Below are 72,089 nucleotides of genomic sequence, written 5' to 3' on the forward strand. Positions count from 1 at the left end.
TTGCAACCAGACTGTTCTAGAATAAACCTGCAAAATATATATATATATATATATTTTGCAGGTTTATATATATATATAAACACCAGTCATTCAGCATCATTTCACTCCAATCCACCCCAAGGGATCTATTAACAAGAACCTCAGCTATCCCACCTCAGGGGTGGGTTATAACACAGCCATCAATTAATACATTTGATTCAAAAAAGTATGGGACATCAAAAGTTAGGAAGACAATTTATTACATATTATTTTCAACATATAACTTCATTCTTCTACATTTTAAGTTGTACAACAAAAATAAGAAAAACATTTTCTTCTACTTTATTCTATAGTAGAAAGTTTAGAACTTTTAATTGCTTTCCATATAATGGATAACTATGATAAATTCTCAGTCTTTTGGTGAAACAAGTTTATCTTGACAGCAGATACACTGATTTGTTGCTCGAGATACATTAGGAAGCACTTCATTGCTACTTATTTGGTAAAATAAAGCAGAGTTAAATTCTCTGTCTTTCTTTTTGGAACGTCGTTTATATTCAATCACATGCTTTCAAAAATTTCTAGGATTGTTCTGCTGTAGCCTGGTCCTTGGCAGTTAGAACCAACTCTGTAAGGGCTGAAAAGCTTCTTATGCTGCTTGTTTCCAGTCCCATCTTTTGTATCTAAAAAGACAGAGAAAAAGTAGTAATTTTCTGTAAAACATAAAAAACCTCACGAATTATTCTACTTCAAACGTTTAGCCAAGTATATATTTTCTCCTGCATCTATGTGAGGCAAAAACCCACAACTGCATATAGTGCAAAGTATAAAAATATTTGTCTTCAACTTTGCTCAGATAAGTCTTTCTAGTTAATGTAGTGTCTTGTAGGGAAATATTTCATCATCTTCTAGGCAACTTGTAACTAAAGCCAGCTGGAAGTTTTCCAGTGAAGTAGTCAAAAACAGAAACTTGGCTGTAGTTGGTTTTAATTCATTGATTTTCAACTGATTTTTTTTTTCAAACTCCAAATGAGGTTTCTGGGCAAAACTTTAAAGATAAACATGAATACATCCAAGAACAGCCAACAGCATGATGGTGAAAGCATTTCAATAGGCTGCAAGAGTCTATGGTTCTAGCCTTGAACCTCCTGGGAGATGAAAACAACTCTACAAATACAGGGGTTGCTGCTAGTAATTTCTTAGCCAGAAAATCTATTGCTCTGACAATTAGAAAAGTATGACCATGAGAAAAATAGGAGTGCACTGAAACAAAAATCTGGATTTAACTAAAACCAAAATGAAACAATTCTCAAAAGGTGTTTGCTGCTGGAACTGTTTGTAATATTCACATGTATCAAGACATCTCCTAAACAACTATGAATAATCTATTCCAGTTCAGTTTAAATTCATAGTGCAGTGATGTTTGTGCACATAACAGGAATAAAAGAACAAAAGCTCAACCCGAGGCAAAAGCTGACAAATACTAGTTCTTGTTATTAAGATTTCCCTACTTCCACCCAAATTGTCCTTGTGGTAAGTCTCATATCTGAGAAAAGCATTTGCTCACAAAAAAGCAGACTTAATCTACCTGTTACAATGCATCAACAGCATGTGCTCATAAACAAGACTGATGACAGCTCCTTGGCAACTAATGATATGGACTTGCACTTGGAAGTTTATTTCTATACATGATTTTCAGAAATAAACGAGTACAAACAGTATTCAATTTGATGTAGCTACTGCACACGCTTCCTGGAATATTTTCTTTTTTTATGTGCTTTGTTATTTAGGGTTTCATATTTGGCACTGAAAAGAACTTACAGTTGTGCAGCACAACAAATCAGTCCAACATCTTCACAGCTCTTGGGAACAGACTTTGACTGTGCAGAAAGTCAAGGTTGGAAACACCCCGGGAGAAGGCAAACAAAAGCAGGGCCATAAAGAAGTTTCTATCGGATCTAAGGGAGGCCCCTACCCTCTGATCTGTCCACACAGTGTTTCTTCTTAAAACTTCCAAGCACTAAGCAGTATTTGAATTTTGAACAGCAAGAAATAAAAGCTTTGCATTTGTATAAGAAAGGACAGAAAAGCATGCATTGCTCATGTGGTATCTACAATCATCAAGGTCTCAAATCACCTCCTTTATAAAAGTGTGAAAAAAAAAAAAAAGCAAAAACCCAAACCACAAACCCACACCAACAAAGCCTTCAAGACCAGAATCTGAGTCTAGCTTCCCTTTCCTCTTCTATCTCACTCCCTTCCAAAACCAGTAGTAGTAATAAAAAAACCTCTTCTTTCTCATAACTTACTTGTTCTCCAAAATACTCAACATCTAGGGCCAGCTGCAGTCGGATTTTGTTATCATCACTCATGCCCCCGTTTGTACCAACAGGGTTTGAAGTCGCAGTTCTTCTGGCTTGCTTCAACCTTTTTAGGCTCTCTTCCATTTTCTTAACAGAACTGAGCACATCAGATACAGTTTCATAATACCTAAATTAAGGAAGATTAAAGAGAAAGAAAAAAAAAGTCCACTCTTACAGAAAAGCCTACTTCATACACAACACTACGTCACTGAGAAAACTGCTGAACAGTGCTGGCAGGAATAGCTTTACTTGCAAGAAAGCTACTCATGTTTTCATCATTATCAATTAATCAGTATTTCCATCATTACTTCTAGGGGTCACTCTCAAGATTACTATTCCATCTTGAAGCCACCTTCTCATCATAACATTTTTGACCTGCTCAAGATGTTTGTACTCAACAGTGACCAAGGAATGCAATTGTTCAATTTTCAACAGCCTAAATCAGCCTCTATTGACACTGACTAAAATTGTTTTTACAAACAGGACAAGAATAACATCCTTACAGTCCTATTTTTAAGAAAGTTACAGAAGTGTATATGAGAGCATGCACGTGCATGCCTATTTCTAAAATGAAAAAACTAATCTAAGCAGGAGTCTCAGGAAGCTGGCAGAAAAAGTCAGAAGAACACTAATCCTAAACCAAAAATGGTATAGATGAAATAAAACACCACTTCCCACATACTTGATTAAAGAAAGCATAGAATCAAAGAAGGTAAACAAATCAACTAAGTAACAAAAGTTCAAAAAGCCTTATGGACTGAAATCCCATGCCTTAGTGGGAAGGACATAATATCATATCAATTAAGAGATGCCTGGGACAGCGAGTTGTTAAAAATAAGTCATAAGAATAGCTAGGAGGAGAAAATAGAGCAACAGTGGGAAATTAAAGGATCCATAAGAGAAGTGACCAGACTGAGTTATGTTCTATAATTTCCTAAAATGTGTAACTTTCTAAGAGCCTAAGAAAACTACTACTACTGTTAGAATTAACAAAGCTGAAAGAATCTTCCCGATGCTTACTTTTAAACAAGGAGGCAACAGAAAGCAGGTAAACCTTTTAGAAGGATAATTAGATAGGGATAGCTAGAGAAAAAGTGCTTGCCAGTGCCATGGAAACTGTTTCAAGATACCATTCCATGAAAAGTAAAAGTATTCCAATAAAAGTCAACTGGGTTCTCTTTTCATATCTTGGTATTTCCTATTCTCACTCACTTGTGAAGACTTCCTACTTCTGCTGTACTCCCAAGTTCTTCTCACCATTTAAGCAAGCTTAGTCCCAGTGAGTTTTAACCAGTTTATGCTCTTCTCTGTTTTTCTCATAGGGATGTAAGAATATATTGTCACAGCAGGAAATTATTTACGTGCATCTCTATTCTCAATAAAGAAATTACAATATTCCTCCATTTAAGAAATTCAGTTTGTTTCATCTCTTATCAGTGAGGATATTTTAAAACAAACTGATAAAAAGAGTAACAACAAATCATGAAAACAGAATTCAAAAGAAAATTCCATGGAATTAAAAAATGAATGTGCCAATTTTACTGGTGCTTAACCACTGACACTGTTTAACCTATAACTTAAGTCAGTTTTTGTAATGATAACATGGAAAGTGTGATTTTAGGGAAAAAAAAGAAAAAAGTTCTGGCTAGGTCCAAGGAACTACAGAACAGTTACTTTGCATGGTATCTCCAGATTTACTGAAGCTTTAAAAGCAAGACCTACCAGACACACAGAGGTAGACAGACAGACAAAAATTCACTCTAAGGTATTTTAGCTCTATAAGCATGTGACTTGAGATTCCAGGAATCTTTGGAGTCCTTCAGCAATGTTAGTTAACAAATGTAACTGCTCTGGGTTAACAGTAAGTTTCTTTTTATGGACTAGTAACTGATTAAGAGACACCAAGCTTGAAAAAAGTTTTTGTGCAAAATGGAAGTGACCAGTGGAGTCCAGACCAATATAAGCTTAGCTTTGTCCAAAATACTCAAGAATAATTTTAAGACAGTTGGTGAATGTGTCAAAACTGTCTTAAAAGTTTAAGTTTATTCTGAATAATGAAAAAAGTGAGTGCAAAGTGCTGCAGGTGCACTGAGCATTAATAAGCACCTGCGAGGTGCCAGAAATAGAAAAGTAGGGAGGGATAAGGAGGCAAAGGGCAAGAAAGAACTCATGTTTTGACTACAATTTAAAACTTCAGTATTATTATGTGGCTAATTCACAGGAAAAAAAAAATCAATCCAATGCTCAGCAGCAGTCAACAGACAGGATAATATGCTAAGAATTATCAGGAACCACGTAAGGACAGACAGAAATCACAGCATCATACTTTAACTTGCACGGACTCTTCTGATCTTACCATCCATGGCCACAAAGGACAAAGTAAACCAACAAAGCACAACTATAAAGATGGGAAAAAGAAAAACCCTTTCAAATAGGCTACAGGGACTCTTTAGTTTGAAGCACAATTAGAGATATAAAAAAATTAGGAAGGAATAAATTGTCCACAATGCAAGAAATAGGGGGTATCCAGTGATTTTTTTTTTTTCCCTTCCCTCTCTGGGAAGTAGGCTTTTTTGCTGAGTCTTTGGAAACTTGGTCACAGAACTTTAAAACAAAAGCAAGTATTGCTGTCTCATGTCACACAGTTTAACGGGCTGAACTCGTGGAATGCAACATCCCACTGTAGTACAAATTTAAAATACAGCTAGAGAAACAGAAACAAAATTATTTAAGGAACTTAATGCAGATGGCTACTCATGTTCAAGAAGTCCTCAGCTCAGGATGCTAACTAAGAAATAGAAGATCTACTAAAGAAAGTATTGCTGTATAAGTGCCTTATTAAATGGTGAACAGTTAGCTCTTCAGCAGTTAATATCCTAGGCCTTTTTTTTTTTACACCACTAAGATGTCAGATAATCATTACATACATTAAAAAAGTCAAAGGACAGCAGAACTCAAGTTCCTTGAAAATTCAACCATTGTTCATTGAAAATAACATGAGATTAAGGTCTTACACCAATTCTGAAACAAAATGCAAATTTTTAGTTTATTGTTGCATTCCTAGAGTTAATCAATTTTTCAAATGCCCACAAGGTCACGGTTTGCACAGATCTGAGCAGAGGCCAGGTCCTGGATTCCCTGCCCAGGTTTTCATCTGCTGAATACAAAACAACGAGTAAGTCTGAAGAAATATACCCCAACATAAGAGTGGTATATTCTTGTTTTGTTTACAGTTGTGTTAATTCATAGTGTTTTAGGTTTTTTTCTGTACCCATTCAATGGACACTGGAGTTTTTAATTAAAGCAAAGAATGTTCTGTATGATTCTCTTACTTTTGTGTGCTTTCAGAGAGAGCACCTTCCAACCACTGATGAATCATGGGTTGCTTCAAGGTATCTTTGTATTCATTCTGCAGTCGGTAGAAGGGCTTAAGAGCACTGTCAACATAAGGTGAAGCTTTAGCTGGCACCTCCTGGTAGATGACATGGAAACAAGTTGGGGAAAAAAGAACCAGTAATTTATTTAAAGTGTCAACACCCAATTCTAGCAGATATATAAAATGCTAAGGCTGTATCTAAGCAACGAGATACATACTCCAATCAGGACAATTCAATGAAGAGATCATTATACACAGGAAAGACAGCATCACAGTTATTCAGTAGTGTTACACAGTGTGATATAATATAGAACAAGGTTCAAAATGACCAAAGCTTTTTGAGAGATGCACATGCCAGCCACTCCTATTATCAGGGTATGATCATGAATGCTCTTTCTGCTCATGCTGATTCCAGAGAAAGGTGAGCACACTCCGTGCCCAAAACAGACTATTTACAGAGTTTGTTAAAATACCTACTGCTTTGTACTATACTTCACTAAATTGAAGACATGTTTCCTTCTGTTCTTACACCATTCTGCTCCCTCATTATATTTTCTAGAAGAATGCTCTGGGGATAATTAATATCCCCTCACTATCTTCTTCTCAGGTAGTTTTGGTTGCAGAATGCTTTCTCTCTCCAGGGATGATCCACGAATAGCTTGGGTGAACCTCATGCATTGCAAACCAACAGAACATATTCAGGGTACACAAAATCTCTGACACATGAAAATATCTCAGTAACATCTTACTTAGAACCTGGCCAAGCAAAAGTCTTTGCACGATTCCTGCAAAAGACTATTCTCATACCAAATTCTGAATTCTGCTAAAAAAAAATTGAAGTATTAGAACATTGAAAAATGAAGTTGCCAGAACGTAACACAACTGTAATAATGTACCTTCTCTACCCAAGTGATCTCTCTCCTGTTTATCAGCTCAGGTTTTGCACCGCATAAAGCCAGTTACACTGATGGCCGAGATAGCAATGCAGTCAGACTCTTGGAGTACAGAGCTCAAGCCAGTACCTCGCCTGACTTGAAAGTGGTCAGGTCCTATGTCTTTGTGTTGGCACAGCATCTGTTTCAACAGCCAGTGGACAACAGAAACAACGGCAGTCCCCTAAATCACTATGCAGAGTACAGCAAGGGGAGAGGGGTGAAATGGGAAGAGCTGTGGCCTGCCATTTCAGCCTGCCTCCTGGGTTCAAATTAGGCAAGGATGTAGTAGTCTCTGGTTCACATTACTTTGATTTTTCTCTATTGACTGAAGGATACCAAGCTAACTACCAAGACAACTGTCTAGAGAGACTGGCAAAGGCATGTCACAGGAGTAACACAAGCCAAGATCGGACAATTGGTTTCAGCACCTTATTTCACTGTTACTTCTTGTTACACTCAACAAATTACTCTTATTAGCCATTCTTATCTGTTTCCTTCTGTGCAAGATACTTCTTGAACCAAATCAAAGCATCTAGCTTAATGGGAAGAAGTTTCTTGACACTGCAGGCAGAAGTGTCAGCCTCCTAAAATAAGTCTGGCACTCAGCAGCACTGCATTTTACAGTATATGCTGTGACATGAGGGAAACATCCCCATTAACCCTTTTTTCTTTTGCACATCTACAGTTCTACTTCTTGGCCTTCCTTCTACTTCAGGTCCAGGCTCTCATCACTGTTACCCTACCTTAAATTTTGAAAATACCCCCTTTTTACCCCTTCACCATGAAGTAAACAATAAATAACTAAATTATCTCAAGATATTTAATAGAGCTCTTGACTGTCAAGCAGATATGGACAGGTATATCTGAAGATAAGAATTCACAACAATCTTAGCAAAGGCCTTTCTAAGATTCACTTTTGCCTCTGCAACCATCACTGACCTTGTTGGTTCTCCTATATAATCTTGGAACTTCCAGTGCACTCTTCAGGTACGCGAAGGAGGACTCACTGAGATCCTGGATAATCCTGTTATTCAAGGTAGGCACACAGGCTGATAGAGAAGCCTTTGAATCTTCCAAGGCTCCTATTCAAGTAAAAATGCTAAAGTTTAAACTGAGCTACCCTGCCCAATCACAACACAAATTATGTGAACCCCATCATGCTTCCAATCTCACTCACTCTCTGGTGTTAAATATACCATTTATAAAACATTACTAGTAACACCAACCATTCCTCAGCCAGAAACACGGATGAAGGGAAGGAAAGAAAATAGCGTTAAAGTAACATTCTCCAGGTTAAAAGTTTTTTCAGTATTACCAATGAAGCAAGGGACTTGAATCAAAAGGCTCCAACCTTCCAAAGAAATTGTGGTTGTGAAATTCTTTCTCTCTAAATTCCTTATGGAATGACTGGACTATGTTCAACTCAAAGTTCTGATTGACAACAGACCATTTACTGAGTAGGAGATGTGCACAAACTCCTACATCTCTTATGGACTTCGACATCTACCAATAATTCTAATTTAGAGATTTAAGTGGAATTCATGACACAGAACTTTTGGCTAGGCTTGAAGACAGGGACTAATTCACTCATGCAGCTACATGCTTAGCTTTAAATACTAAATTAAAATCAAACTCCGTATTTCACATAAAGAATGATCAGATGAAAAAACAAACCAACAACAAAAAACAAAACCAGAAACAAGCCAAAACCAAAAAAAAGTAAACCACGCCAAACAAAAAACCAAACAAAACCAAAAACCCAGAAAAAAAAGTGGCTAAAAGACTGAATTGCTTCTGTCCTCTGAAGTTAAGGTGTTTTAACTATGATACTTTGATAACTCTTGCCCTTATATGATTCATCGGGTCTGAGAGAGAACTATCATCTTAGAAAAATATTTTAGTTCCAACTGGATAACAGAAAGCCTCTCCTTTATTTCTTCCCCAATTCTTTTATACGTAGGAGTTTAAAGATATGAAATGAATCTTCTGGTATAAAGTCCTCACTTTCTGGGGAAGAATCCTAAAAGCACTTTAGACTCACCCAATTTTAATCATTAAACATTTTCCAGACTCACCATGTCTGTTCAAGATTGTTTCTATTTAACAATTTAAACATAAAGCAAGTTTCATTAAGTAATAGACACATTAGTCTTCTCAAATTTTCACTGTAATAATGAAACTGTGTAAAAGTTCATTTCATTTGTTTGGCAGAGGGGATGTGGGAGAAAGGGGGGAAGAACCTCTAAGCTTTACCTGCAATACAAGACATATTCTTGATGCCAATCATTTCAAGCTTTGGTTTAATCATGTCTAATATTTCAGGAATCTGAAGAAAAAAAAAAACAACACTCAAAAATCAAGAGAGATACAGTTACGTTATAGACAGTTAATTACTTCTTCTACATCCTGCAAGTTTAAAAAGCATCAAAAGACACCTTCAAATTCTATAGTTTTACTGCAGTTCTGAGAAACTAGTAGTAGAATATGCACAGGAATTAAGGCCTACACACACTGAATCCTCTACCTTACTATTGTACTCAGAGCAAATAATTTAGAATTAACAAATTCTACCTGCAACTTACAGTTTCACAAACTACAGAAATTTCAGCCTTATTGATCAAAAATACACAGAATTCGTCCCTTCTGGACAAAAATTAATACCATACAACTCTCTTCAAAATTCTGGATCATTAATCAAGTATAATCATGATGATAAAAGCTTTTTCAACCTCAAAGACTAAAACTAGTAGACATTTAAAAGAGAACATAATATTAAAGCTGAATGTTGCACCACACTCCAAGCTCCAACAGAGACTTTACTAGAAAAGGTAGGACTGGTAGAGTAACTCTTTGCACCAAAAAAATGCAGAAACAAATGATTTTAGGGGTAAAGTCCAGCAGCTACCGTTAAAAAGCATTTAAATATCTGAGGTGGTTTCCCTGTAATCTGCCATTCCAAGTAAGAGTAGGCCAAATATTTCAGGTGATATCTTCTGTATCAGATCACCCAAGTTTTAGCATTTAAGCTTTAAAAAGAACTTTATGGTACATTATTTAAACAATTTAATGCCCTTAACAATATGCCAAACATCAAAGACTCTTTTGTAAGTAAAGTCACAAGCACAAACCTGATCTTGGAGTTTGTCCAGATCTGCAGCAACATATACCAGCTGAGTACTAGATATATAAGACACTGGTAGACTTTCTGGAGAAGACCCATTCCCTTGGTCCTCACTAGGGTTGAGGCTTACAGAAGATTCCTTTCTACCAACTGGCATAGATTTTTTGCTTTCCTTTGTATTCTCACTGGAAATGGGCCTTACAGAAACCTGAAACATCAAATTGAAATGTGAACCCGAGCAATAACGAAGGCAGTTAAAGTTGGACAAACTGAAACAGTATATAAAGGATTTGTAAGTTCTCAGCATTAGAATGCCACACTTTCAAGGGATATTACCATTCATAAATTATGCAAAAAAGTGTATTTTAAAAACATTTTGGTGCATTACAAAGTTGGATGATTTGGAGCAAATCTGCTGGTATAAGAGAGGGCAGTCTAGTCCTGCAGCAATTTTCACCCACATGATGTTCAAATGAACTGCTGCACTGGGGGAACGTGCAAGACCAAGAATTTGATCATTACCTGCTTCGCAGAAACACAGTTTATTTACATATGCTGGAATACAAAGTCATAACCATTCACTGCTGTCATACAACTCCTTTCTCCCACCTCCTCAAGCTCTCTGCTGTCAGTCAAGTGCTTCACTACTTTGTTTTAACTGCGGTACTTATCAGTATTTTTCATGAGCTAATTTGGCTGAGAGAACTAAGTCACTGAGTTGCAGAAAACAGTATAAAGGCAGATCTTACTGCTGTCTTCAACCACCTAAGGAGCCTGTACAGAGAAGATGGAATCAGATCTTATCTTGAGGCACAATGACAAGGTAAGAGGCAATGTAGCACGGGAAATTCTGATCAAATAGAAGGAAAAAGCAATCAGTCACTGGACTAGGGTTCCCAGGAAGGAGTGAAACCGCCATCTTTGGATATACTCAATATTCAACTTGAGGCTCTGCACAACCTCATCTAAGCTGGCACTATTTTGAGCATGAATTTGGACCAGATGACCCCCAGAAATCTCCTCAAATTCCAGTTATTCTATCATGCTCTCTTTCTATGACAGCAGAAACAAGGGCAAACTTGTATGGCCAGGAGCAGGGAGTAAAAGAGCAAAGCACAATTTCTCCTGCTCAGAAGCAGAGAATCACTGATGTTGAGTCAGTTGCCCAGGAAACTTCTGGTTTTACATTCTCAATACCAAACAACTAATTCAGATTATCTTACCCCTTTTCACTTGCATGTTTATTTTTCACCTGGCTCTGTTTCACAACCTCATTCACTTTATCAACAAATAAACACTTACAAAAACAGAAGAAAACCAAGACTGTGACTACTTCTTTCAGTGGCAGAGGCAGTATTAAGCAACATGTAAGTACAGCCTTGGCAACCATCAGACAGTAACACTGCAACAGTACTGATATTTATGGTTAATAATGTATTTTGCAGTGATGCTTTTTATAAACCAAATGCATGAACTGGTTGAAAGTGTTCTTGTCAAAGAATGTTAAGTTCAGGAGGGAAAAAAAAAGCTTAAAAAGAGGTCACATACTTTGCTTCAAAAGGTCTCTTACTGATGGACATATCCAATCACCAAAAGCAAAAGCATGCTGGTCTCTTACCTCACTGATGAACACAGAGTAGCGTGCCAAAATTTGCAGACTAAGTTTCCACAAACGGTGTGCTAATAATGGTAAAAACATTTGATCTGACCAGCACTTCAGAAGACTCATCCAGACCATGTGAGTGGCCAAAAGACAGTATGAGCTGCCAGCTAGAAATAATTAGGGAACAAAGGTCAAGTTCCTAAGCACATTTTTAAAAGATGTAACATCAGTGTAAGTACATTATCTAAGACTAAAACAAACAAACAAAAAAAAGTCTTGCAGTGAGACACAATCAAAAAGATAGAAATTTATTAAGCATTGTCTGAAATAAATCCTTAAAATACTAGCTCCTCAATGCTTTATATTTCAAATTCCACTAAGTCTTGCTGTAGCTGTGCAGGCCAAAGCAATAAGTCAGAATTTGCATGCAATAAAGGCAGAAATAGCTTGGCCAAATAATCCACTTCAGGAGATAACATTTCTAGGATAATTTTTGGCAATCTTATGAAGAAGTTATATTAGGTATGCCTGCCAACCACAACATAATACTCCTTTAGCACTAAACTGCTGCTCCTCTCACAGTTATATGAGATATTTGCTATAAATATTTATTTAAAACACAGTCGAAATATCCATATTTAAACAAAATACTTTAAAAGCCATTCACAGTAATTTTATAGAACACAATTAGAAAGTTAAGGAATGAGTCTGCAAGTTCCACACCTTGAAGTGGTAAGATTTATGCATTTTGTCTCCATTAGGATTTTTTTCTCCTTGTTTTCTTCAGAGGGTATGTGCGTGTGCATATACACACACAGATATTTATGTGGCTCTTAGCTGCCTTTTTAGCTGCCTTCTGCACTCTGTTAACTGAAGTTAGTATTTCTGATTAAAACATACTTCTAATGAATATACCAGGTTATCCCCTTCCACTCTAATTCTTCCTGTGCATACCTCCTCATCTGCTCATAAATCAGTGTATGTTTTTGGACCAGATAGCAACACTATAAACCATAGCAAGCCCAGATGCTGCCAACAGACAGCCATTTTTGCCTCTACATAGTGCTACAACAATTAAGAAAAATATGCCCAAATAACACAGCATAGCCTTTTGGTTGTTACTTAGAGGATGTGAAATGCTAATTTAGTTCCTCCTTGCACTGAGCGGATGGTTCCATAAGTATGTCAACGACTGCTGCCAAAAGGGGTGTTTTTAATAAGTGGAGTGATCACTAACAGTACTCCCACATTGCTATCTCTATAAAAATGTATTATATTATTTAATCAGTTAATCAGAAATCAGAAAGCTCATGTGAACCATGGGATGCATGTTACTAAATACTCAACAGCCAGACAGTAACCACTGCTACTTAAACCACTGATTCCTTTACAATAAGAAAAGTATTTTTTGCCATAAAAGTTTACCTGGTGCTTCCTCTAGTGTATCTGAAAGTGCTTCTTCTAAGGCCCCTGCTATTTCTCTGAATCTAAGAGACAGAAAAGTTTTGAATATTACAATTCAACAGTTACTTAAATTGACGCCAAGACATTTTTCAGTGCTTACTTCAGTATTATTTCATTGTGCTATCAATGCACATACACGGATTTTAAACATAGGGTTATTTTTGCCCAATTTAAATTGGGATATAAACCACACCAGCATTCAAACAGTTGAAAGAGAATCTTTGACATTTTACAGGCACATACAAAGCTTATGCTTTGGGAAACTGTTAAAGTCATGGTTGCAAATATTATCAAAACGATAGCTCGCAGAGAGACAAGTCCTCACCTTTTTTGACGAGTGAAGTTTTTTGTTACTGTTTTTAAACTAAAACTGAACAAATTGACTCATACTTGCTTTAGCTGACCTTCACATATGTCATGTGACACTGGAGGCTCCAGCTTTCTACATGTTTGTTAAAGAACAGAAGCATAAGGTTCTGCAAACAATTCTGTACCTAATACAAATCAATAGTTCCTCACAGGATACCCTGACCCTCTTTTTTAAAAAATTCACCCTTTGAAGAAGAAAAAAAAATACAAAAAAATCACACCTTCACAATTTTTAGGTGAATTATAACAGCATAAGTTATTATTAAAACCTCTGATATTTTTCCATATTTAATGCATATTGGATAAACAACACAGCATTTACCTCCTCTAAAAACTGCCAAGTTAGAGCTGCCAAAAATCCTTCTTTAACCAGGTTTTCCCTCCAAGCACTGAAATAACACTATCATTTTAAGCTCCCTTACAGAAAGTTCTATTGTCATTGGTTTCCCTTTTTTTTTGCTTTTATGTCCATCATAGTAACTCTGTAAGCCTTTCTATCAAACTTACTAATTATGAACCTGTAGGGTTTCTCTTATAGCTTCTTAACTGTCATTTCTAGATCAGAACAGGGGCCCACCTGGGTTTTCTTGTTCAAACTCCTAATGGACTAAGATATGTTTAGCAACTAAGCACATTTGTGAAACGGCTTCAAAACCTCATTTCTGCCTATGCACTGCCTCCACCACCAGAGCAGTGTCTTTCAGTCTTATGGTGAAAAGGATTAGAGAACAGAATAAGATTTTGAACAATGACAGAATTTTTCCTGAATGTTTCTGACATACAAAAAAAATTTCCCCAATGTGGGGTTCACTACAGCTCCACAACCAGTTGGACTGACATAACTGAAAGAATGGTACAGGAAAGAGTTACTGGGGCTGTTTGTGCCAGCACTGCTAAAGAAGAAGTGCCTGAACATCCATCTTTTCCTCAAAGGATCATTTGTAAAGGTTTTAGTGGTGGCTGATTTTTCTGGGTAATTTCTGTAATTGAAAAGGGAAGAAAAACCCCAAATCTTAACTATAAATGTCATATTGTGAGATAATAGTTCAATAAAAATCTTGTATGACTTAAAGGATGTTAATATACGTCAAGTAAAAAGTTTCCCTAATATATATATAATGAATATGTCACATTATTTGCAAAATTTTGCACTAAAGGGCAAAATTTTGCACTAAATGGGTACTTCCAAAAGTTATGAGATTATTCCAATAAAAAGCAATAATATGGTGAAAGATGAACCGGTTGCTGTTATCCAACCATTTATCGAAATAGTGCACTATTTAGATTTACAGTAATCTTACAGGAAAATGATTTTTTAAAAGTTCTTTAATCAATCAGAGCTCAGAATGCCTAATGGGAATCATTTTTGAACAGCAAGAATATGCTGAAGCTCCATTTCAATTTTATGAGCAAGAGTATAAAAGTGGGATTAAGTGGTCTCTTATTAGAAAAGTTACACTTTCAAACAAAAGGGGCAGACATATAGACCTGTTAATGACATATTTGTTAAAAGGTTCATAATGGCTACAGTTCCATGGACACTTTTAGTCTGAGCACTCCACACCACTACTGTAGTGAGAACTGCTGCCCTTTCCCTTGGGCCAGCAGGAGTATTTGCACAATTTAATGGTTTGGGGAAATGGACTGGAGTTGAACGTTGGCCTTTTTTTGCCCAGAGTAACAGAGCCTCATCAGTTCACAGCCGTGGGAACAGATGTGCAAGCAAAAAACCAAACCAGGATATCAGGTGCTGTGACTACCATTTTACCAAACACCATGAATCACTAAAACACTAAGGCCCTGCTCCCAGCCCCATGCTCCAGCCCCATTAACTGCACCACTCATAAGATTGCTGGATGGAATTTTTCAGCAGAAATGTAGATTTATCCTCGATTAAAGAACCTGCATAAATGTGACTGTGGTACGGTTACTGCCAATTACAGAACCATGCAATAAACAAGATCACTCAAGTGATTCAGGCTAAAAATAAGCATCAATTTCTCTTCCCTCTTTTTTTTTTTTTTAAGAGACTGTCAGAAGGCTTTGGACCAAGAGAGATCATACATGGCACACTCAAGTCATCAATGGATGTCTTCCTTGCTTGAAGGCTTGGTATCCAGCCCTACAATCAGACATGTAGACTACACTTTCTAAAAATATAGTTTTACATTCTATTTTGTTAATTAAAATTCTAACATTACTAGAATTAAACCAGGGCTTTCTTGTGTCTCTCTGCTCTCTTCTAGTTGCAAGGTCTCTAAAAGGCAGTGCTACAGCTACATCAGACCTGCTGGAAAAATAAGCTAAAAGTTATTATTTAGCTCCTCAGAAACAGGGAATAGTAGGGCAATCTTTGGGAAGGCAATGCTACAAACCCCAGCACTTTAAAGACTACATCCTGTGAGAAAAAAAGGATGTCAGAAATGTGGCTAGATCTGGAAAATCTACAAGTTGTCAAGTCCTTTAATTCTGTACTTCTAAGAAGAAAGACTTCCCTCACAGTAAGTATTCCTCTAGATTTTGCACAAGTAGCGCCTTTCAACATACAGTTTAGTTCCAGGGACACTGGCAAAAAAGAATTTGAAACAAGAGTTCAAGACTTATTTAGATCTGGTCCCCAAAGTCTTATGAGTAGAATATCAAATCTGCTGTAACAACACGATACCTTATCGAAGAACAGTAGGTTGTGATTTCGCCAAATTGCAGAAAGATATATAACAGTTACATGACTTAGTAATTAAATTCTTAGTTTGATTTCTACTATGATTTGTTGACAAGTGAAACTTTGAACAATGAGGAGATCTGACTGTAAGCCAGATCATCTTGCTGTGACTAAACTGTTTTCGAAAGAGTGAACAAAAAAACATGCATACCAACCTTATTTGAAAATATACAGGTAAATTCCATTTGTTGTTAAAGCTGTGGTAAGAGGGATGAGATCTTAACCGTTTCACACTGGCCTGGGAGCCACACTGTCGTTCAAATTTCTGTACAAAATCCATACTAGTAGTGTACTTCTGCAGAAAGAAAGAGCATTCTGATCACACACAGGGGCCCAGCAACCAAGGCAGGATACCACCCATTCAGCAGAACTCTTGTATCACGCTACAGTTAAGGTCGAGGTTAAGAGTGGGCTGACAGCCCATCATCTAATCACACAAGGCTAAAATCCTGGACTGCAACAAAACCAAAACCAGTTAACTAGTAGGTGTTTCTCTCCAGTAAGGAAAGCTAGCATGGGTCACTTCGAAAAAGCATAGAACTGTCCAAGCACATTGAACAAGCAGAATGGATCAGAGAGATGCAGCAGTACTTCTGAGCTCAGTCACTGGGGTGGAACAACAGTGCTCCACAGAACTAGGAACAGAGTCAGGTGCAGGAGATAAACAAACAGAAGTAATCAGGAATGAAACTCATAAGCACACATAGCCAAACACACACGAGAATGGAAGCATGATATTTTTGCCTGTTACACAGGACCTGTATTATAAGAATTTCTAAATCTGTTTCTCTAAAAATGTTTTGCAAATACCAAAGATTTGCAGAAGAGATTCAAACAATTTCAGACAAACTAACTTCATCTAGTGTATACTTCTAATAAGATATTTACAAATAGTATTAAGTTGGTTGCAAGTGAAAAAAAATTATATTAATCCCCAAATACACTGTGGACTTACTCTCAACAGTAACTTATTAATGCACTGAAAATAATGAAATAATAAATCATGAACAAAGCAGAAAGCCAAATATCTGAGTGAAAACTGGAAATAAAATAGTACCAAAAAAGTTCTTTCACATAAAATAGACCTTGCTAAGAGAATACAAACCTTCTGTAAATAAATTTAAAATCAAAATACAGCTACAGTTAAAATTATTTCTGTGGAATGAAAAACAGTTTGGCTTCTGTGCAAGTTTCTTCTAGTTATAAAAATAGGAATTAGCCATAAAACCTATCATACATTCTTATTAAGCCATTGCTGAACTAATGAAATAAGCCTGACCGAATCTCTCAGTGCTTCTGACTTCACTGCAGTAAGAGCAGCAGCAGGGCTGTAGCAGCCAGGCTTTTACCACAATCCAGAGCACAATGGGAGTGATGTGATTTTGCCTCTTATGAAGCAGCAGAACATTGTAAGGAGTAGTATTCTGAAAAATGCACACAAAAGCTTTTAGGTAACTACTTTTCTGCTAACCTGGTTGTATTTATAACACAATGGACCCATAAAAGGTTCGGGAGTTAGATCCAGAATGAATGACAGATTAGTGCTCTTTCAAGCCTCCTTTTTAGATAACAAACCCAGCACTGTAAAAAGGTAAACAATCTGTTAATGCTCTGCTATCTTAAATCAGAGATATAAATCAAACACTCTGTAAAGACCTATCACTTTCAAAATAGAAGACAACTCAAGATACATTTATCTAGTTAATGATACTATTATGTCCAGGAGATCTGCAAGATTGTTTCCCTTTTCTGCTTCTAGGATTGGATTGTTAACTGCACAGTTATTTAAATTAGGAACCAAAATGGAGCAATATTCAAACACAGGAACCTAAACTTAATCTCAAATGAACCTTTAGGGATAAAAGAAGTATTCTTTCCAAATACCTGTAAATCTACAAATCTGACTTAGAAATAAGGGCACATCAACCTGAAACAACTTAAAAAAAACCAAACCCCAACCCTGCACAAATAAATAGTTATTTTAACATACATAATGCTGCCAGTCTGATTTCTAAAGGATTTAAAATAAATGTTTCCATTCCCCTCTCTCCTCTACATCTAAAAACCTGATGCAGGTAATATGGCATATTCAAACTTTTCAGCATTGAACCTAAACACATAAACATATGCAAACAAACCTGGTGAAAGACTTTTCTGCATTTCTATCAATGTAGCAAACAGAGATAGATAACTGTCTAAAATCTCTGTTGCATTACTTGGCTCATGAGCAGTGCAAAAACAATTTTAAAGGGTTTTTTTCTCCCTCTTAACTCAGAACTATTAGTCTTCAGGTAGGTATAATGGCATTTTTACACTTGGCATTTCAACTTCATGTTGATTTTTAGGTAAAATATTTTAATTATTTTAATGCCTCTGAGTCACTTAAGTAGTCAAAAGCAGTCTGGAAAGTACTTTAGACTTACTACATGACTTTCAGGTAAGTCATGGGTGGATGCTGGGTTTTTTATGGGTTTTTTTGGATAGTAGGTTGTTTTTTAAAATAATGCAATGCCATTTTTGGTCAATATCAGTGCAATAAAAGATGACAGACTTACAAGCAAACCCAGCTTTTCTGAAGCTAAAATACTTTCCTGGGTAGACCATGCAGCACAGAACACCAAAAGGCTCATGACTTGCAGCATGCAGGGCATTAGGTGAAAGCTTGAATAGTGACTGAAGCTTTATGGTAAACTGTTGTCATGAGGGAGGGGGAACACACTATAGTGTCATTTGCATGGCAACTTTCTTCAACATTCATTTAATTTGCTTCTTATTCAGAGCCAGCTCTGCAGACATTCACTGTCATGCCTGCCTGCTTTCAATTATTCAATCTGTACAAAAAGAGATCTTAAATTCCAAGAAAAAAATAAGAATTTAGTAAAAGCAATTTAGCATGAACACAGGAAGAATCACATGCCTTATAAACCTGCACCAGCAAGGCTTTTCCCTAAGTCAACTGCCTAAGATGACCTCTGCAGACAATTTATAACTGTTTCCCATCTCCATCTTAAAAATAAAATGTCTCGTGCTAATCACAAGTCAAGTTGCAAGGAAAAAAAAAATTCACTTTTTCAGCAATCATGGTTAAATACAAGCAGACAGGACATGAGGAAAAGCAGAAAGCTCATATTTTCTACTTGTGACGTTCTAATAAAATACTGCCAGAGACAATATTCATACTAGACCAAGAAATCTGTTTCACCATTAGTAAAAGATGATCTTTTAGAGGCAGAGCACTGCTGCCAGTGAAGAAAATAGAAGAGTGACAAGTGCTTTAAATTCATTATTTAATCTAAGCTTGCTTCATAGCTGATTGTGATACCACAGAAAATACTACTTTTATGTTTCAAACCTGATGGCACGATCTCCAGCTATTTTTGTTTCTTTTAGGTGACTTGTATTTCTAACCACAACATAATCTGCAGTACTGTAGGAGAGCAAAAGCTAAAACAAGCAAGTGAAACAAAGAAATTTTTTAACCTTCCCCTAGTGCAGAACAAATTGTAACCCAGGTATCTAATTAACATGACAGCCCTTGCTATACAGGAGTCCTAGACTTGGGCGAACACTGGAGTCGTCCACTCCCACCTCCAATTATGCTGCAGTTCTGCAATTATGAAAGAACATCTATTGCCAAAACAAATATTAATTCACATGACTAAATGGCTTCCAATAACTTCTCTGTGAGTTTTTCTGACAAATTCCAGGGGAGAATTAATTCCTGTAAAAACTGAGTCAAGTGATTTGAGATAACCTCTTCTTTCAGCCATGCGACAACATGAATTTACACAAAAAAAGCAGAGGGGAAAAAACTAGAGAACACGACTCATTTAATTCTTGTGTGTGTCAAAGAAATCAGAAATGGAAAAAAATAAAATTAATTACCTCATGAAACACATCTGGGTTTCCAGGGTTAAACAGTGATGGCAATTTCTCTTCCAAACCACGTACTATTTCTGGCCACACCGAATTCACTAAGAAATCATATCCAGGAACAATATCTGCTTTTGCACTGAAAACAAATTGTAATTATTCCATGGTTATATTTTATCACCAGGCTTCTAATTCGAGGTAGGGATAACTAAAAAAATACATGCACTGAACTAGACAAAACGTAATTTTTTTTTTACATAGTTATGCAGATTCCCTTAAACTATTCTTCCTGTGAGGTTTCTTATCCAATTCCACAGTCTCATCAAATCCAAAGTATTTTTTATAACTCTCAAAGTGTTTTAAAAAATTTATCAGTTATATATCTTGCAAGGGTGTTCTGGAAAATGAGCACATTTCAGCTAAGAACTCCTACAGAGTAAAAGTAATGTGACTAATGTAATGAAAAGAAGCAGAACTTTTTCCTCATTGTTCTAAGCTGTATTTCTACATGATATTGTGTTCAAAGCAAAAGATTAAAAGCCACCCTGATTATGAAAACATATAAATTGAGAGCAGAAGAGATAAAAGCATTCAATACCAGTTCAGTACACCACAGTACAGAGTGGAAACATTCCATTAAGAAGAGAGATTAACACTTGCTGAGGGATTAAGAGAATTGCAATGTTACTAAAAATTAGGAGTCATAAAAAGCTCAGCAATGGATGACTAACTAGAAAAGTAATTCTGCAGTCCCTAGGGGCTACATCCATGGTTCTGCTAATTACAGCAGTCTACTATTTAACCAGCCTGCAAACAGATGAATAAATGGATACAATTCAGTAGACCTGAATTATTTAAACTTCAAAACAGGCAATTAAATTGCATAAGGAATTAAGCACTTTCAGAGAAGACAGTGTAAGCACAAATCAATTAAACTTATAGTTTCAGAACATGTGATAAATCAGTGAAACCTTTGGGGATCATTCCCACTTTTCTGATGTGCACTGACAACTCAATAACTTTTGAACTTATATGCTCTTCTCCTTGGATGAAGTGTAAAATCATATTTAATGGGTTCAAAAAACCAACTTATCTGACACATTATATTATGAACTGGACTCACTTCTACTACTGAAATACAGGATTGTTTTTCCTTCCTCTGAAGGTCTGGGCCATAGCACCAAGAAAGTCTGTTCACTGTTATGTTTTGAAAAACACAGACATGAGAGAGAAATCAAACCTGACTACAAATCTTCAGAAAAGTCCAGATAAGTCATTAGTGCGTGAAAGCTAATAATGCAAAGCATTTCAAAATTAATTGTTGTCATTTCAGTGCAACTGAGAGAAACCCCCAAGATATTCACCTGGAAATAGCTCCCCCTGTTACTTCACGCAAGAGACGGCAATGATGAGGAACAAAATCCAACAGTCTATTGTACATAGCCTGCAGGCCATTAGGATGAGATTGCACATACTGTTCCACAATCACCTGTTGGGAAGAGTTCAGTGTTAAATGTCAGAAAAGTGAATATAAAATGCTGTAATATAAGATTCAGTTACTCACTCAAAACTCCTAACACTATAAACTCAAATATTTGGATAGTCAGTATATTACTTTTTTATATTAGAGTTTACAAGTACAACTTGCCAGCTTGAATTATTACTTCCTTTAGTGCAGCACTCTTACTGCCAAGACTAGCCCCAAGAATGGTAACGTGCTCTTTGCTTTTGAATGTTAGTCACTGTGTCTGGCTCCCAACTCACTGTCACATCACTGTCACCTAAAGCAGACTGTGAAGTTAAACAACTGACTGACAAAAGCTAATCAAACCTCAGAATAAAGTAAAAAATTTCTTCTAAATGTAGAGGTTGTTGGTCCAATTCCAAATACAGGCAAGCCAAAGCCAAGAAACTTCTGTGACAAAGCTAAGCCTTTAATGCAACTGGCAAAGCAGTTTGTCTGGACAGTATCTCATATCCAGGGAAAAGGGATAATCTCTGCCATAAAGAGAAGGCAGACAGTAATTGGACAACAAAGGAAAAGAACAATAGCTTGTTTATTGGTATTCTTCCACCTGTCTAAACGCTTTTGCCTCTTGCTGCATAAACAAGCAGAATGGTGCAAAACTAGTGAAAGAAAAGACACTGAGAAAACCTAGGGGAAAATGACCTGTCCTCCACTGTAGCAGTTGCTACAGCATTAGCAAGCACCCAATGGAATTTTGTCCTTAAGGGGATGGGTTTGTTTTTTTCATTCCTCAGCCCAAGAAAAATGTAGATAAGAAGAAGAATCCCAACTGGATATAACCTGAAATTGGTAACAGGCAGGTAAGAGAATCCTTCCATCTTTTTTTTATTAAATAGCAACAATAAACAAATTGACAATGATATTTTGTTGGCGCTCAGTTCTCCTGCTCTCTCCACAAAGGTATTTTGAAGCTGCTACTGAAACCTGGAGGTTAACATGAAAAATAAGCACATTTGCAAATCAGCTGGGATTTTTTACTTTATCTTACCTCATCTACATAAGGTTTTACAAGCACTTGACCAACTAATGCCTCTGCATCTCGTGTTTTATCAATTGTTGCATAAGTGCGAAGACAGTGGCGTATTATGTCAACATTTGAAGTTTGAAGGCCTTCCAAGAGCAGCCCTTCCAGAGACTGCTGCAACATAGCTGTTATTCCAGCTATACGCTATGAAGAGAAACAAAATAATAAAAGAGTAATAAAAACAAAAGCAAAGCCTTGCCATCATTGTTGAAGTAAATCTGTCTAGAAATACCTAACTCAGCTTTCCATTTTCATTTGAAAGGTGCCAAAGTTTTGACAACTGGCAGTTAATGAACATGAACACAGACTTAATGCACTACTGATGCTGTTTAACACAGTGTTTATTATAATAAGGCTAAAGGCTTATTTTCCTCTATATGTTGTAAGTTACATGGTAACTTATCTAAGGTCCATTTAATTCAGAGGAAATAGGTGAATAATTGTTCCTTGTTCAACTGAACCACTGTGTGTGACAACAAACAAAAGATTTACAATGAGTGACCAGAGATAACAACTGTAGCATTTATCCCTCACTGTCAGACTAAAAAGACAGTGTGTTCCCAACATTATTTGTCAAATTACTGCAAACCAAAGACAATGAGTGACACTAGCAATAAGAAAAAAAAAAGAAAAAGGGTTAAATCTACATACATTCTCTCTTTTGTTAACCGTTTTTCCTGATCTCCTTTCCCACTAGATCCAACTCATTGCTACACTACCTGCAGATACACTCCTGGCCCAAGACAGTCCTTACAACTCTGTATTTGATGCAAATTCAGCAACACACATTAATGTAGTCTCATCTGAACTATCAATTTAATCAGAAGAATTTCTTTTCTGCCTTTTTACATGCTCTATTGTGTCCATCCATCCTAAAATGATTCCACAGAATTTGTACTGAACATGCAAAGTCAGGAACCCAATCACTGATTAGTCATAAAACCTACATTCTGAAAACCCTTAACAGGTACAGGACAAAAGTCCTGCCAAACATCATTAAGGAAGTTACATGACAAATGTTCTCCCACCACATACACTTCTCTGCTGCTCGCCCTTACTCATGTTATTATCCAAGTTTGATAACTCAATGGCCAGAACAGTCCTGTAAACTGTCCATGAATCGACATGGTACCAATGGACATCTTGAGCTGAAACAAGTTTATACTGCCAACAGGCATAGGCATATAATAGAGAAACTGGAACTATGAACTACCTTACTAGCTCAAAAGCCATCAAGAATGACACCTCCACGCTAATCAGCCTAAAGCATTACCCCATCTCCATATTCCTACCTCCCTTTAAGCACCAGTTTTCATTTGTTCCCTCCCTCTGTTGAATGGATAGAAGAAAAAACGCCACCAAACCATCAATTAATTTTTTGCATTAGATAATTATCACAAACAGGATATTGGGGAGATTAGTATACTGATCTGAATGGTCAGAGTAATTTAATGAAAAGACAAACTTGAATATATATTCAAGCCAGCCACTGTGTAGGCACATTCCATTTATATTCTGGTCTGTACGCTGCAGCTAACAAAACCAACATAAATCTCCAGAATGAGGCCTCAGTATCAGTAAGCAGACAAACTGCAAGATTTGTTAGGTTGACAGAAATCTCTGTCATATTTCCTACTCTTATTCTAAGTAATTTATCCTAAAGAAGTTAGCAAACAAGGAATAAATCCACAAAAAAAAAGGAATAGTTCTAGTCAACTGATAAAAATGACCTCGTGAAACCCATTTTCCCCATAAAATAATTCAATAAAACTCTGTGGAAACAGGCATTTGCCTTCCAATTATATCAGTTGTGCAGACTCTACAAGTGTTAACCTTGCTATCGTGTAATACTTACTGGCCTCACTTTGTCCAAAAGGGGCATTCCTTTGCTTTGTACTGCATGAAATTGTAGTTGATTAAATTCTGTGGCAATTCTCTCTAAAACTTGTCCAGTTAAAAGTGGACTAGAAGACAGATGATACAAAACAAGAATACACAGTTAGATCCTTTCAAATTAACTCACTTTCACCTGTAGCAGACGGATAGTGCTCTCCCTCAATTTTTGTGGTTTAATCTAAATATTTTGAATTCTGATAGGTACTACTAGACTTACTGCAATCATGCAATAATGATCTGGAACACACTACATGATTAAAGTTGTTTTGCAGCTGTCAACATATGAAGTGGATGAAACAGAAGCTCAGAGGTACATAAGCTCTTGCCTCAGCAGTATGAAGCATTGTTTTCTACATGGTAGTTTTGCTTATCACATGAAAGTCAGCCTTAAGAGAGCTCAGAAACTGCACTACATGACTTTCACAATCCAGATTTGCTTCTTATTTCCCTTTCTGTCATACAGTAAAACTAATGACAGTTATCTCCAGAGAAACAGTCCTACCATCTACACAGCCCCAATAATGAGCCAAATTTTCAGCCATTCAAGTTCCGTCTTGCTTACAAACATAATTCTGCAAAATGCCTCACTCTGACTGAAAACATCTGCTTATGCTTTGTCCCTCTAGGTATCAACATATTTTTCTGTACAGCTCCCCCCATCACTATGTGATCCAGCACAATAAACTGAAGTGACAGTCTTACACTGTCTCTTCCCTCTAGCTGAAGTTGCACTTGTATCCCAGTCAAGCATTTCAAGGGCATGACTGGTACATCAATTCCAAATTGGCTGAAAGACATCTTCCAGTCCTCAGCAAAGGCAGAGGGAGAGGTCTGACTGGAATTTGTACTTCCTTGCACCAAAACTATTATATGTTTGCCTTGCCTGCCTTTGGCTTTCTTGCAAAAGTCCTTTTGGCTATACATAATCAGGGAAAACAAAAAAAGCTATTTTCTGTTTCGCTTCCAAATGATATTGGAATAAACTGTACTGCAGAGAGTATTTCAGACATAACAAGATTAGTAATGTCCAAGAAAAAAACCTAGAATTATTGCACTAACTTCCAAAAGGTTGCTTACCGAAAGCAACACCAGTAATTTGGAACTCTGGAGTCTGAGTTACATGTTCTGTGAATGATTAGTTGGCAAAAGACTAAAACCTAGAAAATTACAGTCATTTATTCCATCAGAGTTACATTCCTAAAAATATATCCTAATGCCTGTAAAGTTACCTTCAGCAACATTATGAAATTCAGTTAGTCCCATCAATTACAAATAGAACTGAACATTACATATTTTTTCACCTGTTTCCCTCTAATGAGGACAATTCTTTAGTGCCTTGGGAATGCAGAATCTTCTCAATTTTCTCAACAGACTGGATAACATGAATAAGTCTCAGGACACACATCTGTAATTAAAGAAAGATTTTCCATATCTGACCCCAATCCCAACTGACATCACCTAAAGAAGATATTTCGGATGGTTTCTTAGTTCTTTGGGGTTTTTTCCTGGTGTAAGTTTTCCCCCTTCATCTTAATACTTGAGTCATGTCTCAGTTGAAGTATTGCTCACATAAGTCCATAAAACTCCACAAACGTTTGTCATGGACCAAGGACAACTTTTCTTATCCCTGATTTTTTTCAAAGTTAAGCACAAAGACAAATGTTAGTGTGTCCCCCGTCCTATAAAAATTAAACAGCTGTATTTCAATTCCATTCACAATAAGTGCATATACTACTACAGTCAGAAACAAGAACAACTATAATTAAAAAGAAATCCAACTAAATCAAACATATATATTTTGGGAAACAAAAGTAAAATAAAGATTCAAGATCAACTAGACACTGTTAAAAATTAAGTCTGTCCACCAAAATGTAAATATATTTTTACAAGTACACAATTCTGCACAGTGTGCACCCAGATAGCCTAAAACTTTATAAATTTTATTTTCTCTGGGTTAATGGCAAAACCAAATTCATCCTAAGGATAATCTTCTCAAGGTAATAATTCATTTGCTGTACCTTTTTTCTTCTAATATCTTCTTGTTTAGTCATCCGGTCATCTACTGCTTGAATTCCTTCACTGACACATGACTTAAGACTCTGTGAGAGAAAAAGTCAGTATATAAAGTTATTTAAGGTTTGAAGAAAACCTTAACTCAAAAACCTAAACTTAAAACAGAGCACAGATTAAGGTATTGCCACCACAAGTATAAATATTTCCTCCAGAAGTGTTCTTTTACTACCTTAGAGAGAACAAATGACCTATCACCTAAAAAAACCAGACAATAAACTCCCTGCGTTATGTCTTGAAACTGAAGATTTAAATCAGTTTTAAATAGTGTTTTTCAAATAATAAGGATTTCTCTACCCCAACTGACCCTATTTTCTGTTTTACTCATCAAGACTGTGATATTTTGAAGGTACATTTATGCAGCAAACATCTCTTTGAAGTGGCTGCCAAGATGATCAAAAATTGGCCCTTGCTATAAAGCCCAAGTCAGTGGTGGAAGAGCCAGAATAATACCCACCTTCAAGAGGGTGACGTTTTATGATTTAATCACAAGACTAAGCAAAAACAGTCCTTAAAGGGACTGTATTGCATCTAAATTATCTACTACCATTTTTAAGTTACTCAAATATTAAAACAGTTTCAAGATATCACCATAGACTTGTCTTGTAAAAGTTCATTCACTTGTCATGTTTAAGGAATCCTTTATCCCTTGGATGAAATGCGCTATTGAAAACATAAATTTACTGCTAATACAACTGCTTGAAAACACAGTGCTTCTCCTACTACCAGTCATCAATTTTCAAAAAGAAGTTTATTATAACAAGTATTAACTTCAGTAAAAGATGTTCTGTACATGATATGAAAGTGAGCTGAAGTTTACCCAGCTGTCTACAATGATTGTTTTGAACATACCATAACTTCTTCCTTCAACTGTCCCAAGGGTACTGAAAGCTGATTAAGAGCCTTGTCCATGCCAACCTAAAGAAATTACCATAAACACATTTATGACTTTTTCAGTGAGTTCAGACATGAATTACTGACAAAGCCTATCATTTTACAGATACTAAAAGAGAACTGAGAAAACAAACCTCCCCCTATAATCTCCAGTTTTAAATTCAGTGCAAAAATATGTTGTCTCAAATAGAGACATAAAAATATTACAGTGCCTGTCACATAAAGCCAAAAGTTAAACAAAATTTCCACCTATAGAAATTTTTCCTCCCACAAAAATGTTAAATCTCAGTCTTTGAACCTATACAACTGGAACAATTACAATGTTCAGTCAAGTAGATTGGGTTTGTGGTTTTTTTAGATATTTTGACTATACAAAAAAATTTAAAGATTTCTAAAGTATCCTTCAGAAAGGCCTTACTTGTGTCATTGCTATTCTATTTAAATGATTTATTTCCTTTAATTTTAGAAGTGCTGACAGTTTGAAACAAAGTTTGCCCTGAATCTAACTTCCTAATGAATCAGTTTTTCAAGACAAAAAGCATACACCTAAAGATTTATTACAGGCCAAGAGCAATTCTGTATAGTAGCTAAGTTCTACAGGAACAGTCTTTCAGTTTCTCTCAGTGCAAGGGCTCACAGTTTAAGACGTCTTAAATCTAACAATGACAAAATAAAAGCCATATACTTTACATGTGAAAAACAAAAATCCCACTGAACCACCTTAAGTCTGAACTATGCAGTACAACTAATAACACTTACTAGATTTGTTGAGAGATTAACAAAATCTGCATAGTCCTTATTTATGAGTTCTACCATAGCAGTTTTTAGGAGTTTGTAATAGAGCTCCAGATCCTCCCTGAGCTCTTCCAGCTGCACACGTTTCCTGCAGTCTGACACAAAATGATCAACATCAAAATCCGCCTGAAAGTCAAACAGGAAAGAAAGAAAAATGTAAGCAAACAGTTCACACAGGGAACACACCCAAAATAAAGTACTCCATGTGCCAGTGAGTTGACCGAACTAAAGCTCTAGGGGGCAAAAGGCTTCTTAAGTCAGTAGTTTCCAATGTTCCAAACTCTCGGCCTTTAAGCTAATAAGCACAGAGTATCTTGGGACAGAGTACCTAGAGACCAGCTCACCAAAATACGGGGTCGTATACTCCCTATTAAGACTTTTAAAAACCCAAACAAAAAAAACCCCACAAAACACCAACCAACCAAAATTCGAAATTCAGTATTAAGAACTACTTAAACCTCTCCAAGCAATGAGGCCTTTCGGTCCCGCCAGATTCGGAGCCCAGCCCTTCATGGACACAGCCGCATCCCGGATCCCTTGTCAGTGACACACTCGGCGTTCCCGAGGCCCGAGGCCGGGGGAAGAGCCGTGGCGGACCTGTAAGATCCCGATCAAGGCTCCGCGACCCTCTCTCCTCCAGGGGACCCGCCAGCCCCCTCCTCAGGAGGCCCCTCCTCCCTCCGCAACTCGCCAGCTTCGGCGGCCCCCACCCACCTTCATGAACTCGTCCTTGTCAAAACACAGGTTCTCGGGGCCCCGGGGCAGGTTCATCTTTCTCGCCTCCATGCCGGCCCGGCCCGGTCCAGGGCGGCGGCACCGCCCCCTGCGCCAGAGCGGCACCACAGAGCGGCGGCACCGGCAGCGCCCCCTGTGCGGCTCCGAGCGGCACTGCGCAGGCAGCGGCGGCGGGGCGGGGGGGCGGGGCGGGGCGGGGCGGGGCGGGCGGGCGCGTGTGTGTGAGGCGCGGGCCCAGCCAGCCTCCTCGGGGGAGGTTACACATTCAAGGAATCATAAAGGCGTTGGAAAAGACCTCTGAGGTCATCGAGTCCAACCTATGGCCGAACACTACTTTGTCAGCTAGACCATGGCACTGAGTGCGACATCCAGTCTTCCTGTAAATACCTGCAGTGACGGTGACTCAACCACCTCCCTGGGCAGGCCGTTCCAATATCTGATCACCCTTTCTGTGAAGAAACTTCTTAATGTGCAGCCTAAACCTCCCTGGCACAGCTTAAGACTACATCCTCTCATACTGTCACTAGTTGCCTGGGAGAAGAGACCAACCCCCACCTGGCTACACCCTCCTTTCAGGTAGTTGTAGAGAGTGATAAAGGTCACCCTTGAGCCTTCTCTTCTCCAGGCTAAACAACCCCAGCTCCCTCAGCCTGTCCTCACAGGACTTGTGCTCGAGTCCCTTCACCAGCTTCGTTGTGCTTCTCTGGACCTGCTCCAGCACCTCAATGTCCTTCCTGAACTGAGGGGCCCAGAACTGGACACAGTACTCAAAGCACAGCCTCACCAGTGCCAAGTATAGGGGGAGAATCCCTTCCCTAATTATGCTGGCCACACTAGTGCTGATACAGGCCAGGATGCCATTGTTCTTCTTGGCCACCTAGGCACACTGCTGGCTCATGTTTAGCTGCTGTCAACAGCACCCCCAGGTTGTTCTCCGCTGGGCCACTTTCCAGCCACTCTTCCTCAAACCTGGAGCACTGCATAGGATTGTTATGGCCAAAGTGTAGGACCCAGCACTTGGGTTTGTTGAACCTCATACTATTGGTCTCAGCCCATTTATTCAGCCTGCCCAGATCCCTTTGCCAAGCCTTCTGACCCTCCAGCAGATCAACATTCACACCCAATTTTGTGTCCCATGAATTTAGTAAGGATAGGCTTGATCCCCTCATCCAGATCATCCAGTAGCACTACCATTGTAACCTCTAAACCACCACACCATGTCACCCAGCACCAGATCTGGATGCCTCCAGGAATGGTGACCACCACCTTCCTGGGCAACCTATTCCAATGCCTGACTACCCTAACAGTGAAAAATCTTTTTCTAATATCAAATCTGAATCTCCCCTCTCTGAGCCTGAGGCCGTTTCCTCTACTCCTCTCACTGCAGATGTGGTAGAAGAGACTACAACCTCCTTCCAGGTAGCTGTAGAAAGTGATGAGGTTACCCCTAAGCCTCCTCTTCTCTAAGCTAAACTAACCCAGCTTCCTCAGATGTTCTTCATAAGACATGTTTTCTAGACCCTTCATGAACCTTGTTGTCCTTCTCTGGACACACTCTAGAACCTCAATGATTTGGGTTGGAAGGGACAATGTCCTTGAATGGTTTGGGTTGGAAGGGACCTTAAAGATCCCTTAGTTTCAACCCTTCTGCCGTGGGATACTTTCGACTAGACCAGGTTGCTCAGAGCTCCATCCAACCTGGCCTTGAACACTTCCAGGGACAGGACATCCACAACTTCTCTGAGCAATCTGCTCCAGTGCCTTGCCACCTTCACAGTAAAGAATTTCTTCCTGATATCTAACCTAAACCTATGGTTCTTGTCACCCTGAGATGTCAGGGTGGCTGAGCTGTGCTGCTGAAGTGGGTGCCTGGTGGCCCCACTGTGGTCACCGAGTGCATAAAACTGACCCAAGTCATGTAAAGCTGCAGGGGCCAGCCATCAGAACCCACAGCACAAGCCATGGAGACCCAGAACTGCGGAGGTGGGAAGGGGCTCCAAAGGATGGGACAGTGCAGCCCCCTGGCCCTGAGCAGGGTCACCCACATCTGATGGCCCACAGAGACATCCTCTCTGGGTTTGGGTAATACCAGGGGTGGAGGCCCCTCAGCATCTATAGACAAGCAGTGCCAGGGTCTGACCACTCTTTAACAGTGAAAAAAGCCTTTTCTCTTGTTTAAATTTATTGTAGTTTGTACCCACATGGTCCTGAGTAACAGGAACTGAGTCAGAGCTTTATTTACCTCCCCCACCCTTCTTTTCAGCAGACTCTTCTCTTAGGCTCTTGTTTCCTTCAAAAGCTTTTGTTCAAGGTTGCTTATGCCTTGGCGAAGACAAATTTAGCTCTAAAAGGCCTCCCTGCTGTCACTTGCATTTCTGTTTGTCGCCTCAGGATGAAAGACAGCAAACGATCTCGTTCCTTGCATGAACATTTTATGGATTTAATTTTGTCTCAGTGAGCTCAAATAAGGAGTGAGCCCAGCGCCTTACCAAAAAGTTGTAAAGGTGCATCCACTGTAGCTCTGCCAGTTGCTCTGTGGGTAAGGGCAGAGAAGACTCCTCAGGCGTGATGAACGTGGGCTCGGTGGTACACTGGAGCTGGAGACCCCCAGACCTCTCAGGCAGGCAACATTTTGACAGGGCTAACATGTGCATCCCCTCCTAACTCCTTCAGTGCTGCAGCAGAGCCCAGCTGGTCTGTAACCAGCAAGGATTCATGCCACTGATTTATAGCTGGCACTGAGTTTGTCCAGATTTCCCTGAATTACTAGAAATATGAAGGGCCAAGCAGTTCAGTGATGAATGTGGTGGGCATGTGCACCTGCTGGCTGGCTTCTTATGTGCTAATTGCCCCTGCTTGCTTTCACCCTGTCCCTTTGAAAAGCACTTTAAGACTGACATATTTCATGGTGTCCAACTCTTTCAGAGATCTCAGATGTTGGCAGGCCTGATTTATAGCTGTCATGTGTTGTCAGCTAGAGAGCAGAAAAGATACGCCCACCACAAATCTACACTGGCACTTCTTTGCAATAGCTATGATTGTGTGTATCAGATCAAAAAGGTTTTCTTATGTTGTGGTATTTAAATGCCTATATTCTGGTACAGGAACAAAGCCCCATTACTGCTTAGCTATCTTTTTAATTTAATGAGCTGGATGCTTGAAATTAAAATTCTAACCAGCTTTCAATGTTAACTTCTCAACGAGGGGTTACACTTACTTTTTCTAAAGTCTTACATGTTAGCTAAGACAAATCTTGCCCTAAAAAGAACTACTGTTGCCCTTTATGTTTTTGCTTACAAAGCTCTAATTACAAAGTACTTTGAGGAAACAAAAGGTATGCTTCTACTTGAATTTGTTTATTGATGAGCTCTTACACTTTTCATATTTATTGATGTAATTGTAAATTCAAATATGAAGTTTGTGGAATTTAATAATTTACCAGTGGAAACTACCATATAGCACTTCCAGTAAATTAACAGTAAAACTAGAACTAGGACTCATCAGTTATTTCCAAATGCTGTCCCTGAACAGCCATCTTCACGTGAGGCAGTGGTGCACAAAACAAAGTTTCTCCAAGTCAGAAGAGACAGGCAAAGCAGTTGGGGAGTTAGCCATTCCAAAGAGTCATACCAAAGAGTCATATCTTTACTTCCATTATTTTTATGCTAAGATTACTTAGCTTATTTCTACTACAAGTGCCTTTGTCCTCCCTTTCCTTTCCTAGCTCTTGTCACTGTCATTCCAACACATCCCAGCTTAGAAAACACAGTTTTAAATTGTTTTTCCCAACCACAAAGACATGACACTTAATAATTTCTTGTGAAAACTTTTAATCACTATTTAATCTGCAAGTTTTGGATAACATATCATTAATGGACCCATTAGGTGAATGAAGAGAGAGCATCTGAAAGTCTGTCTCAGTATTATTGCTATTATCTGAATAGGGATGATGTAGGCGCACAAGAGTAGAAGAGCTACTTTTTGCTGTTGAGTGGGTGCTGAATTTTAAAGATTCCAGCAACCTTTCTTATTCTCAAATAAAGAACATTTCAAGGGAGGCATAATGATACGTCAAATTATGTTTAGTATAATTGTATCATCATTTTACTGAGGGCTGCCAATGACTAATCCACTATCTTGGAAATACCAGTATATAAAAGATTGGGAAGGAAAGAAGTCAGTTATAGCTTCCATCATATTCTTAAAAGTCTTCTCTGGTTTTATTATTTAAAAAAACTAAAGATGTCACAACTTATGATAAAAAGGAAGAATGTGACCATGTAAAACATGTAGGGACAGATATACTACAATTAATTTGAGGTAGAACACACCAGGTACTGAGAACCTTCAAGAAATGTAGATAGTATTAGGGAAACTAAGGTACCAGGGTTGATGTGTTATTTTGAGTACCTTGCCTTCCTAAAGTGACATCTCCATCAGTGTATCTTTAGGCCCTCCAACAAAACTGTGGAAGAAAACTTCTATTTTGACTGCTCACAGTAGACCTTCAAAACAACAAGCATCAATTAATAAATAGAAGTTCAAGGAAGAAAATATTATTTTCCTAATATTGACATTACTGAGTCCCATTATTTTGTTTTCTTTTGGAAATGGAATTAAATACATAAATAAAGGTAGAAGAGTTTATATACCTGACTCCAGTCCTGAACACTGAAGTGAGTGATTTCTGTGGGTAGCTGTCAGTCACCTAACTCCAAAGGTGTAAATAATCCTGCTGAGCCATTGAGGCTCTAGTCATGCTTAATATTAGTAAGTAACTTTAAAAAGCCTTAGTCCTAAGTAAAAAAACTAAAGAAATTTGAAAATTCCTCAGGTGATGGGTCTTGGAAGACAACTATAATATTGTAGTAATGTCATTGGTTTGTGGTTATATCAAAATATTAATTTATATGTATGATATAAACATACATCTTGACATAAAAAAGAAATTTTTGAAACAACCGTTCGCTGGAACAGCCTTCCCAGAGACATGGTGGAGTCCCCATCACTGGAGCTTTTCAAGAAGCAATTGGACAGGACGCTAGATAATCTCACCTGGGCTCCCTTTCACATGAGAGGTTGGACCAGATGATCCTCTGGAGGTCTCTTCCAACCTGGGCTATTCTATGAATCTGTGATACCTACTTACAAGATCTATAGTGAATATATGTAAAATGTAGAACTGTGTTAGGAAAGTCCACCAACTTAAAACTGTTTTGAGCATATATCATGTTAAAATGTTGCAGAATTGTCCCCTTTCCCTGATAGGGTAAGTGCAGGCTGATACTTTACAACAAAGATATGTTGAATGCAGAGACAAGAGGAAAGAGAGAGATGGGAGGGGTGGGAAGGAGGAGGCTTCAGCTCTCCCTTGCTCAAGCTGCTATGCCCAAAAACATCATAGCATAAAGGAGCTGCTTAACTTAAAACATCCTGCCTCAAAGCCCCAAATAAATGAAAAAAAGGCTCTGGGTTTCCACCTTCAGCTCCTCCTGACATGCTCACAATGACAATGAGGAAAGCTTTCAAAATGGAACTTAATTATTTTGAGTTAATCCAAAAATTTCTTCTTGGTTGTTGAGTCATTAGCTGGCTAATCGGAGTTCAGTGATACCCCAGGCATCACAGATGTGGCAAAACTGGAACTGAGATAACTGCCTATATCTGATTCAGCAGACTCTTGCCCAAAATTCAGGGATTATCAACTTATTTCCATTAGGAGGAAAAACAAATGGTAGAGTTGTTTATTTCTTTGATGATGTGCTTATTACAAGAGATTACAAAAGCCTACCTTTTTAGGACAAGACTATTCAAACAACAGCACAATATATTGGTTTATAGAACTAGATCTCCTTTAGCCAGTGCTTAGCTCAAAAATATCTCTTAAGCTTTTGGCTAGGATTACATTATTCACAAGGAGAGCCATGAAAATCATCATAGGGCTGGAACACCTCTCTAATGAAGAAAGGCTGAGAGAGTTGAGGATTTTCAACGTGGAGAAGAGAAAGGTCTGTGAGACCTTATTTCAGCCTTTCTAGGGGGCTTGTAGAAGGATGGAGAGTGACATTTTATCAAGACTTGTAGTGTCAGGACAAGAAACAACAGTTTTAAACTGAAAGAAGGTTGATTTAGATTAGATATAAGGAAGAAAATTTTTTACTTTGAGGGTAGTGAGACATAGGAACAGGTTGTCCAGAGAAGTTGTGTATATCCCACCACTGGAAGTGTTGAAGGTCAAGCTTTGTGCAACCTGATCTAGTGGAAGACGTCCCTGCCTATGGCAGGGGAGTTGAACTAGATGATCTTTAAAGGTCCCTTCCAACCCAAATCATTCTTTAGTTCTCTGGTTCTACAATGCTGTGACTGTCCAGAAGATCCCTACTGTTGCTTTCCTTTCATTCTGTCCCGTTTCTTCAGCACGTCTCACTCTGACAGGTACATCCCTCCCTGGAACACTACCTAGTGAAACCCTTATGTGTATCTGGTTTATATTTCTCAATGTTTTCATGTATTTGTTTGTTTCTTATTGTAATATGTATCTGTGTTTTGATTGGACATGGCAAGGTTTCAGCCACTTGGTTTCTTAATGGAGCTTTATAATTATTTCCCGTCATCACAAACGAAAGATAACAGTGGTATGTTGCAAGTTCATGAGGTTTAATCAAATCCACAATAAGAATGTGTTGTGGAAGAGTCAGGGAACATAATTTTTCATCTTTCTCCTTTTTCTACTAGGTTTCTGTTAAAGAAAGAGATGGAAGGTGTCCCTAGACAATAGGAACTATAGATTTTTAGCATTTTAGCCACTGGATGTCAGTAATGGTTCACAGAAACATAGAAATATGTGCACTTTTTCCAAAGGGTAAAAAATTACTTGAAGAGCACAAGGTTTGAATGTGAAGCATTTCTATCTGAAATGGGAGAAAATTTTATTAGTGTGAAGTAAGCAGGGATCTGGTTGGGCTTGCCAAGTTGTGTTGAACTTGATGACTTTTCAGGTAGCAAACAGATCCTCTGATATAAGATTCTGGGGAACAAAGACTGCAAAGTTTCTTGCACAGCTCAGTTAAGAGGTATGAGCATAACTAAGCTGGAAGACTCTCCACGGGAAAACCTGAGTGTCAGTTGCAGTATATATATAATGGGTATTGTAAATAAGTGTGCATTCACACACATGGAGTCCACATAATAAGAGCACAAGAGACGAAATAATGAAAAAGGTTCAGATGTGCCATCATTGTATAAAGCAATTAAGAGGCAAATACGCATCTGAGGATTTTAATAAATGTATTTAAAATGGCAAAGCATCTTCCGGAAAACATCTCCATATAGGTGCCACCACTGCAGTGCCTTTTGCACTGGAAGTCTCAAGACGAGAACTTACCAAATGACTTAATGTTGTCATGATTTTTGCATTAAATTAGCAACCACTAGAATACCTGCTGCAGATGTGTGTAGAACTTCTAGACTTCTGTTCACGAAATCCTAGAGAGCGATTTCTATTTATGAAGCACATATGCCAGATATCAGATATACCCCAGCTGCTTCAGATTTGCTGTGAATGTACAGATCAACTGTGCAGCCATCGTGCAAGGGATTCTGTCTGCTGCAGTCCAGGCAGGTGTTGGTCAGGTCCACTGGCCTCAGACACATTCCTGTTGCCTGGAATGCCATGAATTTCCTGACACACCCAGTCAATCTTCTCATGCACCACCAGCCATATGCCAGGGGATGCCTGATTTCTAGAAATTGCAGAAAAATAACCAGACTCTGCTTTTTCTTCTAGGACTTAAACTGAAGGAAGGAAAAGAGGGCATGCCAACCAAAAAATGAATCTATAAGCAAGAATGTAGACAGCAGAAGTAAAGCACCACTGTAAATACAGTACAACCATTGCAGTCTGGGGGCTGGCCCACATATTAAGGCAAGATTTCCTTATTTGTAAACACATATTTGATCAAATTGTCATTTCAGTCTTTGGGTTTTTTGTTATCTGTGCTTTGAATACTATTATTTTTTGCTTTGTCCACTGTCAATTCCTTCCATTTCCATTTTTAAGTTTCATCCTGGTTTCTAAGTTGTAGTCATATCAGTGTTTGAGTGCTTACTAAAGCCCAGGCACAACTGCAAATAATAGTGGCAGTGGTATATGTCAATTTTATGGGTATGCGTTACAAAAAAACCTCAGGCAGACTTTATTGAGGTTCAGTGTGCTAACCATCTTGGTATAACTCTTATGATTTTGGATGGATTATATAAATAGAATAAAAATTTAGTTTTTTAACGTGTACAAAAAGACATGCTGAGCCGTGAGGCACCATGGGTCAATGGGAGCTGAATACAAGAGAGACATCTACTCTCTTTTATCTGTGCTAAGGCCAAGGATAGATGCTTACAAGATGTGCTATCAGTTCCTTTGTGAATCTCCATCCTGGTCTAAGGCCTTGGAGAGCTGAAACTTTAATCTCAGCTCTGACATTAGGTTGCTTTTTGATTAGAGGCAATGTGCTTAACCTTCACTTTACTTAATTCCATTCCTGCACATTTTTTTAAATGACTCTGCAAGGCTAGCAACTTTGAATGATACTATTTTTTAAAAAATCCTAAACTTCATTTAACTTAAGCTTACCCAAAAGTTCAGAAAAACCTGTCTTTTAGGAGCAAAGCCGTATTTGATTGGAATTAAGTTTGCCTGTTCTTACCAGGATGCTGTCAAGATGCATAATTTTCTTCTGAGAAGAATTCTTAATCCTCATGCAGATGGGAAGTAACAATAAACACCATCTGCTGTAAATTGGGTTATTCTCTTAGCAACGAGTGAGTTCAGGCTTCATCTGAGTCTCCTATTTTCTGTGCTGAAGTACACACTGGCACTTCAGCCTGTAACAGAGCAAGTAATCAGAAACAAAGTGGAAATAAGAAATGAAAAATCTTTCTTATTCCCATCCTGGCAAGATCTGTCCTGTCCCTGCCAACCCCACAGGTTTATTGCTGTATACCAAAGAGGCCAAGATCTGCTCCTCACACCATCTTCCTCTGGCTCCTAGCTTCTCCTGGGGGAGTGGGAGCAGCATCATGAAACGGTGGCAATCTCTCATGACTGCTAGGTGCTGGGAGCCATCCCAAAAAGTGAATAGGATCAGCAGGGAAAGGCTATGTATCAGTTGAGAGGGGATTTAAAGCTGTTTGCTGTTGGCAGAGCTCACAGGGAAGAGGGCCAGTGAGGCACTGCATTGCTACCTGTTTTCCCTTGGCAGAACACATTCCCCGATGCACGGCTGCCCTGTGGATGCCATTTGCTTCCCCAGCCGGCCGTCAGCCTTCTTCTCCCCAGCTCCACCCCAGACTGCTCAGTGATTAAGGCATGTCAACTTGTTTAGGACAGCAGGTGTCTGAGCAGACGCTTGTCATTAACTTGGCATGGCATCTCTCCACAGAAAGCTCTCCTGTGCTGCAGCAAGGTGATTTTAAAAGAGAATGGTCTGGGGTTTTTCCATTCTTTTATACCATGCCTGGTTGGCTTTCTCTGTTGGTAAAGTCCGCAATGTCTTGACCAGTTTCAGGCAGTTGATAATTCAAGTGCTGTGCAGATTGCAGATTCATGTGCACTCTCAGAATATAGAAATCCATGGTCTTCAGAAGTCATTTAAAGCATCTTTCTGATGCAACTGTATAAGGAAATGCTATATTTGCCCTCAAATCACCAAAAATACACTTGTAGGTAAAGGACTTGAATTTGACTCATTGCCAGGGGAAGTGCTCTGTCTTTCTATTCAAATATTTGTGAAAAAATCTGAACATCTTGACAGTTTCAAGAAATCATAGAAATAATGTATGTGTCATTCCTTTTTCATATTTTTCCATGCTACGGTTTCCGGTTAACGTGCAGGTAGATAAGTGTTAGCATAATTACTCATTGGGAACTAACCTTTTTTATCTGCTCAGAAAATTTTACTATCTTTGTATTGGATTTGTTAAATTAACATTTCTGATGCTCCATAAGTTGTAAGATTCAGCTAATTACTACAAGCCATGTAGAGTATTCAATGCTTCTGTGATATGTTACACTCTCCTGGGCGTGCACATGTGCTAATCAGCTGGTGCTTCTGAGAAGGATAGGGGCCATGAGCACATGTGCTAAACCATCCTCACGTTCATGTGTTGGTCCTTCAGGTCAAGCACCATAAATCTGGTCTACTGATGCTCTGAGGAAATACCCCAGCATTGCACGTATACAATAGCTTGGTTGGACCTACTGAGAAATAAGGACAACTGCCTAGAAATCATAGGCAAATGTGAGAGATCCTCTCATTTTTCCCAAGCAAAATTTTGTCTAGTGCTTGCTGCACAGTTAGAGCTGGGAAAAAAAACAAATCCACAAGGTTATAATCTTCAATCCTCATTCCGTCCATAGGCCAGCTTTGTCAGAGTCTCACTTAGGCTACCAAATAATTTACACATGGCAATAAATGATTGGACATGAGCTCGTATTTTATGTTGATTCCACCATTTTCTGCTTGTCCTCTGCCATTTAGACTTAAGGAATGGCTCTTGTCAGGACACTTGTGCAGCTATGTGCCTCTGTTAAAAAAAAGAGTTTCCACTGGCCTCAGCTACAGAAGGATATTGTAATTGCAGATGAAATTTTCAATCTACTAGTTTTATGGTGCTTTTTGTTTAGGCAGTTCATGACATTTCGAAGGGACTGCATATTCAAAAGCCACGCTTGAGGGTTCTTATGAATCAGGTCCCTACAAGATGGATCACATTCAGCATCTGAAAAGCAAGGCAGGCAGGATGATGAGTCATTTATTAAAAAAGTAGAACCTATCTGTGCTTTACCAGTGATTTAATTATATGCACTAGGTTAAGAAAGCTCTTTTTATTAAAAACAATTTTTAGCATGCATCCTCCTGAGATATAAGCAAAGAAATCAGCAATAGAAATTACCTGATTGGTCATTAAATCTATCCCTTCCCAGCAGGATAATTGCTGTGCAATAAAGAACACAAACAGCTCAAATAAGCATAAATTTGGGGTGAAGAAGACTGAAAGCAAGATATGACTTCTTTATATAGATTAAAAGGACTTGCCTTGAGGAAGTGGTCAGCATTTTTTATTAAAAAAAAAAAAAAATCATTGTGCCCAGCCTGATCCAGTTCTTCAAAAGCAGAAACTGTGTTTTCATCTTTTCTGATGCCTTTGACTATATGGTTCTTGTAAGATATGGAAAAAAAGTGCAACAGAGATTGATTAGAAGCAGGAGTGCTAAATATCTTTTGCTGTGAAGAACTATTCCTCCATTACTGATCAAGGTTACTGGCCATTCTCCACTTCCTGAGCAAATATGTGTGATCCTATTATGTAAATCTCATGTGAGGGGCACTGGATATATGGAGTTTTCTGCTGCAGTGCCCCAGAGTCACCCCAGGTGGAGGGCAGGGTGCTGGGGTGCACACAATATTACATGTGGCCTTTCTGTAAACTGATAGAGACAACTACCCCTGAGACACCCCATTGTGGGGCAACTGCCAGTGTGAAAGAAACATTTTTGTCAGCTGCCCTCAGTGCTCTCACACATGCTGCTTGCTGGTAATTTTTATTGTAAGTCTCATGATACAGCATTTGTTTCCTTGAGTTCCTATTTCACTTCTCTTTGCCATAGCCAAATGGCAGAATGGACAACAACTGATTTTCAGCAGTTGGATGAATCCTTGGGGGCATGTACGGGGGACCGGGCATAGGTGTTTGGTTGACAGTTAGAGAAATTAGGAGAACTTCTCAGGCTGAGATGAGAGTTTCACACTTCTTAGATACAGAGTGCAATCCAGAGGTGGCCTGACAGGTGTTTTTGAGAGTGTTTCCTGGATTGTTTTCTTTAAAAGGTTGTGGCATTGAGGAAGCCCCAGACCATACTGAGCACTGTTTTGCATTTTAGTATATTTGTATCTCAGGTAAGGAGAGCAAGAGAGCAAAGAGAGAAAGAAAGGTAATGAAGGAGCCCGAGTAGTCTGATCTTACTCAGTAAACCTGTATACTGGTGCTTCTAAGATGCCCAAGAGTGCTGCGTGAAGCATTTGAAGTAACAGAACCGCAGGAAATGAACCTGAAAGAGTTACAGGGCATCTGGGAATGCCAAAGAAAGTGCATTGAACTCAAGGGAAGGAATAGTTCCTGTTTCAATTATGAGAGAGACTCATGAGGAAAACAATGAGGCTATAATATTTTTAAGCCTTTCTGAAACTTACCTCTAAAGCATTGCCTTTGAAATTCTTGGCAGTGCTGAGTCATCTGGTGTTCTGTGATGACTATTTCCCTTACTGTTCACAGCTTGATTCTGCTTGACCAGGTACCTCTAAATGTGTCTCCATTGCCTGATGGGTTTTGTATCCATCTGAAGTCTCATAAACTGTATTTCACATGGCCATATTAAGTGATTCCCAACTGGGTATTTAACCATCCACAGCAATGACATTGTTTGATAAAGAGGAAAAAGAGCCTGGGAGAATTTTCAAGGTTGAGGTACACTTTGAGTAGGTATAAATAGACTAAAGCTATCATCACACCTGCCTCTCTTCTCTAAGAGTCCCAAAATCAGAGGCTCTAAGTGTCACACTCAGCAAGGACAGGAGAAGAAAGAAAGGAGTACTGCTGGCAGTATAAAAAATACAGGGTTTAAATTTATTTCTGACTCACAGGCCCTAAACCATGACTATTTTGTGCAAGTTGTGAGTTCAACCATGAAAGCACTGTGGGTCACCTTGCTACAAATAAAACTCACTGCTATTTTCTCCCATTGTCTCATAAAATACGGCAGGTGAAGTTTCGGTTCTGCTCTGCTGTTCCAGCTCTCTCCCATTCTGCAACATCCCTGTCCTAAATAGTTTTGTCTAGTCCCCGCTGTAAATCAAAAATGTTTCTAATTCAAGTTTTAAGATGATAGCAGTTGCTACAGAAAGTCCGATTGCCAGCTCAGCTGGACCTACATTCTGTCTTTCATGGTGTCTAAAAAAATTAGGAATATTTATTAAATCCCTGGGAGATACTCTACAGAAATCTCTCCCTAGACAATGCTCAAAAGGACTCAGATGCCTCAAAGCAAATTAACAACCTGAGATGTCAAAAAAATCTCTTCTTATACCAAACAGTGATTCCAATGTCTCCATTAATGAAACAAAAGACCAAGACTTCAACTTACAGTTAGATCCAGCTTCAGGCATAAATAGTCCAATGACTGTCATAACTATGTGCTTAGAAGGATCTTGCCCAAACCCTGCCCAGTTCTGCATCCTATCAAGCCAACTGTCTGCAGCAACTACTGCTGTGGAGGATAATCCAAGATAATTGAAGGCCTCTTTCCCTTTGAAGGAAAGACAGCTTGATGTGGACCGCAGCACAAGTTAGCAGTGATGCTGGAGCAACAGATGTGTTCTTGTAGGAGGTGATGGGTTTGCAGCTCCCAGATCTCTTCTACAGCACCCTGTGCAAACACTGAGCCAGTGTTAGGATCAGCACTGCCCTGTAAAAGCCCTAGCGAAGCTTGGGAAGAAGGTTATACTGTGGGGTGAATCACTGGAGGTGAGTAAAGACAACACAGGAGAGGTGGAAAGAATGAAAACAACCATGGGATGGGCTTTCACCATGTGGGGGAAGGTAAATGTGCTTATTTTAGGACAACTTGGAGCCCTGAATCCAAGTTTGGCAGGTGGCCCAGTTTTATTTCAAGCTAGGCTTTATAGCATGCATTCACTTCTCACCAGAGAAGGAAGAGAATTTTCTTTACAACATCTGAGCTGACAGGGCCAGCTGGAAGCAGATAGAGTGGAAAAGGGAAAGCAGACTTTGAACTGGTCTTCAACTGGCCTGGTTGATGGCAATAATGTAATTTGTTCCTTCATCTCAGAGGCTTTGCAGAGAGCAGTGTCTCATCAGCATCCCAATTTGTCTTTGTGATCCTAGGGCAGAAATATGTGCTTGCATTTTTTGCACTGATCTCTTAGATTTTATTTTTTTAATTTTATTTTTGTTTTATTTTGTTTTCTTTTTAAAACAGGACACAGGAAAATCCATGTGCTCTAACGATATTTGTTGTTTATTATCCTCCATGTCATTCAGATTATGGCTTGCAGCTTCTGCACACTGGGGAAGTTTGCATAATAGTTTCAGTTCAGTTGTTAACAGTAATTATTTTTTCCAGTCTCTCATTTGATGTAAGCCGAATAACTTGGCCTCTAAGAGATATAATTAGTGATTCCTGCAGTTTGCTATGGAATGGGGCAATTGCATCATTAAATTCAAGATAAGTCTTAACTTGGTGTTTCAGACACTCATATAACGTGTTATGCAACAAGGGAATAAAAGCTACACAATCCTGCCCTTTAGAACTTTGCCCCAGTTATTTCTGCTTCTCCACTGCTTCAATGCAAAGAAAGAAAACACAGATTTACCATTGCAGATAAAAGGACATCCACTGCTCAGATAGCCTCAGCGATGGCTTATGTGACATGGGATGAGGTAGTGCAACTCCCCCCATTCCCGTCCCCCTTTTGGCCATGCAGCTAATGAACTCCAGATATAATATGTGCAGCAGCAAAGATGAGAAGTGATGCTAACTCAAGAGAAACTAAAAAAACCAGTACCACCTTATTTGGATGGAATTTTATTTAGAAAATTCAGGTCATTCATTCAAGAGGCTTACCATTTACTGTTTTCTCTCAACTTGTTTTTTGTCTTCTGTGGAAAACCATTTACGGTAACAACAACACTTGAAATCTTTTTTAGCATTTACTCTCGGTAGATCTGAAAGTTCTTAGTGTTATTTAAGTCTCATTTCACTCCTTTAAAGAAATCATGGTGTTATTAATAGGAATACCTATTCCTTACCTCATAGGGAAACCAAGGCACAGAAATTATGTTATCTGTCTATGACTGTGCATAAAAGAAATGGTAGCATGAAGAACTGATTTCTAGTATCATGTAGCTTTATCAATTCCCTACCTCCATTTTATTCCAGTAACAAAATAATTCAGCAAAAGATCCAACCACGAGGGAAAAAAATAGAATTTTTATTTAGTAATATTGAAATCTACTATTTAAAATATTATTTACTATCTTACTTTTATTCACATCCCTTCTTTGCAGATAACTAGGGTTGATTTTAAAGTAACTATTTCTGAAGCATATATATAATCTCCTTAAAAATATCCTTGTTTTGGCACTGTCCTTTCCTCAAAGTCATTATGGCAAACCTGTGACATGGCAGCATTGTACCTGTGTGCAGAAATCCTAACACTGCTGTGATGATTGATAGGACACTGTGACATAGAAGATAGGAGCACATTTTTAACAAATTGCAGTCCTCTCTAGGATCAGAACTGCATAACGCTCAAAAGAAGTGTCAACTGCACCAAAACTCATCACTATTTTTTTGCTGTCTCTCCTGCCCGGAAGGCTAGTAGATGGCTGGATGGTTATCTCCAGTATTTCTTATCAAACAATTAGTTGTTCAAACTGTGCAAAGCCCATACAGTCAGTCATTTTTTGACTATTCCCTGAAGTGGGAACATACATGCAACATAATTCCGTTCTACAACCATAAGACAGTTTTAATAGGAGTAATGCCTTGTCCCTCTGACATTATCAGAAATTATAATCAGAGAGAGATATGAATAGAAATGTTCTCTTCTTTCATTTTGGAGCCTTTTTTCACTTATTTTTGTGTGGTGTATCTCTTGCTTACATACCTATTCTGAAATGCATTAATTGTCTCTTTTCCCCCCTCTCTTATGCATTTTCCAACAGTTTTTTCTCCCTTTTCTGTCCACTCTTCCATTCCAGTTCTCCACTTTAACATTCTTAGGGGAATATCCTAGATATTCAAATGGATCCTGTGAATCCTGGATCAGATTTAAAATCCATTTTAACCAAGGGAAATCACTCCATTTCAGCTATAGACAAAAATAGCATAACAAGAACAGGAGGTTGGCATATCTGGTACCTTCTTCCACAGCACAGATCACACATTAGAATTTGGTGACTCTGTCCCATATGCTGGTTTTTAACTTTGCAGAAATATAGTCTATTGGTAGACCTTGTGCATGTTCCTTAATTTCTGAATTAGCCGGAGCTCTTTTATTGTAACACCCAAACTGTCTCATAAACATGTCTTATTACAGCAGTATCAGTATTCCCTTGAAGAAAATACCCATCACAATTTTTGCTTTCTTGCACAAGCTATGTCTTACCTAAAATCTGGAACCAATTTTTGAAGATGTCCTTTTCCACTCAATTGATTTGTCCATTGTATCTAATATATTAGGCATTTAGTCCCTTATTCTTGCTGTGGCCAACAGACAAGAGAAGTTCCTCTAAAAGTTGCTACAATGGGGATCAAGCCCAGTTTCTTAGGATGACTTGTGGAATATACATGGCTGTACTCAAGTGGCTAATCCTCTGTTTCTCTTCCCCACCACTGCCTCTCCCACTGATAGGTGCATGTTCTTGGGATCTGTGACGTGAGAAAGACTGTGTAGTATATACATTCCCAGCTTTGTTTTTGCAAAAAAACCCCAAATCAACAAGTGAAAATCTCTGATTAAGCGGGGAGCAAGACTCTCCTAGTGATGTAAGTGAAGAGAAGCTTCCCTTGCATTCCCAGGAAGATCAGCTACCAATAAATCATAATTAGTTAATTAGCATCCCCATTAGTGTCTGACAGAATGTGATTAAGCTGCAGAAAGCACAATGTAGAAGCCTGTCAACAAGCTAGGAAGCACTCAAGTCATTCTAAACTCAGCCAACAACAGAGCCATTGGAGAACGCCACTATGAGGTGTCAACACAAGTCACAATGACTTCAGCAGGCATAAAGGAAATGGAGCTCCCGCCATATCTGAGGAAACAAGAAAGGTTGATTGGGTTGTTCTCTTCTTTCTCTGACTCTTCTTTCAGCACATCCCTCAACATCTTAAACCTCTCATTGATTCCCGGCATGAGGCAGTTTCATGGAGAGCACTGTTCATCTCTGGATGATAAAGGTCATGGCTAACCTCTGTCCTTTCACTCTCTCCTCTCCTTAAACTAAGGCTTAATGACTTCCAGCTCTGAGTAGAATAGCAAAGCACAAATGCAGATAGATGTTCAGCAAAGTTGGCCCACAATCTGGCCCAAGGAGAGCATCAAGGACAACGTGAGTGTGACTGACCTGTCATTTTGATGGGTTTTTTGGTCCTGTGGCTATTATAAGCTGTCATACTACCCTAGGATGAGTGCATCACCCAGGGCGGGTTTCTATGTTCTTAGAGGCTTCTGAAAAGTAATGGGATAGAGTGTTTTTGAAAGCATAGCTGTGGGGATTATTCATCCATTCATTGCTAATACAGCACATTCTTAGACCTGTATCTTTTATTGCATTAGCATAATTTTGTTACTACAAGACATGACTAGCCAGTACTATTTGTTCTATTTTTTGTTCTCTTTTATGTGATGGACTGTGTTGCTAAAGGAAAACCCAGGACTCCTTATCTGTCATGCAAATTCTGTGCATTAGCTATCAGTCCTTATAGTGATATTTTTGACTATCAGACTAGAAAATAGTCTGGACTTCATTCCATTTTGCAGAGAGGGAGGGGCGTATGATTGTTTGCCCTAGAGTTCCTCTGTTTCCTAGGACCTGCAAAGCTCCTCTCCTTGCACTGGAGGTGAGCAGGAGCATCACTTTTGCATGTGGAGGTGTTTCTGCCTTGAATGGATATTCTGTACCCAGGACTAGACAGGTGAAGGTGTGCAGAGGTTGCAGATGACACCAGCAACTGGCTGGGTAGAGCCTGCTTGCACAGGCACTTACAGTAACTATGCTCTGCCCTGTCAATTAATCTCTCACAAAGCCACCAGGAAAAAGAGCTTAAGAAATACCTGAGCCCTTGTTCTGGTTGTTACCATTTCCCACTCTTCTCAAAGGCAGGGGGCATCACCTTCCAAGTCAATGCACATATAGGCCCCAATCGAAGTGCAGCATGCCAAAATCCAGAGCTGCTGCTCTTTGGTGTCCCTGTAGGACAACACAGCTCAATTGCTAAAAAAACCTCCTCCACAATTGCTACAGATTGTTTTGTAGAAGTTATTTTATAGTCATCTAGAGAAATAGCTTCTCCATTCATTGACTATTGCAATGACTTTGCAGTTTGTGAGAAGCTCAGGCTTTACTGATTTGAGATTTGTTACAGTATCCTCACCTCTTTATTTTTAAAGCGGCTTAAGAAAGTTCTGGTAGATGTGTTATAGTCATTTTTTTTCCAAGTGTGGTTTAGGCACTTAGACTATTTTTCCTGTAGTTTCCTCACTTGGATAAGAAGCATAAATCATCAGTTGCATACTACTGTACTGGGGATACAACCTTCAAAAATGTGAGAAAGAAGCCAATTACTGTAGAAATGTTTTTGGATAGCCAAAGAAAGCTGCCTGCATATGCCAAGCTTAGCTGTCTTGACAAGTCATTAATATTCTGTTGGAAAAAATCTTTCTTTTCCCTTTCAATCTATATTTTTTTAATTCAGAGGCTTCATTGATTTTACAGAAGACTAATACTGAACCAGTACAATCCAGGTAAAATCAGGGCAAAAAGTTACACACAGGAAACAATAAAAAGGAGAATAAACATGAAAGATCATATTGTAGCAGGGACTGAGTTTCTGTCACTGCCTGTAAGTAAGCCTGCTTGACACTTTCCAGATAAGACTGCTTTCTGTTGACTGTAATTATATAACTCTTTAGCTGCTTAGGATGAAACATGCCTTACTGGGTGACTGCCACAAATAGATTCTTTTTTTTTCTTTTTTTTTTTAAAGCCACCCGAATACTCAATAACAGAAAAGAAACTCCAGGAAAGCTTTCTCTAATGTTTACCATCTGGAACAGTAAATTCCAGAATGGCATCTTACAAACCAGGTCTGTCTAGAAAAGCCTTTTTAATGGATTATGATACATGTTGCTACTGCCATAAGCAAATTAAAAACCGTGCCTGCTTCTTTAACTTAAGTAGCAATGCTCTGTCCTTGGAAATCTCAGCCTCGTTCAGTGATCTATCCATTTTAAGAGACCACTGTTTCTGTGATGGAATGTGACAACTTCTCAGTTTTGCAAGGCGGTGCAGTACATCAGATCTATTTTTCTGAAATTGAGAAGAGCAAAGTTGAACAGCTTTGCCAGTAATGAAGAGGAGAGACTAAACCTCTACAGGTATTCTGATCCTTGCAAGAGGCAGCCGTAGGTGGTGTTGGGAGCTGCAAATGCAGTGGCATGTCTTTGGGTGAGGAGGCAGCCAGGCTTTGCATGCTAACTTTACAGGGTGACTGTTCCTTTGTGCTTTGAGACCAGTGCTCCAAAAGTGCTTTCTGACTTCACCTGTCAGCGGCTCAGATCCCATGTGTCCTGTATAGAAGGATGAATTGTGTAAAAACTGTCACTCTATCCTGAGCCTCTCCATCCCTTTCCTCAGCCATTACCCCATGTATGCCTAAGTTCATTGAGGCTCATTCTCATCCTTCAGTTCAGTCATGCCCACTCATGGTTAGTTGTGAAGGATGGATCATTCCTGCTTCTGTAAATGCTGCTGACATCCCTTAGCTTCAGCATGCTCTGCAGAAACCAAACAACATATGACAGACTCAGACCTCATTTCCAGTGAACAGAGAGTGCCCGATGGACCAGTCCAAGGCACACGACTCAGAGATAAGCCACAAAGGTTTTAGGGGCTGGTCCTCATTTCTCTGAAGTGTTTATGGATGTCATGGTTTAACCCCAGCCAACCAACAAGCCCTATGCAGCCGCTCAGTCCCTCCCCTACCAGCAGGATCAGGGACAGAAATGGAAGGGTAAAACCCAGAAAACTCCTGGGTTGAGATAACAACAGTCTGATAGGGAAAGCCAATGCTGTGCGTGCAAGCAAAGCAAAACATGGAATTAATTCACTGCTTCCCAAGGGCAGGCAGGTGTTCAGCCATCCCCAGGAAAGTAGGGCCCCATGATGTGTAATTGTTACTTGAGAAGTCAAATGCCATCATTCCAAACATCCCCACTTCTTCCTTCTTCCCTCCATTTTATATTCTGAGCATAATTTCTTATGGTATGGAACATCCCTTTGGTCAGTTTGGGTCACCTATCCTGGCTGTGTCTCCTCCCAGCCTCCCATGCACCCTCAACATTCTTGCCAGCATGGCAGTTCAAGGAGCAGAAAAGGCCTTGTCTCTGTGTGAGCACTGCTCAGCAATAATAAAAACATCACTATATTATCATCACTGTGTTCGGCACAAACCCAAACACAGCCCCACACTAGCCACTGTGAAGAAAATTAACTCTACCCCAGCCAAACCCAGCACTATGTTTTAGGTAAGTGTATAAAGGACACACTGCCTTTGGAAGAGATGGTCACATCTCTATTTTATTAAAAACAGAGGAAATCAGTGGTAACACAAACAAACTCACTAAAGCTGTACTTTTTCTAAGCATGACTGCTGAAGCTGCAGAGGTGCTGAGCTTTTCTGTCTTTCTTTTTTCATTCTCAAAGAATCCTTCTGCAACAATTTGAAGTAAAAAGCCATAATGTCTGTATAATGTATAAAATGTATAATGTAGAATGTAGAAAATATTTTCTTCTTGAGTTCTGATATCCTGGTCAAAGTCATATTTTTAATATGACTTGCAGTGGTAAAACACTGGTTGTTTTTATACCATTGCCAGTTCTACCAAATCAGCTAAACGAAACTGAAGAATCAATCAGTCATATCTGGATTCAGAACACTGGTCTATAAATACACCCTGAGCTGAAATTTCTGTTAGTGATAGGAGTGGTAAGAGTTGTCAGATTATGAATCATTTCTGTAGCTCTTGCCTTCAAATCTTGATTTGATACTGAACTTTGAGAAATAAAATATTTGAAATAGATATCTTAAAACTATGAATCTGTTACTTTGATTGTCTGCATTTACATGTCACCTGTTTTGTTTTTTTATTATTGTGTGCTTAGAAATCTCATTCATTTCCAAGCTTCTGGTAACATTGTTTTCAGGAAAAGTTGTGGCTTCTTAACACTTTGGGTGAATGGAATTGAATTGAATGCTGTTTTCATAGAGGGTAGAAATTTACAGGCTGCAGAACTTCAGAGAGATTGCTCGCTCTGATTCAGTACCAAAGGCGAAGATTAACATTTCCATCTGACACGACATACCCCACCACTCAAAGTCTCATTTCATGAACTTTCACTGCATCCTTTGAAAACACACTGTACCAGACAGTTTTGGAAAGTAGAGGCAATGCCTTCACACAAACAGTTCCTCTTGTTGGATTAAAGACATGCATGCATAATGCTGTGACTAACACTTCCCACCTTATGTCCTGAAATGCAACATCCTGTTTGGATCATATTTTGCTTCCTTTTTCTTCTCCATGTAGTTATGTAAACAGCTTTTGGCCTATCTCTTACGGCAGTTTTGGCTTGTTGCATTTAGAGTGTGCCTGTGGCAACAGCTACATGTAGCTCAGATTTCCTTCTGTTGCCATCTGCTCTCTACACCTGATACAAAGCCTGGTCTGTTGGCAAAATCATCGTTGTGTGGGCTCTACTTTTCCTCCACAAGAACTTGTTATTGTTCCTCAGAATTGCTAATTTCAATCACATCCATGAAGGACTTGGAGGTGCTGATGGGTGAGAGGCTGGACATCACACAGCAATGTGTGGTTGCACTCCAGAAAGTCAGTCATATCCTGGGTTGCATCAAAAGGAGTGTGGCCAGCAGGTCAAAGGAGGTGATTCTGCTCCTCTGCTCCATTCTCATGAAGCCCCACCTGGAGTACTGCATCCAGATCTGGGATCCTCTGCGCAACAAGGACGTGGACCTGTTGGAACAGGTCCAGGGGAGGGCCACGAAAACAGTCAGAGAGATGGAACACCTCTGCTATGGATAAGGGCTGAGACAGTTGGGGTTGTTCAGCCTGGAGAAGAGAAGGCTCAGGGGAGACCTTATAGCAGCCTTCCAGTACCTAAAGATGGCCTACAAGAAAGATGGAGAAGGACTTTTTAGCAGGGTCTGTTGTGAATAGGACAAGAGGTAATAGTTTTAAATTAAAAGAGGGTAGATTTAGGTTAGATACAAGGAAGACTTCTTATAGTGAGGGTGGTGAAACACTGGAACAGGTTGCCCAGAGAGGTAGTAGATGCCCCATCCCTGGAAACATTCAAGGTCAGATTGTAAGTGGCTGTGGGCAATCTGATCTAGTTGAAGATGCCCCTGGTCATTGCAGGATGGTTGGACTAGATGACCTTTAAAGGTCCCTTCCAACTAAAACTATTCTGTGATTCTGTGTGACTTGCTTGTTTAATGCCCTTCAGTTTACATATAGCTCATTTGAAATCATCATCAGCTCCTCCCTCATGCAGCAGAGTATTTGACCATGGAGGCTGGTTCACAAAATTGCCCTGAGCAGGATGGCTCACACGAGGGCTTCTGTTAACCCTGCATCCAAATATCTGCACAATGCAAGATCTAAACAAGACTCTTCCTTGCCTAGATTTTTCCTTGGCTGATTCTGCCCTTGAAATTCACTTTCTGCACTTACAAATATCATTGCTATCTTTGTAATCTGTTTGGGGGCTGTTTTAATTGCATATTGGAAGTACCTAAGCTGGAGATTGTATTTACTTCTCTCCATTCTCATATTAAAGATTCTTTTGGTCAACAGTTTCTGTATAACATTTTCTCCTTAATTACAGATGGATGCCTGTAGTGAGTCAGAACAAAGACAACTCTAACTCGGCTTTGTGTCTCTGATACTGGCCAATACCAGCTACTTAGAAGAAGAAAGTAAGAAAAAGGGCAAATATAAAACAATTTTTCTTCTATTTCCAATCTTTCTTCTATTTCTTGATGCCTTAGGATCAAGAGCTGGAGGTTTTTGGACCAGGAGATTTTCTTCATCTCAAAGATTTAACTGGAGTTTATGTTAAGCAATCCTTGATCAACTTCTACATTAATGAATATATCTAACTGTTTTTTTCAACCCATTCTTGCTTTTGTCTCCTCAACACCTACGATGAAGGGTTACGTGGTTTAACTGCCTGCTGTGCAAAAAAGCACTTCTTTTTATTTTATTTATATTTGCTGCTGGCTATTTTGTTTTGGTGCAGTTTAATTCTTTCATTATGAGAAGCGGTGACCTGTTGTCCTTTTCCAAACCATTGTAATTTCATAAGCCCTGATCATATTTTCCCTCATTCATATCTTTTCCAAGTTAAAAGGCACTAAGCTATTTCCATAGCTTCGAACGGACTTTTCTTTGTCCACATTTTACAGAAAAAAAATCTCTGAAAAAGCATGGGCACACAGTGTACTTATCAAATTAATTATGGTTTCTATTTGTGATTCCCATTCTTTCCTTCCCCCTGTGTCAGTAGCTAAATTAGAGTCCATTCACTTAGAAGTGCTTTTCCTGTATGTGATACAATGGTCTTAACCTTATGTTTCACCTACCATTTTGTCTTGCAGCTATTCAACATCGTGAAATCCTTCAGACACTTTTTGCAGCCAGCTTTAGAACTGATTTTACTAAATCATTTTTAATCATCACAAAAAGTTTGTCAGTTAGGCATGCACCTCCTTTGCCTGTCATCTGTAGTTGTTACACAAGTCCGAGCACACAACTTTTGCGATTCTTAGTGGCAATTTCCCTTCTTTATGAAAAATGACCATTTGTTTGTATCTTCATTTCCCTAGGTCATAAGCAGATTTTAATTGCAAGAGTGACTTCATTTCTGTGCCATGATGATTGTATTCCTTTATGAGCTTTCTGTGAGAGCTTATTGCAAGCTTAGAAAGGAGCAGTGGAGCAGAGGCAGCCTCTGCGAACTGGGGATTCAGATCACAGAAGCAAAGCATCTGGGTCAGCCGGAGGGAGCTAGAGCTGCTGAAGGTCACAACAAAACAGCTGGAGAAATATTAAGGAGACCTAAAACTAGGTCTGTCTGAGAGAAATCCGATTGGAGAGGCTAAAGATCAGCCCATATCAGGTCTTGCTCAGAAAGCTAATTCAGATTAAGCCACGCTATGCGAATGCAAAGAATTATATTAAAATCACGTCACAGAAAAAGGATTAGATGACTCAAAGGAGATGCTATATGTCTCATTTCTCTTTGATTGTCAGTTTAAATCCAGATCAAGACTGTGTTGCTTAAGACGTATTAGCATCTCGTGGCCCATCTGAGTACAGTATGAATCTCTATTTACAAGCAGTCATTCAAATAGCAGAACATAGAATTTCCTCTGTTTGTCTGCTCCATGCCTGGGCCAGTTCTTATGACGAAGCCTGTTAGTGTGTACAGTTCCTCTTTGGGTGGCAATTCAGAGGTGGAATAGCTCTTCAGAGAGATAGTGGAGGTGGGCATCTTAGTTTGTCCCACAATAAATCTTGAGGAGGCAGAGCACAAAGCCAGTCTTGTTTCAGTCTGTTAGTGATGAAAGGTGCCGGCAGAGAAGCTGAAGACTGTCTGGATAGGATGAAAAACCTCATTTGCAGCCCATCAGCAAATCCATTTTGAGTGGGCTTGTACTGATGACTGAGGACATACAATTTTGGTTGGTGAGATCTTTCACTCAGCCTACTCTATTTGCTCTTTATGCCACTGCTTACCTATGATCAAGCAGATTTATGTTACATCATTTTGAGAGAGAGGTTGAAAATTTGTTTTGAAAAATATATGAAGTTGCCTCTTCCTTCCTCAGCCTTGGCTTTTCGTATGTGTTGCCTGCCCAATCCATCTTCATAAGGGCACATAGAGCCTGCAGCCACCAAATTGTCCTTCTCAGTAATAAAATTGGGGTATTTAATCAAATGTATTTTTATGCCCCAGACTTCCATTTCAAACCACTCCTTATGCAGTGTTAATATATGTTTTAAAGTAGGCAAGGAAATAAAAATACCACATGATCTATTTGAAGCAAAGTGATCGCTGACTGTGAACCTGAGTTTATTATAAAAAAAACCCCAAATATGTTTTAGTCAACTGAGGCAGGGCTTTTAATCACATATCAGAAAATTCCTTCTTTGTATGTAGTTATGTCACCAACAGAATAATAGGGAAAAGAGCTAGCATTTCTTTGCAGTCCTCTCATGTTTCATCATAGAAATGTAACTGGTTTACCACTGAAGGAATTGTTTTGCTGCATGAAAAGATAGAGTTCATTATGATGTGTTGCAGTGTGCCATGCTAGTGGTGATTTTTGTTATGCCATGCACAGAGTCAAAAACTCTTTCAATTTGGATGACTTTAATTAAAATTTCAGATAACAAAGATAAAAGAAAAATTCCATGTCAGAGAGAGTATAGTGTGTGTGTGTGTATGTGTTCTTCTCAGACTATGGTAAACTCCCAGAGGGTTATTTGCTTGAAAAGTTAGACACTTGAAAAGTTAGCTCTATTTCCATGCAAAACTTTTGTCTTGGACATCCTTGTCTCCAGCTTTCCAGAGTAGTAAAAAGACCTTCAAAAACCTCCTTGCCATCTTCTCTGCCTTTATCCCAACACATTTGCTAATCAGTTTTCGTCGGGAATTTGATGGTTGGAGTTGAAGACACTCATTCTGGGAAAACCCCTTCACACCCACCCGTTGCCCATTCATTCACATTTTTCAAGTAGAAAAGAAAAAAAATAGTAACTTTGTGTTTGGGTGGGTGTGAGTTAGTAGAGAAGACAGAAGGTGAGGGAGCCAAACTAGCAGAGGGAAAAAAGGTGCTTAAAACAGGGACTATTTAAAGGGGGGAAATAAATGCTGAGTTTAAGTGTTTGTTTGAGGAACAGAGAAAAGCAAAAATGCTAGAAATGAGAGAGAAAAGGGGGAACAGAAGGTCAATGATCAGACAGAAGGAAAGAATAAAACTACAGGGGAAAACCAATAAAAGGGATGAAAAAGAGTATTAAAAAATCTCAATATTTTCATGATGAGAAAGCAATTTGGTTTCATACCCATGTCTTAGTGAATGAAGCTGGCTTTGGTGCCAATTAGTTTCTGAGGGCTTAGAACTTGTCCTCATTTTTCACTGCACTTTTCCTCTCATCTCAACTGCAGTTTCATTTCCTGAGCACAGCTGTAAGTCTCTTTTCTCTTGCTGGAGTTTTGGGAACCATGACCTGCCATGCCACCAGCATCTCAATGATCATGCATGAAAAGGCACAGGGGCTGTCGAAGGCAGGACAGACAGCAGCTGTCTTTAGACAGAGCTTCTTCGACACCCATACACATTACTCAGCATAAAAATCAAACTGGTCAGGCACCAGTTTCATCTTTACAACTGCTGATAGGTTCTCAAAATGGCATTGCCACAATATGGGGCTTCAGAAATCATTAATTTGGGGGATTGTTTGTTGTTGCTGTCTAGACCTTTAAAAGGTGAAAATGTACAATTTTTCAGATACGTTGATATGCTGTCTGTAGCATTTTAAAGTTCTGGGGAAGGCATCATTTTTCACTAACAGTTATGGTCATTTTAAGATAAATTTCAGTTGAACTCCATTTAGATACTTGAGTGTTGTTCCCAGAGTCCATTCAGAGCAGAGGTCTTCCTAAGGCCATAGGATGTTGTGCAGAAAGACAACAGGAGTTCTGAAATAATTTTTTGGCATAAGGAATAAAAATAAAGTTTTAACCAAAGAAAAGAGAAACCTCTCACATTCCAGCTGCAGAAAGCTATAGGAGTCCATTTCTAGAGCTTCCTGAAAGAAGTGGTGAGCTTCACTTCTATTTTGCATGTGCCACAGTGCTGTCTCTCAGCATTCCCTTTAATATGAAAGCAAGGTACCTGATGACTAATTTGTTTACCATCAAAAAACTCCTTAATTCCTCATATACTGTAAAAGATCAATATTTGCAGCGGAATAACAGCACAAAAAGTATAATTAAAAAAAATGGATAAGAGTGTAATAGTTTCCTTGTGTGTGAATACTCCAGTAAGAAGCACTCTGGAGAGCATTTTCATTAACAACAACAACAAGAAAAGTGGTAATAATAATGATGGCAAAAATGAAGAAATACATTTTGCATTTATACAAAGGAATAATTTCTCTAGAAATTTGCTTCCAAAAGTGATATTCTTCCAGTTCAGGGACATGCAGTAACCATGAAATATAACCAGGAAATATAGGCAACCATGCTCCTGTTTGAGGTATCTGATATTTTTAATAAACAGTACGAGAATAAAATCCATCTGTCAATAGCATGAAGATCTTTTCAGCGCCAGACTTTATCAAGCTTTATTCCTGCCAATGAGCCCTTAGTCACATGAGGAATCCTACTTAAATGAATGAGAAAACAGTGTAAAACTTCTGCACTTCTACAGATAATCACACATAACTTTGGGAAGAAATCTTAGCAATGCTGTCTTTGTTCCTTCTCTAATGAAGAAGGTGACTGACCAAAACAGTTATGTCACATATGCAGATTTGTAAACAGTGTCTGAAATACAGATTCTAGGGTCACTTTCTATTTGTTTTGATCCAAGTTTGGGATATGCATAGTAAACATGCATGTTAATTTAGTCCTTGTCTTGACTCCAGCTACTAACAGCTTATCAATAATGAAATGCTTTCCCTTGCATTAGTGGGAAACTACCATGTAGTATCAGATTTGCATGGTATAATCCTGAGTCTACATTTTTCCTTTGGCTTTGAGCCCCTCAGACTTCCCTTAATGATTCAAACAGACAATATTTGTTGTAGATTCTGTGTTCCTTAATTTAAAAATTTTAATATAATTCCTGTTATTATTATTACCAGATATGCTTCCTTCTTCAATGTGTTCCCCCATTACCAAAAAGAATGACTGGGGCAGGTTTACAAGAAAATTTCTAAAGTCCATGCTTACAGAATTATTCACATCTCTCTTCACCCCGTTACCCTTAGTTTTTTCAGATTCAGGAAAGGTAAATGATTAATCACAAAGTCAATTGCTAAAAACAACAATAACATCAAAATCCTTTTATTGTCTTTATCATGCAATGAATTTTTACATTTTGATGGTTTTTCAGTGTAACTCAAATTCTGTTCAAAACTAACTCCTTATTTCTCTTTAGATTGTGTCTTTAACTGTGTAGGTATTACACTGGGGATTTATTTCAATTCTGGAGAAGTTCAGATACCTGCATTTTCCTTCATTGATTTGCCTCTGGCATTTCAGATACTTATCTCAGCAGAATTATTGACTTAAGCTAAGTCAACCACAACAAACATATGCAAAACTACACACCCACATAGCAACTTCTGCCTGGTATTGTACACAAATGACAAATGCTCTTTTTGCCTGTTTATGACAGTCACCTACATTCTTCTCACCAATTTGAAGGCTATCATCATTTTCCCTTTCATCAGTTAACTTTAACAACATCTCCATTGCTGCAACAATTTAAACAAGCATGCTCACCCATCAGTGCACAGACTCACTTTGAGTGGGTGCTAGTGCTCAGGTGGAGATATGAGTGGATATAAGTCTCAAAGATGACTTTTCTGGTAGCAGTTCTCCTTCATGAGTCAGATTCTACATGGGCCTTGAGAGTATAGATTGAAAGCCCCTCCTCTACCTTGATTCTCTATATTTTCCCTACTTTTCCAGCCTACAGTTGTAGGCAGGCATCATTAGCATCTACAGAGCATGACATGGATCCAAATGATGCAAAATAAAGTAGTTAGGAAAAGCATTTGAAAAACAGTTTACTGTCTCTAAAGAGAGGGTTCAAATTTTGTGACATTGACCCCTCATCACCTACAACGGACCTGCAAATGATCATTAGATATTTGTTTTAAAAACTAGGTAAAAAATTGCCCCAAATACCAGTTCCTTAACCATGTCTACATGTTTTTTCTTGAAACACTCCTGGTGAGCAAAAGGAAACCTGATGAAAACAATGATTTTGCCTTCTTGTTTGACTAGGCCATTACCTGTATTCAAGCCTGGGGACTGTTTGCCATCTGACTTTTTTTGCTCAAAGCCATCTTGATTTTGAATTCGAAAAACATTCACAGATGGAGAAAAGAAGCACATTTCCTCCAGCAAACACTCTTCTCCCCGTGCTACTTTCTCATTTTCTTCATGATGATTTTTCTGTTTTTCAGGGACAGACAGTATTTAGTGCTGAGCATTACCATAATGTTTTCTAAAAGCACTTTCTGTGATTGAAGAGACCACTGCTGGATTCCTCACAGGCCTGCTTGGTAGCCTTGCAACAAGCTGAAAAAAAAAATAAAAATGAAGGATAATGAGAGAAATCTGCAAACTGACATAATTCCCCACGTTAATAAATATTTCAAATCATCCCACTAATGCTGTAATTTTCTAAGAATACCCAGAACCTTTCATTAATGACCTCTGCTAATGCCTTTTACTGGCTAGAGTCGTTTCTCTCAGTCACGCTATTAGCAACATGACAGACAGGCCAGTAATGGCATCCCGGGGGCTGCAGCCACCGCAGCTAAGCTGGGGCCTTGCATGGGGAAAACAGGCTGGAGGAAGCTCTGCCATTCCCTTTGTGATGGGCAGGGGGCTGCTGTCAGAGAAGGATCCCTCTGCCAGGGTCAGTCACTGAAGGAGTAGTGTCCAAAGGAGAGGAGGAGTGATCCAAAGAAGTGAAAAGGTATGGCAGCCCATGAACTGCTCTGAATTATGTGGGGGACTGAGCTCACCCATGGCCCCTTCAGCAGCAGGGAAACAGTGGATGAAGGTTATAAAAGCCCCTTTCTCTCTACCTTAGTTACTGCAGTCAGGAATATTGCCCAACATTTTAAACTAGTGTTTACCTTTGATAATAATGTTTCTACAGCAACACCTTCTAAGAGTACAAGGGACTAGGATCAAATGTTATCTATGTAACAAAGGTAAAAAAAAAATCAATATTGTGGTAATTGTGACTCATTTGTCATTTCTGTCCCTATATAGAGACAAGTATTCTGAACTCTTCTCATGGAATATTTCTCATGCATGTTGAAAATGTAGGTATGCTCCTGCCCCTGTGAAGGCCACTGAGGGGTTGAAACTGTCATCATCTGACTCCAGGGAAGAAAACACTGCTGCTTGGTTTGATGCTCTGGGACATATTCTTGTGGAGCAGATGGGGAGGAAAAGGCTGAGATCTACAACAGCACCCTGGTAGGTCCATACCTGTCCCCAAGGCTAGCTGAGAGCCCCTTGCCAAGAACTTTTTATGTTTTAGGAGCTCACGCTGTCACTGGCACAGAACTCACTCCACGACCCAGCCTTCTCTGTGCATCTGGGAACACAAATCACCAGCATCATGTTTGAAAATGCCTTGCCCAATTTTCAGTAGCAGATTTGCCAGGGGACATGCTGGGACCACCACTGACATCAGGACTAACAGCTCCACCAACAAACACACATATTGTCAGACATTACCCAAGCTACTGTTTCTCAGGAGAGGCTCTTGGTTATGTGCTGTATTGTGCATGTGTGGCCATTTACAGGAGGATTCTTGGGATCAGTGCTTGAGCTGAACTCAAGCATAAATTATATTAGGTCAGTAGACCAGTGGGGAGCAACAGTAATCTCTGAATCCTTGCTATGTCTAAGAAATGTCTAAGCTGCCTGTATGTGCAGGAGACAAACATGACACTGATCCTAACATTTTCCAGCACTATCTCTGTCATGCAGGAAACTATTGACAAACAGCTCCAAGTTATGCAATACGTGCTGTAATGCCTTTCATCCATTCATCATATCAGGGTCTTGTCAGACAGATGCCAAGTTGTTGCAGGGGTGGTTTTTTTCAGAGGCTTCTGGCGTGAACACCTTTTCTTGGTTCTCCAAATAAAAAAACATTGATCTATAGGTTAGCATTATCAGTTTTCTTCACCAACTTACAGTCCTCAAAATAGCTTAGAAGCAAAGAATTTAAAAGACCTAGTGAACTGCGTTTTTCCTCCATGTTCTCGAATGTGCAGAGTTAAGGGTGAAGCTGAAGAAGCAAAGTAATGGAATAGGACAGGCACTTTTGACAGAGACATCAAATATGCCTAAGATCAAACTGAGGTGAAATCATCTTTGCCTCTGTATGCATCTTGAAGGGAGGAAGAGTTTTCTAATCTTAAAAATGACTGAAGGACATCCTTTTTGCTTACTCTACGCTGAATAACTTTGGTGCTTTAACATGCTTTTTGGATATAGACAGGGAGGCGGCCAGCTAAGAAACAATAAGGGTGTGCAGTCAGAGATGCAGAGCTCACTCTCCTTACCAGCATTCAAAACAGTGGGCCACATCTGCAGCTGATAAAACTAATTTCATTGTAACCCAAGGACAGCACTGGTCTGTTTGCTTACAGGATATAGAAAACACTCTTTCCCACACATTCTTGAGTAAAGCACTAGAGAGTATCACAGACTATAACTTCCACTGTGGTTTTGACTTAACACTTTACAGTACGCCACGTGTGTACCTTTCAAAGAGATGAACAAAAATGTCAATACAGGAAAAGTTCTGGTTAGTGAGTTTTAAATGTTCCACTTTCAGATATATTATCTAGAAAAATATCTGTAAAGCCCACTGAAGTGCTAAATAAAAGTAATTTTCTTCTTGATTTTGAGATCAAAAATATTAAATGAATTGTTTTTCTTAAAATAGTGTCCTTGTTGAAGATTATGTTACCTTGCAACAACCCTTATGTGTTGTTTTTATAAAACATTGAGCTGTAGCAGTTGTTCCACTGGGGAAGTCTAAATGTTTAGTAAATGTACATAAACTAACCTCATCAGTTACCCAAGGAACAGAAAAATCGTGTTGTGTTTCTGGTTTTATAAACAAGGATGGAATCCTGAATGTGCCATAGTCAGTGGAAGGAGCAGCTCTGATTGTGATTCCCGATTGCCTCCTTTCTCTCCAGAGGCCAGGTTTGTTATGATTTGTCTTCCTGCATGCTGGTGTGATCCCAGGGACATTTTGCATCAGAAGAGGGATCACCCTCAAGCCTAGCACTTCACAGAGCAGAGTACCTGATCAGTCCAAATTTGGATCAACCTAAAATCATTAAAAAACCAGGTTTTTTCAATTGGAATGTTTCCGCTGAAAACTCCTGGTATTTTCTAAAAACTGATCTAATTCACCTCAAAGTAGAATTAATAGTATAGCACTTAGAAGAGAAATTTGGACTCAGCCAAGTACAAAAAGGAAGGTTCTTTTCTGGCCACTGCTGAATAATTCATGCATCTAATTTCTAAATTGGTTTCTCTTAACTTGTATACAGCTGAAGGAATCAGAGAGCCAAAGAATTTCTGTTAAACTTAAAATCAAAAAGCCAAATTGGGATGAGACTGAAAAGATCAGATTTCAACACATCCCCACCCCCAAATTAGTTGATCCAGATTATGCTTGCTGGAATTAAATAATAAAAATGTATTTCTAACATATAATGGAGTTCCTTAGACAGTTTTTTATGAGTGAAAATGTATGTATTTAGGTAAGGGACTACATGGAAGTAAACTCTCCTAAAGAGTTCTGAGACCAAATTTACCCTTGGTTGAAGATAACCCTTTTGCATCAAAGAATTACAGTGGATGACAACTGTGATGCATAATCGTCAGCTTTGAATGGAGCTTTGGACCATCAAGGTATTTTTCATCAAGTTAGTTTCCTATGGAATAATGCTGATTCATTCAAGCTAAAACCTCTTGCAGCAAAGTGTCAGTTCTGACACTTCTTTTTACCATCAAAAATTTTTGAAGTGATTAAAAAAGTGTCAACACACCTATTTTTCCAATTACAGTATATTTCTCTTATGTTTAGAGAACTTCCCTATGTTGAAACACTATCCATGGTTTGAGTAAGATAATAGTGAAAATTGGGTGGAAATATTTTAAAGATTTTGAAACAAAAAAATTGACAAAAATTAAATTTCTTTCTTAAATTTCTTTCTTAAAACACCAAACAAACAAACAACCCCCAAAATCCACCAAATCCTAGGATTTCACCTTGGTCTATAGAAAAATGAAATTCTTTTATTTCATTTTTTAAATTGTTTTTCCTAATAAAAAAAATCTGTGTGAATATATCTACATTTAGTACATAAGTTAGTTTGAAAACACTGGCTAATACTTGTACTGTTTTTTTTTTTTCAAAGGACCCTGATTAAGTTGTGAAAGAAACCAATGTCTTAAAGTTCAGCACCATAAGGAAATTACAGATGGTGAATCAAGCCCATGAGAGATGCACTAACAGAGGGGAATGAGCCTGTAGCTTATGAAAACACAATAAAGGTCTAAAAATTCCTGTGTGAATTCTATAGGCTGTTCTTAACCCTCCAGCAAAAATTAGCACCAGGGAAATTTTTGCAGTTGAAAGCTTCAAGACCAGCCTCAAGTTCCACTGCTAAATATTAACATCTGTGGTTATAATGTATTGTATGTCCAAAAGACCTCTCACTGAAAAAATATGATCCATTAATAACAAGTTATTTTTTATGCTGACGCGCAGCCTCATCTTGGCAATTAGAAGATCAGTTTGTGTCATTCAACCATCTTCTCTTCCAAGGTAGCATCAGGTCACTTCTGCCCCTTCATGCACGTTGGCACATTAAATCCTCCATGCACTAGTTATAATTTGTATCTGTCTTTTAGAAGCAGAAGGTGACCTGGGCTATGTTCTTCCATCATTGTTTATTGTTTAGCATCTCTTGGTCCTGAGAGTACTAACTTTTAAAATGCATAAATGACAGTGGCATATGTGTTCCTGCTATGGTCTGCAAGGGAATATTCATTTCTATTGGCTTAAAAACTAACTTTACTCACAACTGAGCAGCTCCACAAGCATTGCAGAGGTACGAAAGGCATAACCAAGACTGAATTAATCTTCATTTGTAATTGTCCTTCTCACCCTGGCATTTTATGGGACTATATTTCGTGTTATGAGTATATTTGTATTCTCATCATCTTTAACAAACAATGCCTGCATTCTACTGTTTGCCTTGTTAGAAATGGCAAGATGGCAAACAGGTACAACACGAGACCATTCCTGCAGGTGAAAAGAACTTGCCTCTTCCCAAAGGACCTTGATCCAGCCACAGTATCCCGTTAAATGTATTGATGGATGAGCTGCCACCTGGGTTTCAACATGGTCAGATACGATCCTTCCATGCTGTCCTTGCGCCAAGGCTTGATTTAGTTTCCTGAGAATACAGGTATTTCCCCATCTCCTTGGACTGTCCTCAGCAAAATGGATGATCAATGCTTGCACACTGACAGTGCAGTGACAAAATGGCCTCAACTCCCTCACTTTCCTTTGTATAATTTGTTACTGTCCTTGTCTGTTTAGTGATGCATTTTATAGCAGCAGCTGATTCATTCAAGCTTAATAATGCAGCCAAGCTGCTTTCTGACATTATCCCAGCATAATCACTATAATTTCTTCTGTTTCCAATATAGGTCAAGTTCTGCCTGATTCAATAAAGTATCATTTTTAAGTAAGCATCATTCATCTTAGGGTGCATTAGTTTGTTTCATTTTGGTAATTGGTCCTTATCTTTTTTTTTCTTTTTCAGATTTTCCTTGCTCTTTAATTCTCTAATCACACTATGGATTATTAAAAAGCTGAATCCCTGTTAAATAGGATGACCATATACGGAAATTTATCCGCAGTTTAATTTCCATTCTTTCAGGCTTCAGCATTCTTGGAGTTGAGCAAAGAAGTGAGTTCTGATTTTCAATTATAGGCATAGAAAAGAGTAGGAAAGAAAGGGTCTAGTTGCAGTCAAATCTGAAATCGAATAGAAGTGGAAGTCATTTTAAAAATAGCTGGACTAACAGAGATGGTATAGGGGGTACAGGGAACTGGAAACCTGATATTTTATTCTGTGGCATAACTTTTGGAATGTGGAAAATATCATCAATATTTGAGAGGGAAACAGATAGCTGTAGGTGTATGGGATTGTACTTCTCTGTTTTATTAGATGTGTCTGAGCCCAGTCTCCGAAATGACAGACATGAAAGTCAAAGGGGTCTGTAATGAACAAATTATTAAAAAATACTAACAGTTTTTGTTACTATAAGTGGCTTCAGCCTAAAAGAGGCCTCTCAGATGCAGGCAAAGGCTCCTCACCAGATGAGATTCCTAAATGTAAAGAGTTAGTTCAGAAGAAGCAGTTTTTCAGCAAGCTCCCAATATCTGCGGAAAGGATGAATGATAAAAATTTGGCCAGATCTTCAGCATCTTTTTGTGGGCAATAAAACGTTGCAAAAAGAGTTTGCATTTTGTACCCAAAAATGCGATTCACTTGAAATAATAAAAACTTAAATTCTGAATTTAAATTAATTTACATGTTAAATACTTTATTCTGATTCTACTGAAACATTTAATAAAGTGTAAACACATAATATAAATATATTTAGTGCGTGTACTGAAAAATATAACATTCTATGTAGCATAGTATTAATATTTTAACAAGTCAAAATTATGTGAATAAGAACAATGCAAGCTAAATTAAATTATCAAAACAAAACAAAACCAAGCTATTTATCACTGTCCCCTATTGAACATGGGAAAGAAATTGGTGTATTTCTGTGAAATATGGAGAGGGGGAAATCACATTTTATTGGAAATGGGTATATATATGATTTGGCAGCTGCTTCCAGCAGGCACTTTTAAATAACACTCTGCTTACTGTCTGATGACAACTGAAAGTTTAGCTTATACTATCCAAACAGATGAATACTGAAAGTAATCACAAGTAATTATTATATATTATTTATTCTTACTTGTATGCCTGGTGCTCTTAGAGCTCCATAGACCCAGCAGAAGAAGTGGTGCCCTCCCAGGAGAGCAGCTGGAAGACTTTGATCTGTGACGAGCTTCCTACTTCTTCCAATAAAATAAATATAGACCAGAGGTCTACCTCCTTATGTTCTGCAGAGAACTGCCAAATAAAATTAATGCAACCCTTCTCTGATTTGACATTTTTGTCCAGGGTTGGTCTAGAAGAAACTTTTGCCACACTGAATAGCAAGTCGAGATGATATGATTTCTTATGCTGATTAAGTCTTTGACATGACTACTTCAGAGAGCTACTCTTTTGAATATAATAACTATTTTATGTAAGTGTACTGTGCTTTCCAAATGCATCCATCTGGAAAAAAAAGGCAAACTCCTTACTATCGGGGACAGCAATCAGGGTTGTTCCTGAAACAGCAGCCACTAGCTTTTAGTTGCCTTAGAAGATGACTGAAATCAGAATATGAGACAAGGTTGCTGTGCAAGAGGTGATTTTAAAAGTAGTCAAGGCATGATTCAAATAACAAGTGAAGTGGAAACAGAAGTGTCTTAAGAGAAAGAAAGCCTTGAACTTCAGATTTTCCCTAGCATTTTATTTTATGCACTCCAATTCATGGAGGTCCAAGAGACTTCATAATTTCTCCAGGGTATCAGTTCATGTAGTGGGGCTTCTGTAAGTGGCAACAGCCCCTTGGTCTGGACACAGAGTCTGACCCCAGGTACTGGAGGAGATGGAGGCAGACTTCTGCTGTTTCACTGTCATTTGTAACAGTGTGTATGAAAATAGTGCTACAAGGTATCAGAAATATTTATCTACAACATCAGTTAAATACGGAAGCTGGCCAGGTTTCTAGATCAGACTCAACCATCATAGACATATATATATATTGGCCATATATATCCATATATATATATTTATATACATATATGTATATACATGTATATACACATATATATGTCTCGGCCTGAAGATGTCCCCTCTGGTAGGGTGACAGGGCACTTTGAACAGGAAGCAAAAATACTCAGGCTTGCTGAATGCCTTTGCCTGTACCCAACATCTCTTTTGGATAGCTTGTGTGGCCTCAAGCCTGTCAGAGGTGAGCACACACCAGCCAGGTACACCTCTCCTGTGTGGAGCTCTGCTGAAGCCTGAGGAGAAGCTCCCAGCCACGGCCAGCCACGTGACTGCTACCCTGGTGCAGACTGATGTTTCTCAATGCTTAGGGACAAGATCCACTGAGTTGTCTTTGCTGTTTCCACCAGAGGAAAAGGAGAAAATTGTCAGCAAGGCACAATAAGTTTTCCTCTTCTAAGATTTTCTATCTCTGATGCCCAGGGGATATCACCAGAGGACTGTAAGGGCCATTCATTATCTCTATGTGAGACCTCTAGTGAAGCAGTGGGACAAGTCAGATACTCTCCAAACCCTGGGGAAAGCTGCTGTAATTCTGCATATTTTTCTAGATAACAGTGTAGTGTTTGCTTTTGTTTGGAAGAAGCTGCCTCTTTCCACTCTGACCTGTTCATAAAAGGGGACAGAATGAACCAGTTTCCAAAGCTGCTATTATTTTTTTCAGTGCTGGCTTCTCTACCCCATTTAGGTCTGCTTTTAATATGCTTTTTAAGTCTGATAATGAGTACATTTATCACATTTCTTAAATATTTCTTTTGTAATTCACTGACTTGACCATTCTGAAAATTGCTACATTATGCTAAACAATTATTTTAAAGCAAAGATAGCTGGAATAAAACCACTGTTCCGTAAAACTGTTCATTTTCCTTCAGGCTTTCAAGATTTTTTTTTTCCTTAGACCTCCAAGTAACCAAGAGCAACTAACTGAAGCCAAATCAATTAGTCAATTAAAAATAATAAAAGAGGAAAAATCAGATTTATAACTAAATACAGAGAAACTGTCTAGCCTTCATCCTGTCTAGTAACAATTTTTCCTAAAGTAATAAGGATAAAACAAGTGAATTTAGACTTTCTTGGGGTGAACAGAGAAGTATAAATATCACTTTGACCAATGGTTATCTCCTTGTAAGGGAGTGAAATGAATAAACTATTCAGATAGTATAAAGCAAACATGTGTGCACCATAATCCCCTAAGTGCAATAAAGAGTAATAATGCTTTGGAGCATATGAATTTTCACATGAAATGTTCTAAGTAAGACAGAACTGCCAGAAGCCTCTTAAGGCAGTAATGGCTCTGAATTTGTATGCAATTTATTAACAGAGATACTATATTACATGTAAAAAACCTTACTGACAATAAACAGAGGGAAAATTTAATCAAAATAATTATTTTCATCTTTTCACAATTTAAAAAACAAGAGAAAGGAAACTTGGGTCTTGTCTGCTCATTTTGCATTCATCATTAGTGGTATTGTGCCCTGCAGCACTCAGGCATCAGGGATTAATCGAAATGAGGCTGTTTATCCCACCGGCTGCTGAAATTCACCCCTTGCTTCCCCCATCTTCCTAGCCTGCATCTGGACCCTCTGACAACTGGTCCCTGGTGCAGTTGCATGCCACATCATTTCTTCTCTCATCTTTTCATCTTCTCCTGTCACTACTGAAATGCCATCATTTTTCCAATTGCGGCATTTCGATTAGTCTCTATCCTCATCAGGAATTACACTAAATGCTATTATTCCTTGCTGATGTCTCCTTCATCCAATTCTGAAAAGAGAGGTTGTATGATCCACATCTTGGCCATCTCTTATCTCTCACTGCAACTTGGTTCTCTGTAGCTTCCTCTCATCCAGCAACCTCTTCTTTCTGAAGATGGGCTGAGGAAGTAAAAGTCTGTATTATTTCTCTTCCTATGAAATGCTTGCATTCTTATTTCCTTTTCCACACTTTTTTCTCTGTCTTTGCAATAGATTAAAACATCTTCATTCTAAAGTTCTGCACCTCATTATGTTCTAATCAGCAATCCATGAAAGAGAAACTGGATTTTTTTCTGACTAGCTCCAGAAAACATCAGTTCACTATTCAGCATCCGTGAAATAGAAAAAGAGAAGGCTAAAAACTAGTAAGAAAGAAGTAGAAAATAGAAAACATCAATAACTCATTGCCAAAGTCTGCAAGTAACACCTAGTAAAAATTCATACAGTTTTGACTAATCAGTGTTTAAAAGGATATGGTAAAACTTGAAAAAGTACAAAATAATATAAAATAATATTTTTTAAATAACATGTATCTATAAATTCATGAATGCCACAGAGACAATAAATGAGGAATAATTGTTGACTGTTTCTCATAGTACAAGTACTGGGGAATATCAAATTAAGTGGTTATGTGGCAGGTTAAAACCAAAGGAAATACTTCATGAACTGTTCTTAAATTGTGAAATTCATTGTCACAGTATGCTGCAAAGGGTGTTGAGAAAGCTGTAAGTACAAGTTAGCTCAAAAAAGAATTAGAAAAAGGATTGGAAATAAAGCCTACCAAGACCATTAGACAGAAAGGTGTAGTTACATCTGTCTGTGAACATTCCTAAGCATTATCATTCTTATTTTCTTTCCTTCCCTCTTGCTGGGACTATTTCTCTTTTTCTCTTCCTCTCCTGCAGGTCACAATTCCCACTGAAAACCTTCTCCATCTCTTTCGCAAGAATTTCTGGGTATGGATTTGTCCTGAAAACTCATCATGATAGGCCTTTTAGTGTATGTCATAACCTGAACTGAAACCTCAACTGATTTTTCAAAGGTGTCATTCTTTTTTAGCATTTGCAGATTGCTGAGAATGCCCTCAGGGATGAAAAAATGTCACTGTAACTTCCAGCTTCATAATATCATACCTACATCTCACAGACTTTCTTGTGGTAGCAGAGATCAATATGAAAACAGAAATAAGAGAAAGAAATAAGAGATGGATGGGTGCACTCTGTATTCAGCATTGATCAAGGGAATAAGTTTTGTTTCTGAGTTAATGCAGAAAAAGTAGGGTAGTTATGGAGACATCTGAAATCCTGCCCAGAAAAGCCTTCACGGAAAGGAGGCTCCATGCTCATGCCAGAGAGGGATGCTTCTGATGGAGGATGCAACAACGTGGCCCAACATCTGTCTTGCGACAGGACATTCATGTGGCATCTGAGCATGGCATCTGGCACTCTCCATCAAGCAGCCTGACATACCCACCGCCCAGAGACAGCACTGATCTCTTAATTAATGGGATGGGCATATATCCAGTCACTCTGAGCTGGCTGTCACTGCTAGAACAGCTCATCCAGCCAGAAGCTGGCTCTCTGCTGTCTGAAGTGCCTTTCTTAAAGAACATGTCAGAGCCTTTGTAAAGGAAAAAGGGGCACCAATAAGGTGGATCTTGTCCATGTCTCATGGGATCCAGCCTATGAGTCTGGTGAGCCTGCATTTTTGTTCTGTTTCCCATTCTGTGTACAGGCAGAGGAGGGGAAAAACTGCAAGTGTAAGCACTGACAAATGGAGGCTTCCCTGATGTGATCAGGGAAGATCACAGCCAGGTAAGAGTAATAGGGTGCAATATTATTGAATCATAGTTCCTGCCTCAGATTATCTGGCCTAACTTATTTATTGATCTTGGTACCTGCTGCAAACACATATCCTCGTGAACAAGCAACCATTCATTGACATGGCAAATTATAAATATGTTTATGTGATGAAGGAGTAGACGAACTGTCCTTAAAACATGGGTACATTGGTGCCAGACTCCTTTTGGTGGTGTCCAGCAACAGGACAAGGATCAACGGCCACAAACTAAAACACAGGAAGTTTCAACTCAACATGAGGAAGAACTTAACAGCACTGGAACAGGCTGCCCAGGGAGGTCGTGGAGTCTACCTGACTGGAGACATTTAAAACCCACCTGGACATGTTCTTGTGTAACCTGCTCTAGGTGACCCTGCCTTGGAAGGGGGCTTGGACTAGATGATCTCCAGAGGTCCCTTCCAACCTTAACTGTTATGTGATTCTGTGATTTTCCACAATTACAGAAATTCAAATATATGCCCTTATTCCTAAAGAAGTGCAAATATACAGTCAGCTATTTTGTTAGTAGTCTTTACTTATTATTTTCTCTCAGTGGAATCAATGTCTCTTTACTTAAACCACCAGACAAAAGGTGCCCAGTACTGAATGCATCTGCTTAACAAGCTTTGCGAGATAAATCTTGCAGAATATATATTTGGAAGTACATTTCCAAGACTGCTAAATGCTCAGGTTTCTCTTTTAGCTTTCAGTGTGCTTTTGTGTATTTCAAGATCAAGGAAATCTGAACTCACTGAACTAGAAGAAAGGGAACAGTGTTAAAGCCAGCAGATGATGGTTTGACTTCTGCTCATCTTTGTAGAGTCTCTGCTTGGAAAAAAGGAGTTGAAATTAAGCAAAGATTACTTCAAAGTATAAATTCAGCTACTTTCATCATACAGTACATTTAAGGCCATGAAATGACTGAACATTCAAAAATAACCCTAATAAGTGTCCTTGGAAAATAATTGTATCAAATTATTAATCTACACTAAATAAATTGGTTTGAGTTGTAATGCATCTGCCTGAAGCAAATGCCTACTTTACTAAGAAATTCAAGGCTCCAGAGAAATGTAATTGACATACCAGTCTTTAAGTACTGCTAAGACTAATTGGTTTTGGGATGGGGGTATAATAGTGTCAGTGTGTTCCTGAGCTTGCCAATAGGTGTTAAAGTGGTTGAAGATATCCAGGATATAAAAGCAATTGAGAAATCTTCCTGGGAAAGACAGAGCTCAGAGGAGACACCTAGGAGCAGTAACTGAGGATGGGAAGAAACCATGAACTAGATTTTGTCTTCTTTCTGGAAGGCAATGACATGGGTTATGTAGGAAAACATAGGAAAACATAGTCCCAGGAATGGCAGGTACAGATTTAGCCAGGGATGGAGGAAGGAGAGAAGCTTCAGGGACTATGGTGGCTCTGAGGCTATTTAGTCCATGCCTGTGAGAATGGCAAGCTGTTCCAAAGTACAGATTGTGAAGGAAGGCTGAGTCTACAGAGCAGCATGATTTTCCCTCTTTAATGGGTAAGGAATTGTACTCAGAAGAGAATGTTCCCTCTGCAATTGTAGCAATCCACTAACAATGATGACCAGGGGGAAATCAAGCCGTGAAACCTTTTTTTTAGAGTAATTACTATAAATTCAAAAAACCACAAGATATTTTTGTGTCAGTTAAGTCGGTCAGTTACTAATTCCTCATTACTTCCCAAACAGATACCAGGGAGTGATATTAATTTTTAATTTCTTTTCTATATTTTGAGAATGTAGGAGAAGAGAATTAAAAAAAACCAAACAACCAAAACCCAAAAAACCTAAAACGAAAGAGAAACAGCAAGCCACTGCAGGAAAGGATTCCTGAAATAAAATATGCTAATTAAATCAGTGACAAAAACCCTACTGGTCCTGATGAGACAGGTGGGCCAAATGGGAGACAAAGTCAGGCTGTGTTTAAGGGAAATGCAGGGAATCAGTGTGTCCTCAGCGTACAGGCAGCAAAGGAAGCTCTCATCTGTGACAGCAGACTTCCCAAAGGAAAAAACAATAGTTTTATAAAATGGAGAAGATGAAGAAAGATGAAGATATTGTGTAAATCAGGAGAATAACACCATATTTCCTTATGTTACTTGTGCAGTCTCCTCCAGGACCAATCTTACTTGTAAAGTGCTTTGAAAAGACAGGTGGTCCAGGTGAGGAAAAGTTAAGTGGGTACTGCAGTGTACAAATGAATGATTTGATAGCATGCAGCTAGATTATTTTGCAAAAATATCTATTTTAAGCTTCAATAACTAAACTGGCCTTAAGAAGAATTTCTCTTCTTTAACTTTCTTTTATGCTAGACTCCATGTTACAGCGCAACTTTGAGGGAGTAATAATTAAGTATCTGACAAATATCAATATCCCTCCAGAATTTAGTGAAGACCCAGTGCCTTTACCCACTGTGGTTTTCCATTTACTTCATGAAATTAAGCAGACTAGGACATGACACATGAACCACTGACAGATTTACAGTGGTAGCTGAATTACCATGAACATTCTGCTGCTTTCAGCATACATAGCTTTGCCAGGAAAACAATCTCAGAAAAGCAGTACTTACCTTGCAGGATTTTTTTAGTATATATATTAAAAAGAACATGTAAAAGTTGTGTTTTCTTGTCCCTTTTTTGAGAAAAAAGACAACAGGGAAGGCTAATACTCTGATATAGGAACAAGTGCCTGTTCAAATCCAGGCCAATGTGCTCTGCCCAATTTTTGTAGAGTTCTGGTAGCTGGATGACGCTCTGATTGAAAAAGAGTGGTAAGTCTTCAGACAAACTACAACTTGAGTGTCTGACCAATGACAGAATAAGTACAAAGACAGAATTGATCTCTACAAGCAGTCTCTGACAATTTACGAAGAATAATCCCCAAGTAAAGCCACTAGAAAATGTTCCAAGGTCTGAGGAATGGGCTGCCATGAAGTCCCAGTGCAGAGGAAGTAGCTCTACACCATATGATCATGTTCTGCAATAAACTGAGATACAACAAGAAACAATGGC

The 72,089-nt window shown here is 38.7% G+C and overlaps 1 protein-coding gene across 1 annotated transcript; it reads right to left on the bottom strand.

The window, feature by feature from the left end:
• Nucleotides 1–215: 215 nt before the first annotated feature.
• On the bottom strand, nucleotides 216–28,855 carry COG2 (component of oligomeric golgi complex 2). The gene is made up of 18 exons (XM_029961611.1): nucleotides 28,727–28,855; nucleotides 27,977–28,138; nucleotides 27,176–27,241; nucleotides 26,272–26,352; nucleotides 25,555–25,658; nucleotides 24,213–24,321; nucleotides 22,322–22,501; nucleotides 21,170–21,294; nucleotides 19,818–19,944; nucleotides 16,088–16,227; nucleotides 12,803–12,864; nucleotides 11,393–11,544; nucleotides 9,782–9,982; nucleotides 8,907–8,979; nucleotides 7,593–7,735; nucleotides 5,675–5,814; nucleotides 2,289–2,469; nucleotides 216–662 (listed from the first exon to the last, which is right to left on the bottom strand). The coding sequence occupies exons 1-18, from the start codon at nucleotides 28,796–28,798 to the stop codon at nucleotides 561–563; spliced, it is 2,220 nt and encodes a 739-aa protein (XP_029817471.1). The 5' UTR covers nucleotides 28,799–28,855; the 3' UTR covers nucleotides 216–560.
• Nucleotides 28,856–72,089: the final 43,234 nt, after the last annotated feature.

This window comes from Manacus vitellinus, unplaced genomic scaffold, assembly GCF_001715985.3.
Source record: "Manacus vitellinus isolate BGI_N305 unplaced genomic scaffold, ASM171598v3 scaffold_37_pilon, whole genome shotgun sequence".
NCBI lineage: Eukaryota > Metazoa > Chordata > Aves > Passeriformes > Pipridae > Manacus > Manacus vitellinus.

Bases quoted from the DNA above. Each gene is read 5' to 3' on its own strand.
- COG2 (XM_029961611.1), bottom strand. From the start codon at position 28,798: ATGGAGGCGAGAAAGATGAACCTGCCCCGGGGCCCCGAGAACCTGTGT. The intron at 22,502-24,212 runs GTAAGTATTACA...TTCTCTTCATAG, and splicing joins TTTTGGACAAAGTGAGGCCA to CGTATAGCTGGAATAACAGC. The intron at 21,295-22,321 runs GTAAGATAAAGT...TCTTCCCAACAG, and splicing joins TAAAACCTTATGTAGATGAG to GTGATTGTGGAACAGTATGT.